Source organism: Pieris napi, chromosome 8 (genome assembly GCF_905475465.1).
Source record: "Pieris napi chromosome 8, ilPieNapi1.2, whole genome shotgun sequence".
NCBI classification, from domain to species: Eukaryota; Metazoa; Arthropoda; class Insecta; order Lepidoptera; family Pieridae; genus Pieris; species Pieris napi.
The window spans coordinates 25,311-92,941 of NC_062241.1; the positions used below are offsets into that span (position 1 = coordinate 25,311).

Here is a 67,631-nt window from a genome sequence, read left to right on the forward strand (position 1 = left end):
CACTACAGAGTGCAAGGTGCAAACACACAAGTGTGCCAATTGCAATGAGCATAATGCCCAATATAAAACAAACACCGACACACAACACCGCGCCGACTCTGAAAACTGCCCCAAAGTTAAAGCTATGCGTGCCCGCGTTGAGGCCAAAGTTAATTACATCTAAACATGCACAAAAATATTAAATTCATACAGGCGAACCTTGACCGGTCTCGCAACGCTACACAAGAACTAAAACACCACTTCATCACAAATAAACTCGACATCGCCATCATATCCGAACCCTACACATACAAAAACACAGTTAAAAATATTGCAGGCCTCCGCGTGTTTCAGTCCGATTCGGCGGACACAACGAAAGCCTGCATTATAACCCGCACAGACATCAACGCACACATCATATCTCAATACACCACAGGGAATATAGTAGTTATTGCTATACCCACTAATACAAAAACTCTATACATTGCGTCGGTTTACGTTGAACCGAAAACCGACACCAATAACACCCTAGACATACTAGACACATTCACAAAAACATACACTAACTCAAACATCGTAATTGGCGGCGACTTTAACGCGTGGCACCAACTCTGGGGCAGCCCCCGTAATAACCCACGGGGACAACAATTAATAGACACATTAAACTCCAACGATCTCTACATAAACAACACAGGTAACACACCCACTTTCCAAACAATTACACATGGAACGGAGAGGTCCTCTATTATCGACCTCACACTCTCATCCATACACACATATCACCACATACACAAATGGGAAGTCAAACAGCGCTTGTTCCCATCTACACAACACAATCCTATAGGATTCGTATTGGATTGTCAAACGGATCCTATACCACACGCCACAAACAATAGCACATTTAAATACAACACCAGCAAGGCAAATTGGCACACTTTCAAAGAAACACTCCACACATTAATAACTCAACAACACACGCTCAAAACAAATATATTTTCACTATCAGCACAACAGTTAGACGAGTTTGTTCTATCCCTCACCGACACAATAAATGACGCTTGCCTGGAATCTTTCGCAGTTAAAACAGGACTGAGAAAGCCACAAGCACCCTGGTGGAGTGAAAGACTAGAACACCTGAAAAAACAATGTATCAGCCTACACCATGAAATACACACACACTCAAAACACAAGCGTACACCTCCTATAGACCTATTAAACACGTATCACGAAACAAAACTCGTATACACACAGACACTAAGGAAAACATCTACAGACCATTTCAGGCTATTCTGCAACGCACAAGGCGCAGAGGACGTCTGGTCTGTAACTAACAGATTACTCAAATCCAACAACTCCATTCAACCCCGCACCCTTAAGGTAAACAACAAATTCACACGCAACGAGGAGGAGACATCACAGGCACTACTCACACATTTTTACCCCGACGACGCCCCTGACACGGACGTAAGACACACGAACATGCGCAACAACTCCAGTCTACTACCCGACACAGAGGATGACCCTCCGTTCACCTCTTCTGAAATAATCTCAGCGATCGAATCCATCCGACACACCAAAGCCCCAGGCAAGGACCACCTCACTAGTGACATCTGCCTGGTCTTTGCTCAAAATTACCCCGAACTAATAACTAACATAATGAATCGCTGCCTACAACTTTCACACTTCCCAACCATGTGGAAAGAGGCGATAGTCAAGGTTATACCAAAACCCAATAAACCTGACTATACCAATCTTAGCTCTTTCAGACCCATAGGGCTAATCCCTGTGTTCGGAAAAGTACTGGAAAAACTATTCACCAAACGCCTCACATATAATGCGCACAAGCTTAAGCTACTGAACCGAGCACAATTCGGCTTCACCGAACAAACAAGCACTATACACGCCGTACAGAACACTTTAGATATCATACAAAACTCAAAGCAACACAAACAACACACCATAGCCGTATCCCTCGACATCAAAGCCGCCTTTGATAACGCTTGGTGGCCGGCGGTATTGAACGGATTACGGTTAGTCAAGTGCCCTCTCAATATATACAAATTAATACAAAATTATCTCACCAACAGATCAGTAACACTCCATATGGGCAATGCAAGCACAACACGCAATACACAAAAGGGATGCATCCAGGGGTCGGCATGCGGTCCGATTCTCTGGAACATCATACTCAATACACTATTAAATACCACACTCCCACCAGGGTGCAACATCCAAGCGTTCGCGGACGATGTCATCCTATTAATTACACACAAAGACATCAATGAACTAGAGCTCCAAGCCAACCAAGCATTGAACACCATAAAAGAATGGGGCGAAGGGGTCAAACTCCAGTTTGGCCCCGACAAAACTCAGATTATTGCTTTCTCCAAACCTGCGCAAAACTGTAAAATATACTTCAACAACACACTATTATCATTCACACACAAAATTAAATATTTGGGCATCATTTTAGACAATAAACTAACATACAAACACCACATAGAACACATCACTACTAAAGCAACACATATATTTAATAAGCTCGCGCTATTTACACGACCCACATGGGGACCACACCCTGAAAACATAAGGCTCATTTACAAAATGGTAATTGAGCCAATAATAACTTACGGTGCCTCGATCTGGGGTCACGCGGCAAATAAAAAATATAATAGGAAATTACTACTAAAGACGCAAAGGGGATTCGCTCTGCGAGTCACCAGAGCGTTCAAAAACGTTTCCACTAATGCGGCCGTCGCTCTCGCGGGACTCGTTCCCTTAGACCTTAAGGTCCTCGAGTCCTGCGAGATCGAGGTGGCACGTATTAAGGGAGCAAGCAAACACATACCGGATGACATCCCAGTTGAACGACCAACACTATTCACCGAGCTCTTACACCCCGCTTCCAGACCACTCATCAAATACAGAACATATAAAAACAACCTCGACCAACACACGGCAGACAACACCATTAACATATACACAGACGGGAGCAAGCAAGAGGCGGGGCAAACAGGAGCCGCCTACGTTGCTTACTCTCCAAACAACACGCAAATCATTCACAAATGGAAGCGGAAGCTACACCCAACATGCACGGTGTTCCAAGCCGAACTGGTTGCTATAAAGGGAGCCAGCGACTGGGCCATCGCACACTCACTCAAACAACAAAACAAAAACATACACACATATATAATTAATTCTGATTCGATGGCAGCGCTACAAGCGATCGGCCAATCAAACAATACACACAACATAGTCACTGACATACATAAAAACATAACAAATAATCCACACATAAACATAAAGTTCAACTGGGTAAAAGGTCACGCCGGTATAGCTGGCAACGAGGCGGCCGACGAGGCGGCCAAATCAGCCGCAAACTCCCATCTCAAATACTTCTACACACAATGCCCGATGGCATATATCAAACAGCGGGCCAAACAAGAAACCGCCAGACTATGGGACAAGCGGTTCAATGAAGAACCCACAGCAAAACACACGAAAGATCTTTTACAAAGCATCAACAATATCAACACATTTATTAAACTATATCCCACTACATTTCAAATCACACAGTTACTCACTGGGCATTCCTTCGCTAAAGATCACCTAAAACGCTTCCACATCACAGACAACGACACTTGCCCTTGCGACACAAACACTACACAAACACTCCAACACTTAATAGAGGAATGCCCACGCTTCGAACGCCTTAGATACAGTCACTTACAGAAAAACAGAAAATCCCACAATCCCTACTCCCTAATCGACAACAAACCCCAAACCATAGAATCCCTTCTAAGCATGGTCACTAAGATCATAGATGCACTCAAAGATTACAATAACCCACAAATAACAGGCTCGTAATCCACCCCAATTCATTCGTTATTTTGTTATTTTTACCTTTGCCATATCATAAGCCTTAATTTACATGTACAATATTCTCTTCTTGCATACATTAAAGTATTGTTATTACTGAGTATAATGCTCATAATATGTAAACTTAAACCTATACAATAATTGTTAATTTTAAAAACAACCTTACATTACGTTAATCATAAGACCTTTATATTTAGATTTTACTTTATATTTTACTTTAGCACTGTATTCATCCATCATAATATATTTAATATCAATCTAACAACAAAGAAATAGTCTGTTAATTTTTACCATTACCATATTATTATAAGCCTTTACTTTAAATGAACAGTTTTGTTACTACAGAGTATTATGTTCATAATGTGTGAACTTAAACTTATACAACAATTGTTAATTATAAAACAAACTTACATTAATACGTTAATCATAAGACCTTTATATTTAGATTTTACTTTATCGCTGTATTCATTCATTGCGAAAGAAATGTATTAGCTCATAAGACCTGTACATTTAAGATTTTTGTAATTAGCTTAGAAACTTTAACGTAACTTAATGAAAATTGTAAACAGATTCACGTATAAAAGTTACACCTAAAATTTTATCATTATTAGTCTTCTAAATATTAATAAAACATTGTAAATTTAGTTATAAGAAATTAGTTTATAAGACGCGGACTCTAATCGGGTGGTTGAGGGAAGGAAATTGTATCAAATAGCAAAACTGACCCTCAACCACCTAACCCATGTCCAATTTAAATATATTTGTTAAATAAATAATAAACATATTGTACTGAAAAACTTAATTCTAGCTTAGCTTCCTCGGCCCCGGGACGTAAGTCGCCGGGGAGGTAGGCCCACTAGCAATAAAAAAAAAAAATAAATAAAAAAAAAATAAAAAAAAAAAACCTAACCTAACCTAACCTCGTCGAAGACGTAATGTACAAGCATAGACTTCTTATGTTGTGTTTGCCGTTTAACGTTATCGCGTTTTACTTTACATCTAGCGCCATCTAGTATACTTTATACAAAATAAACCTACATACTGCAGGACCGCTCTTTCTTTCCTATTATAAAACCCAGTAGGACTTATTTTTCACTATTTAAAAAAAAAATTATAATAAATAAATTAAAAAAAAAAATTAGGAAGATATACAGTATTTGAACCAAATGTTAATTTTGATTACAATACAATACAATCAGTACAAACTTCAAACCTCAACCTAGATATTCAATAAACACCTTAGGGAGATAGGACGAATAGAATTAAAAGTATCAATTATTAATTTATAAATCTAGGAAACAAATAAAAGATTGAAATTAAGTATGAAAAAGCAGAAAATTTAAATTTATAACTATTCTAACGAAAGAAGCCGGTTGTTATAAGTATATGTATCGTAAAGACTAAATGTATAATTAAATTATGAAAAAAAATAAATAAATAAGAATGACACACATGAACCTTCATTTGGAATTTGTTGTTTAGGTAAAAACTACAAAAGCCGCAGCCTTGTTCTTCATTAACAATAAACAAGAATCATAATATACCTATACTTGTATTTATTACAATTAAACTTTTCCTTATTATGTTCATGAATTGCATTATTTTACTCTTCTTTTTTATTAATTAAAATAAACAAATAATTTTTCAACAATAAATTTTGAAAATATTCTAATATTGGAATTTATTTATACAAACTGTATAATATATGGTACAAATACATATTTCATTAGGTCTTTGCTTTGTCAACATGTCTCTCAACTCAGCGAGTTTGTCAGGTTTAAGCTGTAAAGAAAATATAATTATTTATACAATTAAAAGGAATTTATTTTTATATTAAAGCTATTGATGAAATTCGAGTTTTAAGTTGTTGACAAACACAAAATCACTTAATGGTAAAAATAAAACAGTTTAATACATATGAAAAATGAATATTTATTTATGCCTCATTCTAATATGTATATTTAATGACCTTTTGAATTGATTAAACACGCTAATATTACGAATTTTATAGGGTAATTGATTAAACAATTGCACACCCTCATACTCAAGTGACTGCTCCTGTGCTCTGTAACTTTCAACAGCGTTACAGATCCCGACGTTTTTGTATGCAACTTTGAGGTAGTAACGTATCCATAGTACTGATGTTGAGAGAAACGAATTATTGGAATTGCATTGCATCGCTGTTGGTGTGCATTATCTGGGAGTTTGTTGTGGTATGCATCATCTGTCAGTGGCGGTGCGTCGAACAAACGTCGGCCGCACGTAATACTACAGGACGGCGTCACGTGTCGATAGATGGCGCTCTTAACAGTATTCCATAGATGGGAATTTCTTGTAAGTCATGAAAGAAAAATTATAAAACTACATGATTTTTAAAAAAAAGTAAGTAGTCCGATTATAAACTAACGTATGCACTCCCATAATTTGTAAGACAAACAACTGTGATCCAGCAGGACTATTAATTCTATAGTTTTCGTAATTGGTGAAAGCATAATCTTAAATAAAAACTAGTTTGCCAATTTGTTTCATTTTTATTGCCTCTTCGTTTATCTACGAGCTGGAAAGAAGAAGAAAAATGGTTAGGACAAGGAAAAGGCGCATCAGATGCGCGGCACAAGTTCGCAGGAATGAAGTAGTGCAAGAATATCTGAAAGAAAAAGAAGAATATGAAAAAATTATCATGGAAGCGAGAACAGAGACTGGTGTAACTTCTGCAGTAACTTCGGCCGGAAAGAGAGGGAATGTGGCAGGGGATCTATAGAGTAGTAAACCACACAACAAAAAGAGTGGAGGATATTCTTCTTTTCGCAAATGGCAAACACTACGACTCCAAAGAATCTGCGATGCTTCTTGCGGAGACATTCTACCCCCCGGATGAACCAAGAGAGGATACAGAAGAACAGAGACTGGTACGAGCAGACGCAGAGGGAGTGAATGATGGATCGAGAAATAATGATATTCATGACCCACCATTTACAAACTTTGAGGTAGAAAGAGCCGTAAATAGTTTCAATCCTTAAAAGGCACTGGGCGGGGACGGTCTGACAGCGGACATTTGCCACAGAGCCATTATGAGCCAACCTGAAATTTTTCGAGTCATTATAAATAAAGCCCTGGAGACTGGATCTTTCCCAAAACAGTGGAAGGAGGCGACGGTGGTGATTCTGATAAAACCGGGAAGACCGAAATATACAGAACCAAAAGCTTACAGACCCATCGGCCTCCTCCCTGTAAATCTACGAGAAGATGCTGGTCGAGAGATTAAAGTGGCACCTTGTGCCAAAGCTATCCAAGAGGCAGTACGGGTTCATCCCGCAGCGAAGTACTGAGGATGCCCTCTATACTCTAATGGATCGAGTACATAAAAACCTAAAAGGGAAACTCATTACACTAATCGTCTCCTTAGATATAGAGGGTGCCTTCGATAATGCATGGTGGCCCCAAATACGCATGCGCCTTGCCGAACATAATGTCCGAAAATTCTGGTGCTCTTCCACTCGACCTGCGTGTAACTGAAGTAACCTGCGAAAAAGGGCCACTGGGAGGGCCTCTCGGACGATATCGATGTCGAAAATAAAGCAGAATATTGCAAAATGGACCAACCCGGCGAGGAACCGCTGCTAAATTTCAAACTACTGTGGACTTAAACTGGGCGGATGCGGGAAGGTTACTGTATCAAATAGCAGAACCGACCCTCACCGACCCTGTCCTTTTTACCTGTATAGTAACAATTATTTATCCACTTTCGATTCTATTATAGTTTACTTCACTTGTTTTATATTAATTCTTAATTGTACTAAAATTTTTAAATTATCTCATTACTATATAAATATTGTTTAATTTTAAGACGCGGACTTTATCCAGGCGGTTGAGGGAAAAGAATTGGATCTCATAGCAAAACCAACCCTCAACTACCTAACCCACGTTCAATGTAAATATTATTTTTTTACTTCAATAAATAATAACGTCATGACCTTAGCTTCCTCAGCCCCGGGGCATAAATCGCCCGGGAGCTAGGCCCACACACGTTTTTTATTTAAAAAAAAAAAAAAAAAATTTTTTTAAAATAAAAAACGTGTGGCACTCGAGGACTGCCGCGGTAAAGCTATTGCATATTTTTTTTCAACTTATGCAATTATAATTATTTATTTGTGCAGTATTTTTTTTCTTTGATATTAATTCAAGTTTATTCAATTTAGATGCTACTTAGAGCATGCTTATGAATGTCAACAACGTTTACAAAATTCACGAAAGAGCAAGACTACGCCATCCGTTCGCAAAACGACCAGGAGGCCTTGTTCTGAGAAGAACGGGCAAGAAACTTCTTAATAATTTTTTAAAGCAGAACAAATTTAATAATATAATTCCCGGAAGTGTAAAGTGTATAGGAAGAAACAGGTGCGTAGTTGACTTTTCCGATTATAAAGACGCCAATAATTTTCTTACTTACTGTGTAATGTGTGAAGTCGAAGGGTCCCATTCAGCGATAGATAAGTCATGTCCAGAATTTGTGAGACAGACAGAAATCAAAGTTAAAATGGCTCAGAGCTGCATGTCTTATGCCGAAGCCAGTAAATATTTTTCTTCTGTTAAGCCTTCATACGCAGATGCATTAAGTTCAACAATTCCAGAAGTACCAAAACCCGCATATTCTTCCGCAGCGCTCTCCTCCTAAACCACTACATGGTTATGATCGTGTTGCTCATAATAATGTATCAAAAGACTTCCAAGTTCCATAGCCTAAAAATGGCAGTGCTCTGGTTGGTCACAAATATAAAGAAGAAGAAAAATCTGATGTCTTAGAAATGATACTAGCATTATTAACTACTTTAATAAACTCAGACTTACTGAAACCGTCCCACGTTGCCTCTATTAATGAAAAAGTTAAATCATTTAATGTTATTAAAAATAATGGATTGCAAGATAATTCAATGGAATTGCAGGAATGTAGTTCCAAAGAAACATGATGTAATATATTTGATAAATAAACATTCTCCCGTTGTTGTTGCGTTATTTGAGACGTGGATGAAGCTAAGGGTACCTATTTAGGATCCCTGGATATACTTCCTTGCGAAATGATAGATTTGATGGCCATGGTGGCGTAGCATTACTTGTCAGAAACTCAATAAATTTTTCTGAATAATATAAGTATATTCTTCTAATCTCTAATGATTTCATTAATATTGTCGGCATGAAAATTGATAATATTTCTTCGTATTGTTGATAGTAATATTTGCGAGTGTGGAGAAGATATTGGTGACCTCGACCATATTTTCTTTTCTTGTTCCCAATATGACCGCACCTCCTTTATGAATTCCTCATAATTACTTCATGTTCCGTTTCCGACTAAAATCTCCTGCCTTTTGCTTTATCCTTTATTGTATTATAATGTATTATCTTCTTTCATAATCAATAATAATATTAAGATGTAATATGTTTGTGTACATATTTTGCTTATCCCTTTATTTCCTTTTGATGTCGTTGCTTTTTTTCTCGCGTGTAGTTTCCCAACCTTTTACTTGAAACTGGCATAAAGTTAAAACTATTGCCATAATATTTAAAAAAAAAGTAACGTGTATTGGCCGCACCTATATTACGTCATCGTGTGTTAGGTTTTTTCGTTACGGAATTTCTTGATTCGGTCGCCGCGCTCAAAGCCCGCGATAAAATCTATGCAATAGCTTAAAAATCTAACCTAACTATATATATTTCAGTCAATTATCATCAAAACATCAAGAAGTATACATGAAAACATGCTTTATAAAAATATGTAATTCTGATGTAATTTTTATCTAAATCCGTCGTGTAGTTTTTGAGAAAATAAACTTTATGCACGTACATATTTTAGTTAATTATTATCTTCTTATGTAGCCAAGTTCACATTTCTAGGATCGTCATGCTTGCTTAAATGTCATTGCTTGTGGCGGCGTCCATGCGTCGGGTTGTCTCTCTCCCTGAAATATGGCGAGGGGCCCAATGGCTGGCCATGCGTCATACTCGTGAACGGGTGCTACTTGTGGTGATTGTTCGTACTTTAATTCGTGTAAAAAAAAATATGTTTATTATGGAACATAAGATACATACCTACATGTATCACTTATTCCACGTCATTAAATTTGAATTTGTAGGCATCCCTACTCATCGGCAAAGAAGACAATCAAAGGGTGTAATCCGAAAGAACAAGCCGGCGTAAAAAAACTCTCGGTACTCTTTTAAAATAGCAAATCATCAAACAACACTTATTTTAAAACAAATATCCCAAATTAATTAGAAGTAGCCTGTCTAGCACTAGTCCCAGGCCCTTTTAACAACTAGATATTCGTTAACTTTATAGTAAGCCTTTTTACTCAGCTTTTCTTTCGTACATTTCTTAAATTAAATTAATTTCTTTAAAAAAAAAAGAGTGGCGGAGAGTTTATTGCCAGCTCTTCTCTTCCGTTCTACGCCCTTGATTTGAGAATTGGTACTAAATCATAAATGTAAAGTTAGAAGCATTTAATATACATTTCTTTTGTTCGACGATCATATGTGTACATTATGTTATCTATATGATTAAATGATTTTTGAATTTATTAATATTAGTAAATGAAATAAACCATATAACGGTTTTTAACTAATTTGACTTTGATGTTATTAAATTATAATGAAAATGGCAGCTGATACCAGCGCCATTACTCCGACATATATATTCATAGCATGCAAAATAATTCTTGTTAAGATACGTTTGTATTTCTCCATGGTTTATTTATAGTTACTTATGTGTACAGCTCGGAGAAAAGACGAAACTTGAATAAAAAATAAAATTGTATGTCTAAATTTGTAAGAAAAACCTTAAATTCTGAATAAATATCGAATTTAAAATCTAGAAAATAAAATGCCTTAGATTTTTCAATGTTTTGTTTATTACGAAAATTGTATTATTTGTTACATGTAGATTAATAAAATTATGGCATATTCACAGTAGAAAGTATTTGGTGGTCTCGATTTCTGCCAAATTGTAATACTAATACATACGTAATAAAGAAATATTGTAAAAACTTTATTCTGTTGAAACCGTACTGTGTTTACCTGGCGGCACAGGCAATTAGCTTTCGCAGTTCGCTGTCTGAAACAGTTTCAGTTGCAAGTTGTCCTTTGGGCAGTCACGTCGTCTAATAACTTAACCATCCCGGTAAGTTTTACTTTCATTTATATATGTTCAATAAAGCATCGTTTTGCTTAAAAAAATTGTTTATGTTGTATTTCTTAACAAAGCTCAAATATATTTTAGCTTTCGGTTTACTATGAGTATATCCTTTATAGAAAAATATAGGTAAAGGTAGTTGAGAAAACAATTGTATTAAGGCTTTACATTTAGAAAGATGTAATTCAAGAAATTGCATTAAAACAAAGACATAGTAGTTGATATGACTAATAGGATTGATTATGCAACACATCTTAAAATAATCTTCAATTACACTAGTCTGACTTGATTTAATAGTGTAGTCATCAAAATTTGTTAATAAGAAGAACTTAAAAAGATTTATCACTTTAAATAAAGTTTGAAATATTGAGCCCTCCATTTTGTACTTACTAGATATAATGTCGAAAATATATTTAATTCCCAAACGGTATACATCAGATATAGGTTTACATATATAGGAGATCTTATAAGAGGCGTTCCTCGTAGTCTATTTTTAAATCGACTTCACTGTCTTTAAAGCAAATGGCGGAAAGTTAAAACGGAAGGAAATCGGAAAAATATTTTCACTTCTTTCGTAGTTATGAAATCCGATTACGTATTATATTAACCAGTACTACTTATTAACTACGTTATACTAACTATTACAAGGCGATGAAGCAGCAACAAGTTCTGTTTATTTAAATGTAAAATGCAAACTCGTGTAACGTATATAAGCATATTTTCCTTATAACCAGCTTAAGCAACATGTGGAGACAGCTGTGCGTAGCGGCGCTTCTGACCACCTTTCTCTGCGCAGCTGAGCACAGGCCAGGTAACTTTTGGAGATTTCATGTTTATATCTCCCCTGCTCAATCGATTTCACATTTTGCCCGTTCTTAAAACGTTACGTTTTTCTTGATTATTGTTCTTATCGTACACAGAGAATCGTCACGCGCGTTCGGCTGATACATTCTGGATCAGCGGTCGGTATGGGCGCTCCCTGCCCGCACTGACGGAGTTCACTGCGAGGAATAACAGGTAATAACGCTTGGGTACATACTTTTCTTTTTACACATACGAGTTAACCATAACACGAACATATTCTACTTCGTTACAGATTCTTTTTAACCAATCGATATGGGAAGAGAGCCGGGGCATTCGGCGGTCGGTCGGCGAACCGGTTGACCGATCGGTGGAAGAAGCGACTTGTATGTGACTGCATACCGAGCGAACATTACAAGCGGTAAAAAGCATTTAGATTTTTCAACAGATTTCGAGACGTGCAATCTTCAGAGATTTATGTGTAATGAGTTATTTAACTGTAGTTTACTCACACTTTAAATACTACATATTAGGTATTACTTGTTTCAGAAACGTGTACAGAGCATCAGTGTAAACCATGATTTAAGTTTGTATTGTTTCCTATCTTCCGCTTACGAGACAACAATACTTGATAATGGTTTTTACAGTTAGTGAGAAAATTGTGCTGAAATGTTTGCGCAAATTAATATGTAATCGTGTGTATTCGCGCCTTCGTGCTAATTTCCTATTATTTTATTTTATCAGTTTGTATGAGGGTTTTGGGCTGGAATTTACATACAAACTGAAAACTCATATTCTTGTCGTCGTGTGTATTAATCAATTAAATATATTTCCCTCGACCATAATACAACACAAGTCGTGTGTTTATATAATAACCCCAAAAGGCAATCTGCATGTAGTAAAGTTAGCAAATTGAATGTATAATAAATTATTACGTATTAACTAAGAGACGTTATTATAATAAAGAGATTAAATTGCATCATTTGTTTAATTAAACAACTCATAGACATTCATCATAATCAACAATTAATTAATACATAAGTAGGTACTTACACATCGACTTAATTGAATGTGATTTAATTTTAACAATAGATAACTCATAGCAAGTACTAAAAGTGGTTATGATAAATTTCAATATCTAAATATTAGTTTTTATTGTTTATTTACAGGTGTTTATTATTATTATTACTATTTTTAAATTTTTGCCTGCATTTGGTGGGATTAATTAATTCGAGACAGACAATTGCAAATGCGCAATTTCAGAACTAAAGCTTTTAACTTTTACCTAGTTACCAATTAGGTAATATGAAAATGCGTGGGTAACACTGAAAGTATTTAGAACTGGCCAGTTAGAAACATTGCTAATGAAAACTTTTTTTAAAATCCAATTTTAGAATTCTTTAGTAACATTATGTAGTATATTGCATTCATTTGTTATTTGTTTTTGTAATTTGGCGGCAAATCTAAAACTCTTGTTACTCAAAACTTGTGTCAATGATTTATTATAACTTTCGTTGTGGGCTTAATGAACAACAAAGCTATGATAAGCTGCAATTAGTATTTCTTAACGAAGCCCCATCTCGTGCCACTATTTACCTCAATAATGATCCGCGTGAAGGACGTCCTTTAACAGCGCCTAATGAAGATAACATCAGTGCTGTGCTATGCATGATAGAGGAAGATAAGAGAGTGACCTATCAGCAGATACGGGCAAGCCTAGGCCTTGGTATGAGTCAAGTTCTGATCTGCCAACTAAGGTGAAGAAAGGAAGAAGTCGAGGAAAAAAGATGATTGCCGCATTCTTTGGTCGGAAATGTCATTCTGCGGACTGGTATGTCAATCGCTGTTTGCCTTGGAAAAAATTCGACAGCAGCGCCCTCGAAGCAAGATCCTCCTTCACCACGACAATGCTTCAGCGCACTCCGCAAAACGGACTATGGCAGGTGTCGATCGATAATCAGTCATCCGCCATACAGTCCTGACTTTCATTTATTCCCAAGAACTAAAGACAAAATTCGAGGTATTCGCTTTACGAGCCCTGAAGATGCGGTGAAAGCGTACGGAAATGCCATAGAACTTCTATGATAGAAGATACCCCTAAGGAACAATGGGCCCTCTGCTTTTCTCACCTTTTTCCCTGATAAGATGTTCCAAATTCAGCATTAAGTAATTTTATTCTAACTCTTTCGCACTATCGAAATCTACTGTCTATTTTTGATGATCATAGTCGATGATGATAATGCTAAAATGAAATTAAAACTATCTTTGGTGTTTGTAGTATATAATTGGATTACCACCATAAATATAAATATAAACCACCAACAAAAATATGAACCACCTCCGTTTCAATGTATGTCAAGCAATAGAGCTAAGTCTGTTTCATAACAAGCTTTAATGGGCGATCTACCATCCCCTAGAGTTAGTTGTCCTTCAAAGGCACTTCATGTATACACTTGAACGTTAAAGAATACAAATATACGATTAACCCATTTTTATAATGGCGGACGATAAGACAGGTATTAAGTATAGATGGATAGTTATAGCTGATCTTTCAAGTTTTCGCTCTTTATTACGGGCTACACATGCACATGGCAGATGAGCACTATTAGGTTCTTTATTTTGAGGCCAAAATAAACGCTTACGTAACATGTGAAAGCGTTGTGCATTTTAAAATTTACATATAACTCATATTCGTCTTGCCTTTGTGACAAAGTAGTTATGGAAATATATAATATTATATCAACGTCTCAACCCTCTTGTTGTATTAGCGGTTCTAAATCATATACCCATTACCTATATTTATTTCGTTTTATGGAACGGATCAGAACGAATATTATGTGCGAATATCGATCAACACACAGCTATAAGGAGCTTTTTACATTGCGATAAAGAGAAGAAATATTGTATACAAAACCACACTTCAAACCAATCATTTTTATATTTATAGCAAATCGTATTAAATACTAATTTAAAATGAATTCACAAGTACTTGTAGTGTTTCTAATAGCTTCCTTTCATTACAGATGCTTTCATGGACTCAAACCTCTTCAGAACTAATTATATTTTTACCCAAAGAGACTTAATGTTTAAAGAACTTTATTTCTCATTACAAAAATTACTTTTTATTTACATGAGAAATTTAATATTAAGTATATACGAACGAGATACACGTCGCCATCAGCTAGCCCAATTTTAGTCTAATGGGCTCATTCTGATGTGTATCTTTAATGCCCTTTTGAACTGATTAATCACGCTAATGTTACGAACCTTAGACGGCAACTGATTAAACAATTGCACATCCTCATACCTAATAGATCTCTTTAAATAATTTGTGCGCGGCTTTGGCAGTTGGCTTAAACTTATAAAGGCTACAATCATTGTTTGGGTTTCATTTTTTTTGTTTGCAAAATTACTATGCGTCGGGTTGTCTCTCTCCCTAAAATATGGCGAGGGGGCCGATGGCTGGCCATGCGTCATACTCGTGAACGGGTGCTGCTTGTGGTGACTGGTCGTACTTGAATTCGTGTATGCGGTGATGTTAATTATTTCGACTATGTGTTTGCGTGTTGTTCCCACGAGAATGTAAGTGCGTGCTCCTATTTCACCATGCCTCCTACTGATAGGGGACAAGTCTTTGTTTTTATTTATGTTCTTATTGTCATGTGGAACATAGTGTAATGGTTGCAGCTCCTTACAACCGTTGTGTAAAAAAAAAAAAAAAAAAAACATGGCGATTAAAAAGAGTGGCGGAGAGTTTATTGCCAGTTCTTCTCTTCCGTTCTACGCCCTTGATTTGAGAACTGGCAGTAAATGTAAAATTAGAAGCATTAATATTTATATCTTTAATGACGAATCACAAGTGTACATTGTGTTACCTACGTGAATAAATGATTTTTGAATTTGAATTTGAATTTGAATTTGACTAGAACGAATAAGTATATAGATGTGTCTAGTGGTGTATATTGGTACCTATAGGTATGCCCTAGAAGACCAATTGTGGCAGAAAAGACAAAGGTTTAGTAAACAAAAAATATTTTATTTCGGCATCGGGGAAACTATTGACACAGCCGTAGGGCAGAAGGTTTTAGCAAATATCTTCTGTAAATATTATATAAAAAACATATTTTTAATAACACATGTACCTACACTTTGTCTGAAAGATTAATCGGGTATTTATTTATTTATTTGGTTGTCAGTATTCCTACTGTAGCATCTATCGCCTAACTGCTTTAGTAATATTAAAAAATCGGTCTGTCTTCCGAGCCCGCCTTTTATTGACGTATCACCTACAACTACTTACTAAAATCCAAAAACGGAATACACATTCAAACATATTGTTACGAGCTAGGGGGATCGGTTAGAAACGCCGTAAATCTCTTCAAGGGTTTATTTCTAAATAAATCTACGAGGAATTTGTAAACACTAAAAACTGGAAATTACGCACAATAATTCACTAATTACACACACAAAATACTTTCTCTAATTACACGCACTTCACACAGTACTTGCATTCACTTGTATTCGCTTGTCTTCGCACTTTGTCACTCCGGTGTTTATCGCTTGGTATCGCATTCAAAACTGAACTAACTGGTCGCGTTTCGGCTCGCTTATATATCCCTGGGAGCGATGTTCGAGAACTCTCTAGGCGGCAGCGCAACTGAGTAGCGATCGCACAATTCTAGAACGTGCGTACTAGCTATCCCTTTCGCACATTGCTCCGTCCTTGTCGTACGGCGTTCCAGAGTGCTCGGTCTAGCTTCGAGAAGGTTCTGATCTTCCCTCTCTCTCGCGCATCATTCCGTCCTTGTCTCACACCTAGAAAATTCGTTCTAGAACATTCCTTCATCAAAGGGGTATAACCAGGCCTGAAAACGCCTGAAAACGGGTTTCCTGAAAAGTTTACCAATCGACTACACGTGTTCTGAAACGGCCTGAAAAAATGTTTCAGCCTACTGAAAACTAGGGTAATATTATGTAAATCACGATTTTCTAATATGTGATTGACCCTCTCCTGAAACGGTCAGAAATCACATTTCAGCCTGCTGAAAAGTTCTCTAAGTAGTGGAAAAATCAAGAAACATTGCAGTCGACCCGTCTTCGTAACACTACCCCCTCCTTAGACATGCTCGTCCCGAGCATCATCACTCTCTTTCACCGTTATCCTTTCCCATGGAGACCGAGTCTGCGAATCCTTAACAGCTGCACAAGCTTTACATTTCTTGATCCAGTCTTCAACGTCTTCACGATAGTTTATCCAATAAAATATTTCTTTAATCTTCATAAGAGTCCTCTTTACTCCTAAATGTCCACTAGACAAGTCACTATGAAACATTTCCAATATGTCGCGAATCTTGGATCTTGGCACAACTAACTGCAAATGATCGCCTTGAGCATTTTTCAGTTTGCGACATAACACTCCATTATGTAGAACTAAACTTTCCCATTGAGCCCAGTAACTCTTAGTTATGGTACTTGTAGATGCGACTTTACTCCATTGCGGCTTGACAGCTGAAGATTTCATCCAATCCAGAATTGGTTTAATGTCACAATCTTCTTGCTGTGCTATCTGCAACAATTTTCCACTCCAATCTGAACGAATGCTGTCGGTTCTAAGAATTCTCACATGGCCAACCGCCCTTCCGTCCTGTTTGTTGACTTTTTCACATAGTCGTTGAGACACATCTGAACTTCTTGTAAGCTCTCTTTCATGGGCAGACAACATGTCCGAAAATTTCATTAATTGTTCCTCTGCCTTTGATAGAAGTCTTGACAGGGCTTCCTCATAGGTCTCAGTAACTTTACGAACTGCGTTCCACTGTTGTTGATTACAGTCCTGTCCGTCCACATTGATAACTCTACAGACGTCAAAACCACTATTTGTAGAGTGTCCTTTTAAGCAAACTTCCTGTTCTCCACACTTAAAGATTCCTTTTTCCAGATCTATTTTACAATTGTACAGCTTCATAAAGTCTAACCCGATTATGCAGTCATCTACTATGTCGGCAAGAACAACCTTGTGTCTGTAAAAACTTCCACCAATTTTAAAGGTTGCGATACCTTCTCCCCGATCGGTTATGCGCTGACCCGTAGCTGTAACAAGCTGTACTATTCTTCGAGAAGGGCTTCCATAAAATGACTTCAGAAGTTGGTATCTGATTACGGTTCGTGAAGCTCCAGTAACTAGCGTTAGGTCACACTTAGTTCCATCGACTTCACCGTCGATGACTAATGTATTCCCACGTTTAACCTTCACATCACCTCGGAAGTCTTTCACCTCACGAAAACCTCATGTGCCCTACTTCCCCACAGATGTAACAGGTTGGCCCACGTTGATCATTAGCTTTTTCCGTGATAGCCCTAATGCGGTAAGGTCGAGAATCCTTGCAAAATGCTTCCACTTCCAACGCATGAGCAAGAGCATTCTTGAGGTCCTTATGGTGACCTAGGTTCACAGCCATTCGAATTTCACGGTCTCGAATACCGTCGACGAAGGCTTGAACCAACATCTTGTCTGCAACGTCTGGTGAGGATGCGTAGGCTTTCCTAACCAGCTTCTCTATTTCAAATCCCCATTTTTGCAAACTTTCATTTGTCTGCTGAATTCTATCCTTTAATTGAGCCCTATAGACGTGCTCATAATGTGCGTCTCCGTACCGTGATTCCAGGGCATCCAGCAGTTGCTTTAACGTCACTTTACCTGTCTTGGTTTCTAATATGGTGAGGGCTTCATCTCGCAGTCCCATAATAAGGGCGGTGACAGCCTGATCGTCATTCCACCCGTTTGACTCTGCCATAGTCTCAAACTGTATTTTGTACGCGCCCCAGGAAGATGTACCGTCAAAGGGAGGTACTTTAAGATTTCCAGATGGTGCTACAGTCGTTACGACACCTTTGGTCTTCAGGCACTGCATCTCTTGTTCTAATCCGAGAATACGTTTGTCCTGTTTCGAAAATTTGCAGTCCATATCAGATTCCAAGTTTTCTATTTTTTTATCTACTTGTATTTTCAGGTCACCAAGTTTTTCTCCAATACGGCGGGCCTGTTCCTCCATCATCTGATGAGCCTGCTCCTCTTGACGCCGTGCCTGTTCCTCCATCATGCGACGTGTCTGAGCCTGTTCTTCCATCATTAGGCGTGCCTGTTCTTCTTGACGGCGTGCCTGTTCTTCCGTCAATCTTCGAAACTGTTCCTCCTGATGACGTGCCTGTTCCTCTTGCCGGCGTGCCTGTTCCTCCATCATTTGTCGTGCTTGTTCCTCTTGACGTCGTGCCTGTTCTTCCATCATTTGGCGTAGAGCAAAAAGCATGTTGGCATCGTTGCTTTCACCCATCCCGCGGTTTGCATCGAAACTTTGTCGTCGGGCAGCATCGCGTGCTGATTGCGCCCTTGTCTGGACTCCCTCCGCAGCTGGAGACTCTGCTACAAACTCCTCTTGATTCTCACTTGGAGTAATTGGCATTTTTCTATCCCACTTCTGACACCAAAATGTTACGAGCTAGGGGGATCGGATAGAAACGCCGTAAATCTCTTCAAGGGTTTATTTCTAAATAAATCTACGAGGAATTTGTAAACACTAAAAACTGGAAATTACGCACAATAATTCACTAATTACACACACAAAATACTTTCTCTAATTACACGCACTTCACACAGTACTTGCATTCACTTGTATTCGCTTGTCTTCGCACTTTGTCACTCCGGTGTTTATCGCTTGGTATCGCATTCAAAACTGAACTAACTGGTCGCGTTTCGGCTCGCTTATATATCCCTGGGAGCGATGTTCGAGAACTCTCTAGGCGGCAGCGCAACTGAGTAGCGATCGCACAATTCTAGAACGTGCGTACTAGCTATCCCTTTCGCACATTGCTCCGTCCTTGTCGTACGGCGTTCCAGAGTGCTCGGTCTAGCTTCGAGAAGGTTCTGATCTTCCCTCTCTCTCGCGCATCATTCCGTCCTTGTCTCACACCTAGAAAATTCGTTCTAGAACATTCCTTCATCAAAGGGGTATAACCAGGCCTGAAAACGCCTGAAAACGGGTTTCCTGAAAAGTTTACCAATCGACTACACGTGTTCTGAAACGGCCTGAAAAAATGTTTCAGCCTACTGAAAACTAGGGTAACATTATGTAAATCACGATTTTCTAATATGTGATTGACCCTCTCCTGAAACGGTCAGAAATCACATTTCAGCCTGCTGAAAAGTTCTCTAAGTAGTGGAAAAATCAAGAAACATTGCAGTCGACACGTCTTTGTAACAATATATACCTATCCTATATATTAGCAGACCGGCCAAGCTTTGCTGTGGCTAAGGTTTTTGTTATATTACATATTAGCAAACTATTCAAGGGAAACGGTAGGAGAACACCAGTCATGGGGACCACCATGCTTTTTTGGGGGTTTTGCCATTCAATTGTAGCTTATGTGAAAAGTTGGTACTTTCAACACAGCGCCATCTGTTAGAATTGTGACTATCAAATAATTAACAAATATTTTGCAATAAAATAATATTGCGGGTATAAATTGAGATGTAAGCTATCCTATCTTTTAAGTTAGATCAAACCGCACACGGTGTGCAAATTTGATTGAAATCGGTTCAGTAATTGGAGTCCATAGCGGACAAACAACGTGACACGTAATTTATAAATTTAAGATTAAGATAATAAATGCATTTATCACATAATGTACCTATATTCAATATAAAAGAAGAATACCAAAGGCATTATAATGTCTTATAAGGATATCAGAGATTTTTATATTATTTTTTTAGAATTTTTTAGTTACCTATAGATTTATATTTGTGTTATAATCTGAAGGTTAATTATTAGGTATATAATATACATAACTGAGTTACGTAATAATTTGTATTAGACCGAGGAATTTGAAATGGTTGGGTTTGCCTTGTATTTTATGAATAAGGGGTGTGAAATTTCTTTTTCTTGATTATCAAGAAAAAGAAATTTTTGACGTGAATTCGTCTTTGAGACTCCACAGTAGGTGGCAAGTTAAGAAAACGAATGATAACGAAGTCGAGAAAAACAGTTTGGTGTTGTATATCTGTCAACGTAAAATTGTAAAAACCGTTAGATTGTAATCTATCTCGCGAGATTGTAAACTGTCGAAAGATTGTGAACTCAACGTACTGCTTACAATTTAACGTATTAAAGAAAAAACTGTTTAACCGGATTGAAGTACGTACCGAGATAGATTACAATCTAACGGTTTTTACAATTTTACGTTAACATATCGATCGTATTCAAACAAAAAAAACAACTTGGTAACTAAAGCAAGGAAACATCGTTATGCTTAGCGAGACTGAAAACAGAGTAGAAGCTAGAGAGTTTTCATATATTATGGTAGTATGTTAGTAAAAACTGACTTTCAGAAAATTTAATAAATAAAAACAATAAAATAGGCTTATTACAGTAAACTTACAGCTAAGTATCAAGGCAGACAGAACCTGCGAACGCGGTACGATCGAATCCAGTACACCTGTATTACCTATATATACTTTGCTCTAAGTATTTGTTGATATAAATATTAGACTGTTTGCCAAAGAAATAAAGTAAACATGGGCCTTTGTTTGAACTGGACAACAATTCATCCGATTTATTATCTCAATGTTCTATTCGTGGCTTGAACGCTGTCCGTTTTCATAAAAATGGCACTTGAATCAGCTCATTCATCCACGGACGCTGTGGTTAATAAAAGTAAAATTCATTAACGTACAGTGTTGTGAAATTAGGTTTACACTTCGGTAACAAACCGTTATACATTTGGATGAATTCAGAGAATACACATAGCGATAAGTAGTCGTTCTCAATAAATGAGCCATGAAAAACAAAAATAATGTTTGTCTTGCTATGACTTTGCTTGCGTTTCTCTCACAGTGAGTTTTTTACGTAAATCAGTGTTATCTCGATTCGTGTAATAGGTACGTATCGATGCGTATCCAATTATGTATTTAATAAATTTTCAAGTACTGATAGCCAATCAATCTAATATTTACCTACGACAGTGATTTTAATAGAAACCAAATTTGTCTAACTAGAACACCTATACAAAAGGTGAATTAGTATGTGAATTAATTTAAAACTGATTGTAAACATTATTTATATTACATAGTATACTACGCGAACTTCCATTAAAATAAAACTTAATACAATTGACAGAATGTCAACAAGAATACAAGTGGGCCTCGCAGCCAGGTGTTGACATGCCTTAGGTCCTATGACCCCCATGACTCTGTAATTCAGGCAATCCAAAGTACCATTCGTGTGTAGGGGGATGATTACTCATAAGTTCCAATGTTCTGGCGTAATCTTTGCTCGCTCTTAAGCATGTGGAGGTAAGCACAAAATCGGTTTTAGAGTCAATCAGGTGCGATTCTGCGGTGCCATCAAACCCCCACGCGGACAGTACATTGGAGTGACTGCAGTATCGTATTTTAAGGGTATATAGGTAGATTGAAAACATCTGTAGCCAATCGCAGTAGTGAAACAAAAAACCTTTTTCTTTAGCATAACTATACGTGCTATCCGAATTTATTAAATCCTGCTGATGTTATATCTAGGGGAATTCAAGCTAAAAATATAAATATTAATTTGTGGCAGCTAGGTCCTGAAATGGCCTGTTTTAAAAGATTTTGATTCAAATAGTATACCCAAATTAAGGTTAAAAAAAAAATATATGTTTATTATGGAACATAAGATACATGTATCACTTATTCCACGTCATTAAATTTGAATTTTTAGGCATCCCTACTCATCGGCAAAGAAGACAGAGGGTGTAGGCCGAGAGAAAAAGCCGGCGTAAAAAACTCTCGGTACTCTTTTAAAATATCAAATCATCAAATAACACTTATTTTAAAACAAATATCGCAAATTAATTAGAGGTAGCCTGTCTAGCACTAGTCCCAGGCCCTTTTATCAACTAGATAATCGTTGACTTTATAGTAAGCCTTTTTACACAGCTTTTCTTTAATACATTTCTTAAATTTATTGAAAGGCAGAGATAAAAGAGCCTCTGGGATTTTATTAAAGAAGAGTATCCTTTTCCCCAAAAAAGAATTACTAACTAGACTATCCAAAGTCTAGTACGGGGAAATTGCAGCCTACGTTTGTTCCGTGTATTAACATTGTGCGTATGTTCTATTCTAGTAAACTTATCACTATTTTTGTATACATACATAATATTTTCATAAATATATTGCGAGGGAAAGGTAAGTATATTAATTTCCTTGAATTTATCTCTAAGAGATTCCCTACATTTTAAATTATAGATTGCACGAATAGCCCTCTTCTGCAGGATGAAAATAGTTTCGACATCAGCAGCATGACCCCATAATAATAAGCCATAAGTCATTAAGCTATGAAAGTAACTAAAATAAACAAGTCTAGCTGTATCGACATCAGTTAGTGAGCGAATTTTTTTAACCGCGTAGGCTGCAGAACTAAGTCATTTCGCCAATCCGTTAATTTGAGGGGACCACTGAAGTTTTGAATCCATGGTGATTCCGAGAAATATAGTTGTATCATCCAGATTCAATTCCTCATCGTTTATAATTGGTCTAGTATCCATAACCCTTGCATTTTTTGCAGAAAATTTAAGGCATTTTGTCTTTTTTGCATTAAGTAGAAGGTTATTCATATTAAACCAATGGACAATCGAAGATAGAGCATTGTTTACATCGTCAAAATTTGTTATTTGTCGTTTGATTTTAAAAATCAAGGACGTGTCATCAGCAAACAAAACTATCTGATGTTTTCTTTCTACCATGAAAGGTAGATCATTTATATAAACAAGAAAGAGGAAAGGGCCAAGACTTGAGCCCTGTGGTACCCCCATATCTACTTCCGACCCAGAGGACCTCTTGTCAAAATTTGTTATTTGTCGTTTGATTTTAAAAATCAAGGACGTGTCATCAGCAAACAAAACTATCTGATGTTTTCTTTCTACCATGAAAGGTAGATCATTTATATAAACAAGAAAGAGGAAAGGGCCAAGAATTGAGCCCTGTGGTACCCCCATATCTACTTCCGACCCAGAGGACCTCTTACCATTCACTTCAACCTTCTGAGTTCTTCCGTGTAAATAGGAAGTCAGAAGATTCAGTGCGGTATTCTTGATGCCATAGTGACGGAGTTTCCCGATTAAGGTCTCAATTAATTCGGGTGTAATTAAAGAACCATTGATTGATTTTAATAGGTACTCTTCATTGACTTCATTACAGAGAACAGTTTCATATTTTCTTCGATCCATACTTATTATAGAAAATAACACTACTAAAGCCTAGGTGCACTATCAACTAGCGAATTGAGTAACGCCAGGAACAGGTTATGTATTGAATATGAATGAAGTAGTATCAAACGCAAAACGGAGTACCGTTTCTGGATTACAATACAGTACGAGTTGGCGGACGTTTTGATGCCTCAAATTATTACGTTTACGAAATAAAGCATCCAACAAATAATCGTACATAGTACCAACCGATTTATAGCGGTGAGAGAGGTTGTCTGGCCAGTGGGCAAACTCTTCAACCTACAATGGGATATCCCATGTATTGTCTGATAACGGTACAATTTACGTAGCAACGGCACGGGAATAAGGTTTATTTATGAAACAAAATAAAGATTCTGTTTGAGTTTGCAAGTCAACAATCTATTAAAGAACAGTTACATTGGCTTATTCTCAATAAGGTGATTTTGGGAGTTAAAATAGTCCATCCCATAATGCGGTAAGTATTCTTTTACTAATTTCTTCAGTCTTTCTTAAATTTAGGCTTGTGTTTGTACGAACTAAGCTTAATGTATCAGTGAAAAACCTACTTCTTTCAGATTGCCCTCATTCGCTTATTTGTTATTAGTTGTTGTTATTTTTGTTTTTACTCTTTTATTATAATAAACATATTATAGAATAGTTCTTACACTACTTGTACTGTTCCTGGGTCATCGGGGTGCTTTAAATCAGAGTTCCCCAAACCTTTTTGTGTCGTAGACCCCTTGCCATGTTTTTCCGTGTTGGGTAGACCCCCTACTTACCTGATATTGTAAAATTTTGTATCTGTTATGTAAAATATACGTAGCATTAAATAAACATAAAATAAACTTTAAATAAAATATCATAAGCAATAAGTCAATATAATGTATATGTTTTGATATTATAAGATAGTATGATGTAAGTAAATAGGTACTATCAGTGTATGTGTTGAGATCCACTATCGTGGACCCCCATTTTCATTTCATGGACCCCCAATTTTTTTTTTCGCTGACGTAGACCCCTTGCAGGTTGTCATAGACCCCTAGTCTAGGGTCGATATAGACCACCTGGACCGTGGGAATCACTGCTTTAAATAATAGAGGATTTTAGTTTTACTCTATATTAACCACTCGCGTACAACAATAGAATATAAGCGAAATATAGCAATGTTAATTGATATGTATGGAATGACTGCAATGTTGTCAAAGAGACTGCCTACTTCTGGCGTAACTTCGACGACTTTATAAGAAAATCGCCACGTTTATAAAATAAAGAAAGCCTGAGTGAGCAAAATGTACAGCCTTGACTCGTACAGTGCCTACTTATTCAATAAATCTGAAGATACTTACATGTTAGTTTCTACGTCGCAAGGACACGTCACTCTTTCATGAGAGATTTCATCTCAGCAGATTACAAAACTTTTTCTGTGGGACCATTCCTCACCTTCATCCACTGAGCTACATCGCCTTTTTCAGGTTCTTTGCAGTCGAAGGGAAAAATCAAACCGAACCGAAAATTTCCAAACTTATCTCGATTATATTATTATAAATAAAACACACCTTACATTTAGCAAGAGTTTAATAAAAAAATGCAAAATAAAATATTTCCAAATATTAGGACTTATCACTAGGGTTATAAGGTGTACGAATTGTACGATCATACAAAAATACAAAACTACACGCATTCAATTCACTATTGACATTCTTTATTCATAACACTATCTCGGATCAAAAATAAAGGCAGAACAAACACTGAAGCCGTTTTACTTTCATTCCGTGACGAGAACAAGTTTTAATATTTCAAATAAATTAAATATTCGCTACTTCGTTTCGTAATCTTGTTCTTTAATATCATTACAAAGTCACCAGTGTTTATTTTTCTCGGGGCTTACCGGTTTTTTAATGCACAAAAACGGTTGGCACGAATTGAAACATTTGATTGGGGCGATATTGTCTTTTCACAACTCAGTGGATTTTGAGCCGATTGCGTTTTGTGCTATTATTTTGCGCTGCGAACTTAAATTATAACGAGCGAGGTCAACAAACCCATTTCATCGAAGTGAGCATATCTTATGTGCCTTCGTCCTAGGCACTACACTTCGCGGTACTTGAAAATCATCTTTCAAAGTGTAAGTAACTCGACGAAATCGACAGTTAAATAACCAAGGCAGAACTTGATATGTTATAATTAAGAGTTCTATTCACTCACAATGTTAAATAAAAATTAATAAATTGGTGCGTGAAGTTTCTTACCGTGTCGGGTGACGTCACTAATCGGGGCGAAGCTGGCGACGATCGATATTAATTAAAAAATAATGTTTCGTTTAGTCTCTAAACAATTGTGTCTCCGTATTTGTCCACAAAAACGCTATCACTAAATAATATCGATCGTCGAACCGATCACACCGAACAAAGTTAAAGCAATGTAAAGCTTAATTCGACGAAAATAATACAATTGAAAATATCATACGTTTTACTTTTGACTAGCGAATAAAATACTCTATACATAAGTTTTAAGTAGTACGAAAGCGTAGGTACCCGTCCCCCTCTCGCGCACCCTGAAGCCCCGGCGCGGCGCGGGTGCGAGCGAGAAAGGAAGCTTTTTACAAATAGCGACTCGATAGAGCGCGGTTCCGGCTCGGTCTCGTCAAAGCTAATCTGACTCCCGAGTACGGCGCAATTTTTTGCAGCAAATTCATTATATTCGAATTCATTCATTAAAAAATAATAATAACTATCAAAAAATTGCCTCTAATAGAAATTTTTCAAGAAAATTCTTTGGCATTTTGAGCAAAACGTGACGTGTAACTATAATATAGTTCGTAAAATATCGATATAAAAAGTGCTAAGATTTCGTCGATATTTCAGAACGTCCGGCATCAGCCGGCGGCGCCGACGCTTTCGTTTCGACGTTTACTTAAAAATCTATAAAATATTGAAACGGCGACTGTCACTCGAAGATCAATTCCTTAAAATCGAAGGTCCTACATTTTCTTATCTACCTCTATGTTTACGTAAGTATTTGGATAGTTTGATAAATGCTCGAACGGCAGCCGTAGGAATGTGACGAGAGGTGAGGCTTCTTAAGGATAAAAACTACGATATTATACGATTCGTGTTTTATAGGGCACGATATTGAGACGATATCGAAACGAGACTCGTTCCGTCGACGCCGTCGAAGGGCGGCCGCGTCGAAGAGAGCCTCACTGCTCCCACTCCGAGTCGTCGACGCCCTCCATGGCGTCCTGCTCCAGCTTGAGGTTGACGGTCACTCTGGCGCTCATCGATTTCATTATCTGAAAGCACGAGCGGGCGGTGAGCGCGGCGAGGGCCGAGGGCGCGCCGGCCTCGCCCTCTCGGGTACTCACGCTGTTCTGCTTCTCCTTGGCGTCGAGCGGGACGTGCGCCTCGACGAGGTCCGGCTTCGGCTTGCCCTTGGGCGCGGCCGGCGGCGCGGCGCGGGCCGACAGCGGCTCCATGCCCGGCGGCTGCAGGCTCGCCACCTCGGGCGTCGCGGGTCGCCTCTCGAGCCATCGGCGCCCCGTCTGCCAGCTCCGCCACGTCACGAGCGTGGGAGGAAACAGGTCGTCTTGGAACAGCTCGCTCTGAAACCGAGTCGGGCGTTCGATCGTCGTCCGAGAGGAGCGGAGGAAGATCGAACCGGGCTCACCTTGATCCTAGGCACCGTGAAGGACAGCGGCTCCACGTTTCCGTTCGTCAGGCGAAGCGCTCTCGCGAATTCCACCTGCGGAAGTTCGTTAACAATATTCTATTAAAGATTCGCCGTTTCTATACGTAGGAAAAACGTGAACGTGAATAACTATTTCTTCTTCTCGCTGCAAAATATTAGGGAAATTTCCCGTCGTTTGGAGTTGCTAAACGATGCTCCAAAAAGGTTCCTCTCGTTCTCACCTTTTCGACGGCCAGCGCGTTCTTTTGCAAGAAACAGATCCCTTGATGCAGCGACGAGGAGCGATGGTGCGACAGAGCGCACAGGAAGGGCGGCTCCGGAGTCACCTCGTAGCAATATATGGTCGAGTCGCCCTGCGAAGGAGTCGGGACGATGAGCGGGACGTCGCGAGGAGAGGTCGACGGTCGCGAGAGGAAATCTCACCCGGCCCGTCAGGAACAGAGTGCCGGAGTCGTGGTCGATGTGCGTCAGCAGAATCGCCGGCGAGACGTCCAGGCCGACCGTGCAGACGGGCGCCGACAGGTCGGCGGCCTTGTACAGCAGGATCTGGCGCTCGGACACCCTGAAACACGTCGACCGTGAGAGCTCGGCGGCGCCCGGCGAGCGAGATTCGAAATCGGCGCTCCGCCCGACTCACTTGTCGAAGCCCGTGACCACGAGGTGCGAGTCCCGCAGCGCCCACACGAGCCGCGCCCCTCGTCCGCCCGCGGCGCTCCGGCCCCGGCGCAGCGGCTCGCTCGACGCCCGCGGCTCGTAAATCTGCGAAAGATCGGCGACACGTCACGCGCCACCCGCTTCTGGGGGCCGGCGGGGGCCGACCGCCCCGTCACTCACCCTGACGTAGCCGTCCCGGCAGACGGTCGCGAGGTACTCGCCGTACTGCGACCAGGCGAGCGCGAAGATCTGGTCGGCGTGGCCGGCGAGCGTGATGGCCGCCGTCGGCGGCTCGGCGGCGAGGTCCCAGATCTTCACCGAGTGGTCGTGCGCGGCGGTGGCCAGCAGGTCGGAGGCGGTCGGGTGGAAGCGGATCGCGTAGATCTTGTCCGCGTGCGCGGCGAACGTCCGCTCGGGTTCGCTCGTCGGGGCGGTGAGGCCGCCGTCGGGCACGATCCACTCGCGGATCGCGCCGTCGTCGCAGGCGACGAGGAGGCGCTCCGGCCGGAAGGGGTCGAAGGCGAAGTCCTGCAGGGCCGCCGGGTGCAGCAGGGCGGGCGGGTGCAGGCCGGCGGGGTGCGAGGGCGGCGCCGTGGCGAAGGGCGTGGCGCCCGTCGGCAGCTCCACGACGGCCACCCGGCCGCCGCCGGCGCCGGCGCTCACCGGGACGGCGCAGCGGACGGCGTTCGCTGGAGGAGATTCGTCGATCAGTCGGATTCGTCTCGGACGCGGCGGGAGTCGAGCGGAGGAACTCACCGCAGAATCCGTCGCACTCCCCGGAGATCTGTCGGCTGACGTTCTTGATGTTCTCGACGTGGGTCGACTTGTGCCCCGGCGTGCCCTTCAGGTGACGGAACTTGGACACTTTACCTGGAAAAGATTTTCCAAAAGTTACGGACGTATTTAGTTCCCGACCCTCACGTTTTATGTTCTTTTCGGTCGGTTAGATCTAAAATCGAATTAAATATTATTAAGTTAATAATAATATATTAGCATCGGTTCGTATTTTTTTACTTCCCCGAAGCCCAAACGGATAATCGAACTCACCGAAAACGGTCGAAGTGCGTTTGGTGGCGACGTTCGGAACGGACGAACGTTTCTCCTCTCGATCTGGACTCTTGCGAGACTTCAAGGAGTCCCTTCGCCTGTAAAACGGGACAATGAAATAGCGCGAAGAGTAGAGCCTACGAGGCGGGGAAGGCGAGAGGGTCGCACCTGAGCGGGGCGGGCGAGAGAGGCGCCTCCGCCTCGGGCGCGGAGCTCAGGGAGCGCACTTCGTATGCTCGTCGCCGATCCGCGATCGACTTCACTCCGCTGAAACGACGCAAGCGGAGGGAATTAGGTCAGAACCGATACCGAAACGAGAGAGACGCAAAGATTTCTCACTCCGTGGTCTCGAAGAGGCGGCGTCGGTCGGCGGTGGTCGGCGTCTTGGGCCCGGGTCCCCCGTCCGAGCCGTCGAGATCTTCTTCGACGCTCGCGTCGGATTTGCCGTTCGTGTACTCTTCTGAAACAGAGCATCGGTTGTAGACCTTTCCGGTCACCGTGGACCATTGCGGGGCCTCCGACTGACCTTTGGGCGCGACTTCCGCGTCGGCGGCGGGAGAGAGAGACTTCTCGTCGTCGGCCTCTCGGGAGACGGGAGTCGTCGTCGCCGGAGAGCTCGAAATCGGCGCCGACGCCGGCGGAGTGGCTGCGAGCGAGATTCGATCGATGAAAAGGGAGAAGGTCGGCGGGTTCGTCCGGTGACACACTACTTACAGGAATCGCTCTTGTCGACTCCGGGAACGGCCGGCACGGAGAATACTCTGTCGAAGGAAAACTCTTCGGTTCCCGTCGAGGCCGAAAAGGGTTTCGGGCCGAGGCGGGGCTGAAATAGTCAAGTATAAATTAATCGACACAATAGCAACGGTATTGAAATGGCGGGATGATAAGTTCTCTGCTCCCTCAGACGTTGATAATACTGGTAGCGAACAGCCGACGTTCAGTATTCAAAGGCGCTGGTTTTTGGCATAAACAAATATATTTAAACGACTGCTCTACTCGCGACTAGAGTACCTTATAGCCCGAAACGGGCGCCGCCGTAGTCCTGGGTTTCGGTTTGGGCGCCTCACCGTCGTCGGCGGCCGAGCCGGCCTCCGATATGGAAGACCTGGGCAGAGGCTTCGGGGCTTGGATCCCGTTCATTGAACTTTCGCTCGACTCCGAATCCGTCTTATCTAAGCTGTCTCTTTTCGAATCTTCTTTTTCCTCGTGCCCGTTACTTTTCTTAAGGAATCCGTTTTCCTTCGAGTGTTCTTTCGGCTCTGTCTTTTGCTTCTCCATGCCTTTGATCATGTCTTTGACGTTTACGAAATCTATTCTGTCGTCTTCTCTGTCGGGGGTCGCGATCGGGGGCTCGGGCGGTTTCGCGTCTGCGTGTGTTTGCGTCACTATTTTTTTATCACTTTTCTTTTGGATCGGCATCGCTAGTATTTTTTTCACTAACTCTTCCAAATCGCCACGGTGTACCTGCCGTGAATTACATATTAAATAGCGGACACTCATTATGATATTAATATAAATTGACAAACTAATTGAGCATTACTTACGCAACCAAAACACCAAAAAATATCACTAGCTACGATACGAGACAGTCACAAAAACCACTAAAATAACTACCGGCACACACAAAATAAAAACAAACAAAAAACACAACACACGTAACATAACACAAAAACATAACTAGCATTACCGTAGGAGATGGAGCGGTAAATATTGATAGAGCGGATCTCTCGCAAAACGAAAACTACAACTAAAAATATTCGAGGATACACAAATAGTTGGCGATCGGGGATAGATTCCGAGGGAATAGAGTCTCCTCCTAAATCCGAGCCGAGCGACTTACGCACCTGCGTACAGTTGTTGGCTTCGGGATGCAAGGATATGGCGGGCACGGGATGGTCCAGCCCGTCGAGCCACATGGGCGCGCTGAGGAAGGTGGCGGCGCCGCAGGTGTCCGGGTACAGGTCGGCGTGGTACTCCCGGTAGCTCTGTAATCGTCGAGCCATAGTGAGTGTTCGAGTGTGCTAGATTGAAGGGCGGCGAGGGAAGGCCTACCTTTCTGGGCACTTGGTACATGATGGGCACGACGCACGAGCCCGTGAGCTGCATGACTCGGTTCACCTCGCCCTCCATGACGCGCAGCGCGCGCTTCGGCACCAGGCACGCCCCTTTCGTCTGTTCACCTGTTTCGGCGAAACCGATTAAAGGAACGTTCGGCTGACGGAGAGCTAAAAAAACGATACCCGTTTCACTCACCCGAGTGCCGCAAGCCTTCGATCAGGTACGGCTCCTTGTCCGTCAACTCCATGTACAAAATGGTCGTGTCGCCCTTGCCGGCGAGGAAAAGCATGTTCGTGTCGGGGTCGAACAGCGGCATCAGCACTCCCGTCGAACAATCCAGCTCCAACGTCTTCTGCGCTTGCGTTAGATTTCGAACGTCGCGAATCATGATTTGACGTAAACGAGCCGAGTCGAAGCCTGAAAACGACCCGACACTGTAATGTCGCCGGAACTTTCGCGGGAGAGGTCTGAGTTATGAAAAATTTATGAGAGTGAAATTTTACGATGCGGGCGCACCGTGACACAAAATTAACAGAATGAAGTTGCCCACGGAAGATGCTACGGCATTGGACATAATTTAAAAACAACATTCGAATAGTAATAGAATTTATGTTACACCTAATGTAAGAGAATAATAATTAATAATAAATATTTATTTATTTAATTTTTCAAATGTAAACTGAACTTTATTTATTGACTGTAATGACTCCTTTTCCAGTCTTTGATTATTTAATTGTAATTAATTATTTGCATGCAATCCAAAACTATTTTTAATAATGCCAAAGAAGTATAACTTCTTAAGCGCGTACATAAGTACACGCACCCTTTTTTTTATCTGTTGCAATAGGTAATAGTGCAATCTCTCTTGCAAGAAAAACGAGAACTTTATTTATATATATATAAATTTTTTTCTATACTTCAATGAATATTACAAGAAAGAGGTTTCATTAATTTGACGATGTATTGGCATGATTGTTTTCGTTCCTAATTTTAAATTAACAAAATAAATAAAGTCGCGGACTGCTGAAACGATTTTTAACTGATTACTAAAATTTTAAAGTTTTCTGATTTTATTCTGCAAATTAATTTTTTTTTATAAAAGCCGGTAATATTACAGCATGGACTCGGAAGGAGTGGAATAAATAACGTTTTGTTATCTACGCCGGCGAGTACTACGAAGAAATGATTCCTTTTTGAGGTTCCCTTATGTTTTGGGCAGCAATTTATTCGACGGAGCGTACGGAGTATCGTGGAAAATGGAACATTAAATGCACACCGGTACATAACGGAAGTCTAATTGCACATGCACAACCCGCATTGATTGCTGTCGAGGAAGATTCTATTTTTAAGACGACAATATTTAATCAAAAGAGTTTATTATAATATATATAAACGCCATTTTTTTTAACTCTAAATATTTTGACAATATAGTAGGTTGTTTCTCGCTGACGGTATAATATTTCTACAGAATGTTTCAAATCCTTACTCTTTAGGTATAATTTATTTATATTTCTAGCACAAAAAAAAATTAAAATAATTTAAAAAAATGGAGGGCAACTGGCGGCCGTATCGCTTTCGAGCGATCTCTTCCAGCAAACCACTGTGAGAAAATGAAATTAGAAAGCGCAAGAAGTGCAAAACTACATAATACATACGACATAAGACAATTAGATAAAACTAATGGAATAAACCAAGCATAATCTTAGTATTATACTATTTAAATTAGTCTAAGATCCATTTCGGAATCGCTTCTCAAACTCGTCAAAACTAGAATAAGAATTTCAAGCGATTTCAAGTTGGGCTTAAGAAAAAAAAATAACTAGGGACAGTAGTATTTCGCGTCATCTCTGTGCGTGTTGAAATTTGTGTTATCTAACCAGAAAATAATACATATATATATGTGTGTGTGTATTTTGCCAATTTTGTCAATTTTTAAAGGAAACAAACTAGTTACTATGAATTGCAGAACTAATAAATGACGGTCGAGTATCAAGCTCATAACAAAAAAGCTATGCAGTAGTTACGTAGTCATTTCATTCGCAATCACAATGGCCGTGCGCCTCGAACGGCTGACGTTACGAACGGACGTTACATCTTTTTCGTATCAATTCATATTTCATTATCAGGCAATGACTCGAGCAAGTAGATACTGCACGATTCGACTTATTAGTGGTTGCTCACTAACAGTATATAATCTCTCGTTACCAATAATTTGTTCAAAATTTATTTGAGAATTAATGCAAATGCAAATATTTAGTGAGTATAAAAAAGAAAGTTGAATTTCTAAGATGGACATACCGGTGGTTAGTACTCGATCGCTATCGCCGAGCCAAACGAGGCGGCTGTCCTTAATGTTCTGATGACTGTTTGCGACGCTCAGAACTGGACTCTCGACGCGAGGATCCAGGATTCGGACTTTCTTGTCTTTGCACGATGTGGCGACCAGTTTGCCGTCTTTCTTCCACGAAGTAGATTGAATGACTTCCGTATGATCTCTGTTAACTGTGAATTAATTAATTATTAGTAAATTAAGAAAGAAATTAAATCTCTAAAGCGGCGATACGAGGATGTAATCGAGTCTCGGTTGAACTGAATGGAAGCTTAGCGAAATAACTCAAACTCAAATCTTTATTGCATTCCTTATGTTCATAATTTATTACAATAAGGACCTTGGTTAGGCACAGCAATGTTGTGAGAATGCTTTATTATAGTTAATTATATTCTTATACATTTTTATTCTTATAAGATACATTATTTATTTGGTTTCACGTTGCGAAAAGGTACTTAACATTATTAATAAACTTAACTTTTATAAAGAAATTAAAATCTATCAGTCAGATACTCTGTAACAGTGTAATAACATTTCTTATATGTATAATAATTTCTTTAGAAATTTGGTAAACCTCAAGTTATTTGTTCAATTCTTCAAATTTTCTGGTAATTTATTATATATTTTTATGGAGGAGGTCAATGGTCCCGATTGATGCAACTTTAGTCTGGATGTAGGTGGAATCAGTTGGTTTTTACGAGAAGGTCTTAGTGAGTAAAGTAGCACAGTAACCAAATAAGTTGTTTTGTGATTTTATTACAGACTATGTCGGTAGGCCCCTCCTCAATATTTAATAAGGTGGTTGGGAGTTTTTTATTGTTTTGTCAAGTATGTTTGACTCACAAACACATCAAACTATTTGGGGTTGAATTAAGTTTTATTAAACATAATATATAATTAACATTTACCAAAAGCTTCCTTCTGCTTAGTCAAGTCCCACAGTGCTAGTTCATGACCTGATGCAACATGAATTAGTCCATCAGCGACAGGGTGGAAACCTACGTTCTCTACTCTCCGTTGCTTCTGAGACAGTGAACATTCAGGTGTCGAGATAGATTCTTTCAGGCCTTCTGGGGGTATGTGCCAGACTTTCACCTAGAAATTAATTTTTTAAGTAAAGGGGGAATGCAAAATGAAGACATAAGAGCTGTAATTAAGCTCCATATCAAACTCAAGACAATGTTATTTCCTATAATTGACAGACATAGACGCAGTTTGGATGTATTGAAACCAAAAATATAATAATATTATTCTAGGCCTGTCCTAGCTATGCACTACTGTAAATTTGTTTTTTTATTATTATTTTTATATTTTTTATTATTATTATTATTATTATATATATTCAGCCTTAAGCCTTGTAGATGTTTCTTAATAGCCTCTGGTATAATAATATATTAATCTGAATGGATCAAATCAGTATTTAACAAAACAAAGAGTGAGAACTGTTAATTTAATCAGTAAAACGTCTATGAGTTAATTCTACAAGCAGCTTTAAAGAACACATTAATACTAGAAAGGCAATCTTTCCTATGCTTGACTCAACATATAGGTTAACAAAAATTACATTAAATCTGCTTAATTAACAGAGACAGACACAATGAATTGAATGATTCAGCATTTTCAATATTTTTAAAAACCCAATTAGTTATTACTATATAACTTAAACATAATATTAATTTAATGTGACATTTAACATGAAACCATTTTAAACTTTTAAAAGTTATAACATATGCAATAAAATACTACATAAGCCCTATATTTTATTTATTATATATGTAAGAAACCTACCAGAGAATCCTGAGAGCCAGTTAAAAGTATTCCATCATGGAAGGGCGAAAAATCCATATCAGTTATGGTGTCTGAATGAGCATGAAGCAGAGGCATTGTCTTGCTCTTTCTCCCACAATCATCTAAAGGCAATACTGCCATACTCGACCCTACATGCTCCCAATTGAAAGCCATAAAAGATGCTGAGGCACATATGTTGTTTCCATAAGTCTGGTAAGAACCAACACATACATCCCTTACACATGCTTCTGGTTTGGGCACTATTGGTGCTGCATTTTTATATTTCGAAGCTTTAAAACGCCAAGCCATTTTAATCCAATTTTATTGTTCAGTCTTTTTAGAATGTGAACCTTCGCCACGGCGACTGCCTAAAATTAAAAAAAAATAAACTTCCATGGATATCATTTACGCAACACATCTTGATAAATTAAATATTAAGTGTATGACATATTTATTCATGATTTTAAACCATTAACGGGGCTTACTTTAACTCAAAAGAACACTTCCTTTTACATCATTAAATACAAACTCATTTTGTTTTGAATTACCAGACCGGGTTTCGGCCGGAAGTACTATTGTTACGGTAAATTTAAATTAAATTAAGCAACAATAATTTAAAGTCAATAATTATAGTAAAATACAAATACATTAACTTACCTTATTTTAATCTAATATCAATTACAGTTTAGATAATATGTATCTTCGAGACACTCCCCCTAAACGTCGGCCATTTCAATAATAACAACCAGAGTGTAGCGACATTACAATAGCGACTAACGAAATACCGATCGATATCCCAATTCAGACTGTCAACGTCAAAGTCACAACTATAGACTATATATATAATATACATATTATGTATAAATATAATTTTTTTACATAAAAAGATACATTCATATTTTGTTTTTCGGTGTGACTGCTTATCTTATCTAATCTGTAAGGGTCGGTTTTTTGATCCGTAGTTAACTCAACTATTGGTAAAAAATCCTTACTATTAGTTAAATATCAGCAAAATGCGTTTTTTGATCCGTGGTAAGAGCATCCAATGGTAAAATATCTAACCATTAGGCAAAAAAGTTAACTACTCAGTATCGGAGGGTTAAAAAGATGGCCGCTGGTAATTTATATAGTAACAGCTGTTTGTCACAGAAATCAAACTATGATAAATACGTTTATTACTATCTAATGATGAATTTAAACATATTGAGATACTTTAATTAATGAGACGATGAAGAAGACGATAATATTATATGAGAATGTGTTAGTGAGTGACCAAAAATATTTAGGCAATGTCATCCGCCATTAGAAACCTGGGATGTAGATTTTTGTCACTGTTACCCCCTATCGAAGGGAACAGTGCTCTGGATTGTTACTGAAATTGGGAATGATCTTAAACTGCCAATGAACAAGAGTATATATAGACAGCAGCTTATACCAACCTATTTTGCTTCATTACTAGCTACAGAACCGCAGCAAAATATAATTAAGTATATTACTAATTCATTATGTGTTTTATCAAACTCAAAATATCTTTATTCAAGTGGGTAACCAAGTACACTTTTGAATCGTCAAGTTAAATTAATCGTAAATTTACATTTACCCTACTTTACTTTATTGCCTATAATATTAACTTATAATTATTATAATGAATAAAATACAAGAACAAGAGTATATATAGACAGCAGCTCATACAAACCTATTTTACTTTATTACTAGCTACAGAACCGCAGCAGTATATAATTAAGTATATTACTAATTCATTATGTGTTTTATTGCCTATAATATTAACTTATAATTATTATAAGTTAATATTATAGGCAATTAAATACATAATGAATTAGAGTTAATATTATTTATATAGTACTAATAATATTAACTTATAATTATTATACTTAATATTGTACTGCTTATACTTAATTATCATACTTGTATGTACTTATACTAAAAACTACAGCTACACATTAGTTAGGGACCTATGATATTCTTTAGAGCTTTTATTACATTTGTGAGTTAGCGTCTACCTACTTTATTACAAGAATTTATAAATAAAACATTTAACTTGATTAATAAACTGTTTAATTATAACTTAAATACAAACCATTTTTATTATAAAAACATTACAAAATTTACATGAAACCCTAAAGTAGCAATTAAATATTTTCTAATTGCATTTCACCTCAATTTGATGCAACTCTTTTTGCTGCTACATATATTTATTGTGCCTTTCTTCCATCTGCTGCATCACTTTTTGGTGCACCTCCTCTTTATGCAGTATGGATTTTTGGTGGGCCTCTCATTGGTGCAGCAAATGTTTTTGATGCTCTTCCTTAGCATAATTGAACAAATCATCCTCTCTTATTTGTCATTGTTTCAAAAACTCAATTTTTTTTATTCGTGTGGATCATAATCCGCTTCCTTGTTTCCAAAGGGTTAAAAGATTTTTTCCTTTTGTTGTAGGACACAGCTATACAAGAATAAATATAAAAATGTGCCTACACCTTCATTAAATGTATATTAAATTTAACACTTTGGTGTCTAGACCCATCTGAGTTGAAAACGTCACAGAGATTTCCAAGCTGCATCTTTTTGTAGATTGCTGCAGTGATCAGTTGTTTGCAGGTTACGACTGTGTAATCCTTGAGAAGCATCACCAGTTTGGCAGTTTCTTTTTTGGCGAAGTTAGCAGTATGGTCCCTTTAACAAAACATAAATGTATTACTTTCCATTACGAAACACAAGATAAACCGGAATAAATAACACGAAAATATGTTTGTACTTACTTGTTTGACTGTTGGCTGTTTGCGGACATCGTTATTTATATATTTAAGTATCGTAAAAGGTGTAAACCGTATTAAAACACAGAAAAGCAACTTTATTTATATCGTGTTATTTAGATTAATTTGACACTTCAAACTCTTCAAAGCGCAAATAACGAATGAAGATGGCTAAAATGGATTTCATTCGCTCAATATGTCTAGTGTTGTCATACAAAATAAATGTTCCCCACAAAAAAGAACCACATTTTTTGGGATGTCATTGCTCATTGCACTGGCAACAAATTGACAAATTGTTAAGATTAACTATAGTTAGAAAAGGGATTGAAAAACGCATTTACGATTTTACCAATGGTTATTCATTTAACTATAGTTAATGTAACAAATGGTAAAACCATTTTTTACTACGGATCAAAAAACTGGCCCTAAGTGTAATATTTTCTCTATAAGTGTCTGTAATTGTAAGACGTATTGTTTTTGTAAGACGGTCGCTGTCAAGCCAAATTTACATAATTGTATTTAGTTAGTTCTTGGGCTTGAGAAAAAACCCCTTTACAACAGGCGTGACCCACTACCGCCAAAGATTTTTTTACGAATGGTATTGTGTGAAAAGCGTAAACTAATGTCATTCCCATACAAATTCGTTTAGCGTTCGTGGGCAACGCCTGGCGAAAAGTTGTTGTCCCAACTCCCAAGTCCATAGTTATTATAGATTTTTTTAAATAATTTATTACACGACCATAAAAACAAGCCCTTCAGACAGAATAATAGGGTACAAATTTGTCTTAAAAAATCTCAAAAGTAAAATTACAGTTTTGTCAGCTAAACACCCACAAGTTTCTTAAACAATACATTAGATTTCAAAACCGGTTACATGAATACTACTATTATTATAAAATATGTATTATTTGAACAACTGCTGACACGGCTTTAACAGCTAAAGTTTCGCTCACTCCAGTGAGCTTCCATCCTGCCCTTTCGGCGATTGACCACCCCGCGACGGCCCAAGCCGAGGTCCGCCGTCCGAGTCTCACAGGAGACACCCTTGCGCTAGCCGCGGGTAAAACGCCCATTCAGGCCAAGCTGAGCTATAAAGGCCCTTAAGGCCAACAGCGACGTTCCTTTAAAAAAAAAGCTAAAGATGTGCGATACACCGATAAGAATAATATGATATATGTATGAATAGGTGTAAGTAGTATTTAAGATGTTGTTTTAATTAATAAATCAGATCACCTTGAACCTTTCATCCTACCAGTAGAGCTACGTCTGTTCTTTTGGTGCCATAGTTATTTATATATTCACTAGTACATCTGTAGGACTTAGGTATCCGTAGCGTTGTAAGGTTCTTACGTCTCACTCTCTCATATATTTAGTTATCTAGTGCCGCTTGCTAATACACACACTACATATACTATATTCCTGATAGTTAATACAAATAAATTTAACCACACATCTCACAGTCCACTGGCTGGCAAGCTGTTCAGGGCGATAAAGCCGAGCCACGCTCGCCAAAACATCCCGAGCAGAGTTGTCAAGGCACTTCAGACAAAGAGATACCATTTAATTAAAAAAGTGTGTGCGTGTAACCTTTACGGGCGATTGTAAAAGAAGTTTTACTTTAAAAATGGCAAATATACTTTACAAGTAGATACCTAATTCTACTATTTAAGCGTACACGCAATCTACAAAACTTCATTCAAATCTTAAAAGAAAACTGCTCTATTATTAGTTTATTTATAAATGCGAATTAGTGTAAGGTTTTCCAAAGTTTCCTCATCTCGACCGGCAGTTAAGTAGCATTATAGACAGTGCAAATGCAAAATTTATAAACATTTTTATTAACGCGATGATTAAGCACTTCTATTTTATTGGTTAAAAACTTTACTTTTGACCTTGGCATAATGTCTCCTTATAGTTCTACACTCTCAAATTTATGTTGTTTGCAGTTTCAGATGATATTAATATGAATAATGTATATATATTATTTGGTATTTTAAAAGAGTACCGAGAGATTTTTACGCCGGCTTTTTCTCTCGGCGTACACCCTCTGTCTCCTTAGCCGATGAGTAGGGGAGGCTGGGGAGGGTTGATCCCACCTTTGTATTTTGGTTTCTAAATTTATTACTCTCTACATTATTGCTAAAATTTTTATATTTCTATGTTTCGAATATAAATATCTATCAACAATCCGAAAGAGGGCATGATTTGTTTACAATTTTAGTCATAATTTCATAAAACTTCATACCATGGACGTGTATCATGTGTCCCTTATATCAGGGACACTTGTTCCCAACCATAAGGGAGCTTTGATCCCGGGGGATCAAATCTCCCATACATAGGGGACACATGAATCACGTGAGTTTACTTTATTTTCTTTTTTGCTAGAAATCCAATTTTATAAAGGGAACTAATTATAAGGGCAGCTAAAATATAAATCACATAATTTTGAATCAGTTTTAATTTTGTCATCCAGCCACTGGGATTTGGGCAACCATTGCTTCCAGGAGGAGCATTGTTAAGCATTCTGTTTTGCCAGTTTTTTCTGGGAAATATCATGAAAGGTGGCAAACTTTGTCCAATTGCATTAATTGCCGAACAGACCGTGACAAGTTCTCCTCTTTCGGCAGATGCCACTTTCGACACTTGCTTTAGGCCTCGACAAGCAACAATTTTTTTGGGCTTATGAACGGTTGTTATACCTGTTTCGTCCACGTTGAATATTTGCGAAGGATCGAAATTGAATCTTTCCATCAAACTTTTTAAATTTGCGAAGAATGCCTGCACGTTATGGCGATTGAAACTAGTGGCCCTTGATAGACTTGTAGCCTCGGGTTTTCTCAACGACAATTTCTTATGGCGTTCCATAAAACCCCAAAACCAATCGTAGCTTGCCTCTTTTTTAACTTCCCAACTGATAGGAATCTTCTTTTTATTCTTGCTAGCGAACTGGTAAGCTAGCGTACGTACTTTCTTAGGGTAGAGGCCATGATACAACTTACTAGCGGTTTCCAAATATTCTTCCAAATCATTTTCTTCTTGGTCTGAAAATATCTGCGATTTTTTGTAGTTGGGTTCGTATGATATTTCCTCGTCATTTTCTTTTTGCTTTCTAGCATATCTTTTCAAAGTCATGAGAGGTACCGAATATTGTTTTGCAGTGCCTTTTAGTGTATTTCCGGCCAGAACTGCAGCTACCGCAAGTTTTAGTTTTTCTTTATCGATTGGCTTTCTTTTTCTTGAACCTTCTTTAGTTTTATACTTTCGCGGCATCGTATTCTAAAAATTAAATACCAATAAATAATTGCGCCATAAAAGTGTAAAAGTAAATATTTTATGTATGGTAGACTTGATCCTCTTATGGGACACATGATCCCTGGGATCAATTCACCCCTATGGAAGAGGATCAAATCTCCCCAAATACATTGAGGTTATGAAACATGCATAACTCTAAACACTTTACTACTTATTTCATAACAACAAGCGTCAAACCACAGGAAAAACAATGCTCTAAAAGCTATACACATTTTAAAAAAGCGAATCCATCACACTTTATTAAATATGTCGTGTTAAAACTTACCAAATTTTATATAAATCACCACAGAAAATTTCGTTTGCCGGCCATTTGCAAACTACTGATATTTGTCCAACGAAACTATGACAGAAAGTTAACCTTGCCATAAACAAACAAGTGTTGCTAGTTTAAAAAAAGATTGCGCATTTAGTAGATTTTTTAATAAAGATTACCAAGTGTCCCCTAGGGATCAAGTGTACCCAGTCTCCCCTAGGGATGTCTAACGATTCAAATTTAATGACGTGGAATTAGTGATACCTGTATCTTATATTCCATAATAAACATATATATTTATAAAAATAAACAAGGACGCCACTATAGTAGCGATACAGTTAAACATGCTTTAGCAGATCTTGATTATTCGATTCTAAAAAGAATATCTTCTTTTTACATGCTTTTAATAGATAAAAAAAACACGAATTCAATGTGATGTCTACTTTTAAAAGGGTTTTAAATAAATACGAATTATTGTAATGGAGTACCAATGCATTTATCCTATGACTTTAGTTTCGTATGAGTAATGATGTTCTCATACATCGAAGGACGTGATTTACAAGACAGAAACAAACATACAGTGTGATTTCCTTTATTGCGATTTTAACAAGTAATTTAATTTCTTTGGTGACGTTTCCTTTCTATTGAAATGACACAAATATAAAATCCTCTTTTAGTTCAAATTATGATGCAAAAATATTGTTAATAAATGAAGACATCCCAAACTTCAGGAAGAATAACGTTAATGTAAAAAAATCTAAAATAATATTAAAAAAGTTACATAAAATGTAAATAACACATTATCAAAAATTATTAAAATCTTTTAAGCAAAACAGTAACAATATCAAAGACACACTTAATTAAAGGCAAGATTTTTAAAGCAAAGAGTATTTATATTTTTTTGCTATAAAGAAATTGTACTAGAACTTACATAAGATATTTTAATGATACAGGTAGCTTTTGGTTCCTACGACTGCGACATACGTCACGACACACTGCTTAGTATGAATCACTCGAGTACTCAAAGTATTTGAGGCCTAGTAATAATGTAATAATGAGAATATCATTTTCTAAATCCTCCAAATAACTTTACTCTTCTCGCGGTCGCTTAGTCGAGTGGTGGCAGTCGTTAAGAACCGAATGCTACCTTAAGATAAAAAAAATATGTCTAGGACAGCACTATTATCACTCTGGGTTTGTAACAATATCTTCAAAACCGAGCTGAATGTCTTAGGGTGAGATTCAGAATAGAGATATAGCGCGAACTATAATTCTAGAAAAATCTTGCAAAAATATTGTTTCAAAAGTACCACGCAGGGTACGAGAAACACAATCAAGATTTTGGTTTTATTAAAGATATTTGAAAAAGTATTTTTCATCTTGCAAATGCTGAAAGTAAGCATCATTTAAAATGAATAAAACTTTTTTAATAACATACCACCATAAAAATCTTGCCATATTAAAATAACCAAATCAGTTTCTACAATCTACAGTCAGTGTGTCCCGTCGCCCCTGTACTTCAATTCACTACTCGCATCTACTGCTCCTCCTCGATCGGTAAACATTTACTGTCAATAAATTCACAAGAAGCACAACATGTTATGGCCCCTGCACCAGGCGAAATTCAATAACATCCGCAAAGGCCTTAAAATTAGGTGGATATCAACTACAAAATTAGTAATCAAAGTTATCGAGTAGCAATTAGTCAACGCGGTTACAGCACTCGACGAAGACAGTACAAATGCGGATGCACCACGGGGTTCCGAATCTCCATATGCACGACGACACTGTAACCCGTCTAAGAATATTTATAACAAACTAATTCTAATGTACATCTAAACGTCTGACGACATCGGTTGACTACGCTCGCGTCAGGGGCACAACTGTGTACACTTAAAGTTATTTGTGAAATTGAGATCAGCCTCGTGATTTAAAAATCAATAACTTAAAAACGTCCTTAGAGAGCGTTCAAGTATTACGTAACGCGTTTTGGAGGAGGGGGATTGAATTACGCGTTATTGTTAATATTAATTTCGACTTACACCCCATAATAGTAACTAAAGAGACGCAAGGTGGTCACGAAACGTTTTACTATACTTGAGTACAGTACTGTACTAGGGTACTGAAAAACGTTACGGCGAGATACATGTGGGGGGGGCAATAATCTCCAAAAATTGCGTTACGTAATACTTGAACGCTCCCTTAGCAGTCTGTTTAAAGGGGGATTTACACGGGTCGATTTTTGCCGTGCGGCTAGTCGCTTCACAAATCGCCTCATCGAGACGCATCGCTTGCCTATTTACACAGGTGACTAAAATTGTATGCGGCTCGGTCATTTTCTTTCAAAATGTTGAGCAGAATGGCCGGAATCGAAATAATAAGTCAATCAATTATTCAAGAATTGCTGAAAAAACTAAAAAAAAATGGAATATATAAACTGGATTGTATTATTTTTATTCATGGTTAACGATTTGTACGTAGAACAAGGTGCGCGGAAAACGGCAGGCGATCGCCTGCAACTGATCGTTTACACGGTCGACTTTAGTCACCAGTCGCATGCGGCCGGTACGCCGCACCGCAAAAGTCGGATGCTACCCAACTTTGGCGCTTGCGACTTTAGTCACTTGCGACCTAGCCGAATTGTCATTTAGACAGTGCGGCTGTAGTCACCCGTGTAAACCCCACTTAAGGCTTCACGCAATATCTTTATTCACGCAGCCCTACACGCTCGCAGACGCCGAGAATATGAAATATACATCAACAATTTAGGTAAATTCAACTAACACAGTCGTTAAAGTGAAAACAATATTAACAAAACTCCAGGAGTCTCCTTACAGAATATAAGTTCTTTAACTACTTAGACAATTAGACATATTACACCTTACCTAGCACTGGTGAGAACGACTGAGTCCCGTCGTCCTCGATATGCATTGCTTTTGTGAGTTTGTGATTAATGGAGTTTTGTAATAATTATACTAATTGTATGAAAAATGCATACTTATGGTTAAAATTACCTAAACATCACAAAACGTTTCAGTATTTCATAAAATTTAACTATAATAAATAACAAAATGGAATGTATCAAAACAAATTTTTTTTTACTTTAAAATTTTACTTTAATATTGCCGTGACTGTTCTTTAGAAATATTGCAACATTATTTAACCCATAGAAATTGTTGTGATATACGCATTCCTAATTCATCTTAGAACAGGACCTTCTGAATACTTGGCTGACTCTCGGGAGTATTATTTACGATCTGGAACAGCATGAACTGTCACCTACCGATGATGTCTTACCGTTGATAGGTCCCAGACTTCCATCGTACTTTGGCAATTCCTTGCATTTTGCTTGCTGAAAATAGATAACATCAATGAGCATCTAGGTTAACACTTAAAATTCCGCGCACTGCAATGTGCTGTCGAAATGTCGCAATACAAGATGAAACTGGTTACGATTTACTTACACTACTGCTGCACTCTTTTGTTAACCTCACCGAGACAGATATAATTATTTTAGATATGATTGTCTAGGTACCCAGTACCCACCCTATAAAATGAGAAATCAAATCCTAATCTGAATCATAATTTATTTATATATTTAAAAATAAACTAAAATATCTGAGATAAGTTTTAACACCTGAGATTTCAGAATATTATAAATATTCATTCTTCATTCATTCTTTGTTCAATTAGTCAATCTATGGATATTTGTAAGTGCAGTGAACCAATATGCCAGGGTTTAATGCTTATACTTATTGGTAAATTTATAGTTTATAAACATTGTCTTAACCCAAAAATAACTTGCCATTTATTATGTCTAATAAATACACAATAGCTAAGGAAAACTTACTTCCATCAATTCCACAGCAATTTCCATAAATAAACGCTCAACATTTTCGGCTTCCTTAGCTGAGGTTTCAAGAAAATACATCCCATTACGTTGTGCAAAGTCATCACCAATGTGTCTTGGAATTTCCCTATCTTCTCTGTCAGTTTTGTTACCTAAGCAAAATTATTAAATATTGAGTACTATAATCATCAAACATTTTGACCATGTATGTTTTAGATTAATAATAATTCTTATAAAAATTTAATATTGAGTTGTCTCTATGCCTGTCTTGTGGCTCCTTCACCACATCATACTACTTATATTCTATTCTTAACTTTTCTTACCCACTAATATTCTCAAAACTTTGTTGTTAGCATACTCTTCAATTTCTCTGAGCCAATCTGGTAAACAGTCAAATGTAGGCTGGCAAGATATGTCATATACTAAAATCAAAGCATGTGCCGACCTGTAGTAACTCTGTGTTATTGACCGAAATCTTTCTTGGCCAGCTGTGTCCCATATTTGTAGCTATAAAAAAAATTCAAAGAATAAATGTAATTTATTACATAGATGAAGTAGACATTCCTCATATAAAAGATTTCTAGCTTATATATTATATATATTTATAAGCAACCTTCCTTAATTTAATCCTACAAAGACTGACGTTTATTTGTTCTTAGCCATGTAAAATCCATTTGTGTGTCTTCTTATTTGAAGCCATTCTTCTTAGTACTTCACACAGCCTCAGTAATTTTGTAGTTGGAATATCTAAAGAAGTCCAATTCCGCAGTCGTCTAAAAGAAATAGCCAAACAGGCATCCAAAAAGCTGGGTCTTTGGGTAGGACTAAGCAGTATTTCACTAACATCGACATATGCAACTTTTCAAGGCTCATATGAACCAATAATATGGATGGATACCTCATACAGAATACTTTTTAATGTCCGGGCTGGTGGCCCAAATACCAGTTTCTACCTTTGACCAAATTCAGGGGAGGCCTTAGAATCTATCAGTGATCAGTTTAATTCTCTCTCTATGCAGGGACATTACATCACTATGTGAAAATTACAAAGACATAAATTCTTGTTTCATTTCAGCACAAGCTGATCATGTAAAAAAATAGCTCTTGTAAAGGCTGGCATTATATGGCAGCCTTATAAATTAAGGCGATAGGCTTGTTCAAAATTTATACATCTTGTGTATCCTCTGTGTACTTAACTTTAGCTGTCAAATACGCCAGATATGGAGACAAGCATTGTTACTAGACAAATCATAATTTATTTTAAATTTTTTTCTAAAGTTTATATAAAATATATATTTAGCATTGATAATATAAACCATTCCGAATAATACAAAAGATACCTTCACTTTTTCGCCATCAACCTCCACCGTCTTGATCATGAAATCTACTCCAATAGTAGCACCTTGACCCGGTGGAAATAATCCTTGCGTAAATCTCCTTACTAAACAAGTTTTTCCAACACCTGCGTTACCGACTAGCACGACTTTAAACAAGAATTTATAGTCCTCCATAGTACTGTACTAAATCACATTTGCTTTAGATTTTAATGAAAGAAATCGAGGAAAGAGCTTAATGCTAACGAATAATATATAAAGATTATTTTCGCCGTTCACTGTTCCGCTTTAGTGAGTTCACAATACGTACGAGATGATACACAGTACCGCCGACGTTATGATTCGTTCAAATTTTCAAATCAAGATAAGATTAACTACTAAATCAAAATTTACTAATTAGCAAGATAAAAGCACCTAATAACTAATTTAATATAAGGTTTCTTTAGCTGATGTTTAATGTTTTCAATAATTTACATAACATAGCAAAAATACTTCAAACTATATCCACAGACTTAGTAAGCATGTATATTATATACCATCATTAATATTTTATTAGTCTGTGTAGTTGCAGGTGGGTCAAGACTCAAGTCTGTTTTTCTAGCGCGTAAAGGCGTACTTTTGCAATGAGTTTTCATTGAGTTAACGCGCAGGTTTAGAAATCCGCCATTTAAGTGATGCCCCTAGCATTCAGTTAATTAAGTCGTGGGTAGAATAGTTCAGAGCAACAGGATGATTACTGAATCATGCAATTCACCCACAAAATAGACCTGGGGGTCTAGCCAAGATGGCTTAACGGTAGTGTATGTAGAAAGTCGAAAACTAAATTTGTATGAAAATGACAGCTCGTGTCGACAGTCGGTAGCCTAGGCCCTAAAGGCGTGAGTCGGGATACAATAAGCGACGCCATGACAGTGCTACGAAAAGACACACATTAACGCTTACGCTATTCGCTAGCCAACGGCCAATTAATGTTTCGGCAGTGTAGAAAAAACGGCTTTTCTCCGCCATGTTTTAGCGTGATCTCAAAAGCTGCTGGGGGTCTAGCCAAGATGGCTTAACGGTAGTGTATGTAGAAAGTCGAAAACTAAATTTGTATGAAAATGACAGCTCGTGTCGACAGTCGGTAGCCTAGGCCCTAAAGGCGTGAGTCGGGATACAATAAGCGACGCCATGACAGTGCTACGAAAAGACACACATTAACGCTTACGCTATTCGCTAGCCAACGGCCAATTAATGTTTCGGCAGTGTAGAAAAAACGGCTTTTCTCCGCCATGTTTTAGCGTGATCTCAAAAGCTGCTGTTTGCAATAATTCAGTACAAATATTGCCATCTTTAATGGCTACCGTTTTAAAAACATGTCATATTGTGGACTGGTTTTAATTTGTTATCTGTCTTTTTTTAACGTTTTCGTGTAATTATAATAATTTAAACTAGAGTTAATATTTTTAAGTTAAGAGTTTTAGTTTTTCTATGAATCAATGCGAGGATAACATAATAGACACAGATAAATATGAAAATATCAAGAAAATCAGCAAATTAGTAGAGGCAAATCCTAGTTATATTGGATATCTTTTATTGATATTTATATTGCATGTAAGTTCATGAAATTGTTGTTTAATTTGAAAAATACATATACCATTTAATATTGCATATATTATGAAATCGCAAAGTAAAATGATTGTACATTTTATTTGTATATTTCAGATGAGAAAGCAGTCACTAATGAACATAATTAGAAGTTCTAAATATATTTTATTGTAATTATAATAGAAGCTAATGATATAATATTGATTTAAATTAATGAAATAAAATGGATTTATACTTTATGAACTTTGGAAATATAAAATCTAGTGAGCAATACTAAGTAATGGTAAGCAGATACTTTCTTTAATTATTTACTAAGTCAATATACTGGAGACTTTATTATAATATTGTTAATGAATGAGAAGTTTGAATTCAAGTCCCTTGGGAGTTACTGACATTGTTTGGTTATTAATAACTTTAATTGACAATAAGCAGCAAAGTGACAAATTAAGTATATTTTTAAGTTTTGAATTAAGTAAAGAGTTTTAATATTAAAGTTACCTATTGAACAAACCTTGGACCGATCTTACAGTTTAGTTTGTCAGTTTTCTATTTGATCAAAGTACTAACTAAAATATGTATTTTCTTTTCAGAAAAAGAGAAGCTAATAAGACAACTGAAAAAATATTAAAAAAACCCACAAATGGACAAGATTTATTAAAGTCTTATCTTTTAATTAATTTAAGTGTTATATTACGTACCTGAAAATGAATTTGATAAAGGGGAATGAAGCATTTAATGAATAATGTAAAAAATAAGACAAGTGGAGTATGAAATAATGGTTGGTTAAGTAACATTGCCTCATGAACAGAAAACAGTAACTGAAACTATGTTCCTCCACATTTAATCTTAATAAGTTCAGCAGTTTGGATGTTAATGAGATATAATTATAAACAAACTGCATTTGTAGATTTTGGGAAGAATTATATCTTTACAATAACTATTATTATTTACAATTGTTGTGTTAAGGAAACAATCTCTAATTTTTAATCACCCAGGATGTATTCATAGTAACTGTAGGTATCATAGTAATTTTATGAAATCCTCACAACATCTAACGTTAGGTTTTATGAATTGAAAATTTTTTGGTATATAACAGCACATAAACAAGATATTGACATTGCTGTAAATAAACACTTACATTTATTAGTTAATTATCTACATATATAAATATGAATACATCTACATTAGGTAGTAATGCATTGAATTTGGTGCACCTGTGTGTGTTCAGTAGTAATGTCTGTATTGTTTAATAAGTTGTTACATATGCTTATTTTTCTATGTAGACTGAATTATGTTAAGGAAGATATTTGGTGCCTTATTTTAGTAAAAAATAACCATAACTGAAACATTTTTATTTTGCTACCTATTTGTTTTATATTCCTAACTGTTAGTAGGTACGGGTCATTCATATATGCATTAACTGTATATTCTTGTAAAATAAACTAATATTGTTAATCACTTTAATGGCTTTTCCTACTAAAGAAGACATAGGTAAATTACCAAAAATAAAACTGACAAATACATAACATACAATGTTTATTCATTTCTTACTTAAACAGATTTTGCATTTACATTAACTAGTAGCAAATCACTGATATAACCAAAAGTAAACAGACATAAATATTAACTTAAAATCAGCATCAAACTTAATTTCAAATTTATAATTTCATACCAGACTAAGTTTCTATTTTATAATTTTTATTAATCCCTCTTTTCATTTCATTGATTACTTGCTGCTTTTCAATTCTCACTTTCTAAAAGTATAAATTTATTATAAACAATCAACCTTTATGACTCTAACATAAACTGAAATTGTTTGTTGGACATAAACAGAGATAATTCCAACTAGTAGCAAATCACTAATAAAATCTACACTTATATATAAATCTGCTTACAAATTGACATTAAAAATGTTCAAGCACAAACACCAAACCTAATTAAAGCTTAAATCAAACTCTAATTTCAGTGTTCTTTTTATTCTATTGTTTTTTAATTCCTTGGACTTTATCAACTTCTAGTCAACCTTATTTTCACTCTTTATTTATCAATCCACAGTACTATTTCTATTGTTTCTTCCAAGCGGTAACAAAATATGTTGCTTCTTCATTTTGCAGATTAGTTGTGAGGTCAAATCCAAAAAATATCAAAGTATGAGTACTACTTATTATTATATGGCGCGATTATGCAATTTCAAAATATTGTATTTATTTGTAGCCTTAAATTTCTGAGAAAACATGAAACAAACCATAATTAATTTAAACATGCAATTAAATTCATATATTCACTTTGCACCTTCCGTAAATTCCACTTAAATCGAAAATTGTTCCGACCTTGCTGACATTCTAATATCCCTTTTACAGCTTCCATTATTGGAAATTGCAATTATTGCAATTTTACAATAATATTGTAGTTTTAACTTTTATTTGTTTATTTAAAAGTGACATTAGGAATACATTAAATCCAGAGACAATATGACGGAATAAGGTGCTACGAACAGCAGCTCGCATCTACGCTGTCGACTTTGCGGTAATGTATCGACATGCCTCTTGGCTACGAACGAAGCGTTTTCGACAGTACGATTACGCAAAAGCGGTAGTGTATGTAGAATACTTTTCGACACCAATATGGCTAGACCCCCTGTGCGATCGATTGAAACTATCGACCGCGTCGCCGCTGCGGTCGCGGAGTAGGTATTTACGACGATCAGTTAGAAAACATGCTGCCTCTTTGAGCCTCCTCCGTTCAAGTCTTCAACGAATTTTGTCCTTAGACCTAAGGATATATCCTTATAAGATACAAATAGTCCAAGAAATCATACCAGAAGACTACAACCATCGAAACATTTACTGTCACAAGATGTTAGAGATTTTTTCAGAGGAAAATGGGATGGATAATGTTTATTTTAGTGATGAATCACACTTTCACCTCGAAGGGTACGTCAATCGTCAAAATTGCCGTTACTGATAATCGAGCAATCCAAAAAAAAACTTCAGAAAGCATTACACAGGCCAAAGTTACTGTTTGATGTGCAATATCAGGAAAGAAAATCATTATTCTTCGAGAATGACCGACGTGCAACGGTTACAGTGACGAGCGAGCGGTATATTGACATGATTCATATTTTTTTGTTCCGCAGCTGCAAGAAGAGGATATTGACAAGTCAGGTTTTAGGTTTTTGTAAGTTGGGGCCATAGCCCACACATGGAAATAACGCTTTAGTTATTTCCAGGAAAATTCATAAGCCGCTTTGGAGGCGACCGGATTTCCAGCTTTCTCGCTGATCGTAGCATCAAGGTCATCATCGACGGAGCATGCTCCGACCTTAAACCCGTGAATGCTGTGTCACAAGGCTGTGTCCTATCCCCGACCCTGTTTATTCTACATATTAATTAATGATATGTTGCAACTTCGCCACATCCATTGTTATGCGGACGACACACGTTCATTTTTACGGTCATTTGGAAGGAAAGGCTAAGTTAGCCTCTAAGAAGCTTGGTGTTTTCAGCAAGGCGAGACGGAACTTCACCCCGGGCCAACGCGTGCAACTCTATAAAGCACTAATTCGGCCCCACATGGAGTATTGTTCTCATCTTTGGGTGGGAGCTCCCCAGTACAAGCTCCTTCCGCTTGACTGTATTCAAAGAAGAGCGATTGGAATCGTCGACGACCAGCACTTTCCGAGCGGCTTGATCCCTTGGCTGTGACTAGGTACCTACATCCTAAATTACTCAGGTTATACTTAGAAAGAAACTTGGGGGCTTCCCCAGTAAAGAAGCAGAAAGATTAGGTAGGGTTATCAATGTTGCCTAAAGAAAAAGTAAAAACATACGGAATGAGTGATTATAAAGTGTGACTGACGAAAATTGTTTCATAACTTGGTAATCGTGGTGCGAAGTTTTCAAAGATCACCTACAGTAAAAAGTTCTAGATCTAGCCCGAAAAGGGGCTACGGAGGCAACACTAGAGCTAGGCGCGCGAACGACTAAAGGAACGGCAATGGACTTTTGGTTTAAAAATATTTTATTTAAATCAACAGAGTGACAGCACTTAATTAAGAACTAAACAATAATCAACTTAATATCTATTTCTTCATGTATTTATACATTTAGATTACTTACTAAATATTGGTCGTTGCTGACGCACGACCTACATTCGGCTTCGTACTAGCAAAGCATATATCAATAGGGTTGGTACTCTTAACTCACGCGCACCCCTTTTACTTACACGTAGGAATACACATATGTTTTGTGTATTTACATTAGGTTTAATTACATGAGTTAACCCAATTTAATCAAACGTGAACCTATTGAATTTATTACAAAGAATATTCCATATAAAATTTTATTACTAATCATAGGAATTAAATATACGGTATTTACAATTTGCTTTTAGAAACACTATGTTCAAGAGGGACTGGTGACTTGTAATAACAGGTTTTCCCAACCTTTTTCAAGCACCAGTCTCTCAGTATAATACATAGCTTTAAGCTTATTGTCAAGTTTATTATTATTAATTAAATTAAATTAAGTAAGTAAGATTTTGTTTGTATTTTTTGTGAATAAATTTGTATTTGTATTTGCTTAACCTAAATAACAATAGTAAAAATAAAAAAATGTTTGCGTGTACTATGTGTACACACGTAAGAAGTGAAACTTCTTTATGACCTTATTTTTCGAAAAATGATCTACTATATGCAACTTTACAGAAATAAGATTATTACAGAATTTCATTAATTGTAATAGAATTATTAGTATTACTATCATTGTTATCGTTATTATATATTTTTTTTTGTTACTAATGGCGATCGAATCTCTTCGGATCAACCGTGGTAGGGATAAGAAAAAGATGGTGCGTAACCGAAAAATGTGACAAATGTGTGTAAATTTTTTCCAACGCCGATAAAGAAGTTTGACTTCAAAAAGCAACATGGCGCGTAACCTGCTACAAAATTTCTCCCATACGTCGATAAAGAAGTTTCACTTCAAAAGATGGCGCGTAACGGAAAAATGTGACGCGTAACGAAAAAATGTTACACTAAATTTTTTTCCAACCCCGATAAAGAAGTTTCACTTCAATAAACAAATTTTCTTTAGTGCCAGTACTTTTGCGCCACCCAGTATATACCAGGCGCCAACCCTTGTACTTGAACCCTACGGCCTAAGAGTCTCTGCACCATAGGGAACCATATTTTTTTTGTGTTATAGAGTTCACGAAGAGTATTTTCTACAAAATGTATGATAATGTTACTTTTGACTACCGGGCACCGGCTACTGGCAACACTGCTTCATACTTCATAGATAGATAGACCTAAAATCAAAAATGCCTGACTCTGTTGTTTGTACTTTGTGCTTCACACTAAATAGATTATTCGTTCAGGGCTCAGGGCTCAGGCCATAAAATCTTTAAAAAAACAGTTTATTCTTGAAAAATTGGAAATATTATATCAAAGTTATGTTGAAAAAGAATTAAATATAATTAAAGCATAGTGAAAATGTCGACAGCTAATTACACAACTCGAACAGAAGGCCAAACAGTAGTAAATACAATAATATGGTCTATTCCAAAGTTTATACTCCTATTAGATGGTAAAACATCGCGCGAACTGCGGGTAAGTGAAAGTCCAAAAGACCAAACCATTGACACAAGATTCCAACTAAAGATGCAATTTCTTGGACGCTGTAATGATATTATTGAAATATACTACTTATCACCGGTTCCTGTATTTCTTAAGTCCATATTAACCATATGCTTAAAAAGATTTGAAGAGCGCTCTATAATTATAAAAGAATATCATACAATTCAAGCAAATAAATGGCAGTTCTTAGCTACTCTCTACAAACGTGATATTGCCAGCTATGATGGCCATGATATATTTCTGTTAAGTGATGGAAGCCTTCGTTTGAAGTTTCAATTTATGGTAACAAATGATGTAAAAATTGACAGAGCTAATATACCAGAGGCACAACTTAGCAATGATTTTGAGAATCTTCTTAATGATGGTTTATTCTCTGATGTGGTAATTACATCTGCTGATGGTTGTGAATTTAAAGTTCATAAAGCAGTTTTAGCTAGTCGCAGCATGGTTTTAAAAGCTCACTTTGAACACAACACAACAGAATGCCATACAAATATAGTTCAGTCTTTATTAGAGTCTGATGTTTTAAAAGAAGTTTTAACTTTTATATATACTGACAAAGCCCCAAGAGTTGATGAGATACCTGAAAAATTATTAGCTGCAGCAGATTATTACCAGCTCAACAGACTTAAAAGCCTTTGTGAGGAGGCATTACATAAAAAACTTACAGTTGACAATGCTATTGACACATTGCAATTAGCAGATTTACATTCAGCTAAAGCTTTAAAGGAATTAGCACTTGAATTTATCAAAGATGGTCAAGCTAAACTCATAACAAAAACCAAAGGATGGGCTGAAGTTAAGTCTGTTGATTTAATAAAAACTATATATGAACATGTTATTACTGATGATATGGATGCAGATATTAAATAATTTTTTCTCTTAGTATGTCAAAACATTTTTGTATTCTGCATGTTTCAAGTCATGAAAAACATAATATGAAGCCTGGTGTTAAAACTAGCCTGGTTTAAAAAGTTAAGTTTTAATTTATCTTGTTGGAAATTCATCCACTCCAGTGATGCGGGCAAGCATAGTCCACAGTGTATCAATGTCTAATAAAATTATGTTCACATTTTTAATAATTTTCATGCTTTTGTAGTATTTCTAGCAAATAAGTATTTAATGATCTGTAAAAATGATTAGTAAAAAACTTAAAGAAATTATATAACTTCTAAAATAAAGTCTTGAACAGATTTTGTTTTCGTTTATATTAAAAATTGATTACATTATTATAATTCTATACAAATATCTCTCAACTCTTTAATTAATCCATTTATCTCAACCTCTATAACATTGTGTAGAAAAAAATTGCTTGATGCAATAAGTTGTCAGATACAGCACAATCTTTAGGCATTAATGTCACTATTCGCTTAATTCACTTGAATCACTTTCACTATAATTTTGGATTGGATGTCTATTGGTATTTACAAACAAGTCATTATCATTGCTTACTGTCTGTTTCTTATCACAATCAAACTCTTTAGGCCATATGTTATTCTCTTTATAATACTTCATTGAGTCTTTGTTCATAATCTTGATTATTTCAGCTTTCACTTTATCACCTTCAACAATTGGTTCAACTAGAACATAATCCCCTCTTTTGACCCATATATTTTTTCGAAATTTAGTTGGCATTGAAACCAGATATTCTTCACCATTAGGTGTAGTTACCTGTAAAAATGTTATAAAACTAAAGTTTAATCCAAGAAATTATTTCCTTTTTAACATCTTATCAACAGCTACAAAACAATTTTTTTATATTCTATGGTGAATATTCACAGAATTAACGACGCATCTCAAGATAAAATACTTTGTATCTCATTACAAATTGTATAAACAGGCATATACACAATTAGTTATTTAAACTACCTCGTGCAAATTATTTCCCCGGCTTCTTAAAACTCGAACAACACTTTGATTTTCTTTAGGTAATTCATAATCATCCCACAGGGCTTCGTTCATGACATGTTTCCTTTTTGTTACCTTCGACATATTTTATGAATTATTTTTATCATTTAAAATATCATTAATAATCTCTATCAACCAATGTTCATAACCTTTTCTCAACTTAGACATATATTAATATTTAATATTATTAGAGTTCAGAGTTGTACCAAGATTACAATTAACAATGTAGCTAACTTCTGATTGGTGATCACTAATCACAGATATCGAAATTCCTATTTAGTAGATTGTAGTAATAGGTCTGTATGGAACTGTATCACGGATAGTGTTGCCAAGCCTCGATTATGAGTGTTATTAACTCCCGCTTGCAATGGGTTATAGCTAGTGTATGAATGAATACATTTTAAATATGGCTTTTTAAAGCTTTAACATATAATAATTTTTTTTTTATCAAAGAATCCATTATTTTAAATATTTATTTTTATTTGTCAGTTACTAGAATAAAAAGGTCATAATAGTAATCCTAAAGCCGGGCGCATACATACTGATTCCGGATCAGGTTTCCGTATCAGGGTTTCAGATTCGGAAACCTGAATGGTCCGCGTGCATACAAAATGTTCGACAAGGCGCACACCGTTCTTACTTTATCCGGATAGAAAAAAAACCTGACGTTCGGTTCGGAATTTCTCCGTGCGTTCGTTTTGGAAGAACGGAAAAAACCTGATGACGTCACCCCGAACGCAGCATTCGCATACATTTTGGCTCGATCGCCGCACACGTACGGAAATTTTCATTCAGAATCGCGTTGGCGCTGTGCCGAGTAGACGTACGACGTGTAACGCTCTCCGTACTTTTTATTTTATCTCGTATGCTATTATGAAGCTCATCAAAGGATTTCATTGACATCCTGTAATATTTGAAGAATTCGTCTGGGTATGCCCGTAACTTTGCTCTTTTGATATAGAATTGACTCTCAGTTAATATTTGGGTATTCAGTGGATGCACCCAATAACGACGTTTTATGCCCTTTTTGTCTAGCGCCAATAAAAGAGCAATGAGCATCAATTCGTCTTCGTCGTCCATACTCGTGCGTTATCAGAAGCGTCTATGATCGAACTGATCGTTTAAATTCCGAATGCAAAAAACAGAATGTGTGCGCTCTCCACACGGAATTCTTGATTAGGAAACCTGATCAGGATTTCTGATCAGGAATCAGTATGTATGCGCCCGGCTTAAGGGTGTGTGCACATCTGGCGACTGTGCCGCCGTTTGCATGCTGCATATTCGCCAGATGTGGACGCACCCTAATATTGCCTTGGAGTAAAATTAAGTCGTACACGGTTTTTATCTAAATATTATATTTGTGTACTTAAGAACTTCGCACAATACACCAGAGTTTTATCGGGTTCTTAAAATTACGAATGTCTAAATATATATATATAAGATATTATTGAGGATTTGTAAAATAAACCACAAATTGTTTCTCTGAAAATATAAAGAAACGAAATTTAAAGTTTACTAATATCGCCTCCTCAATTATATCCTTTTACCTATCTTTTTATAACAATACAATGCACTAAATAATCTGCACATCATCCGCCAATCGCCATTCCATCGCGCGTCACTCCGAAGTCCGATCGCCGATGCGTCCCCCCCTACCAACTTTCACAGATAACTTGTAAAAACACGAAGCGCGCCAAATTCAAATGATTGAAATATCATTTCATTACATATATAAAGTAGGGGAGCCCACGATGCTAAATGGGGATTTACTCGAGCGTCATAGAGACCTATTGGGTTGCGAAGCTTAGATAAATATAAGAAAAAAATGTTAAATAATGTATACCTTTTCATTGGTCCGCCGCTCTCCACGGCTATAAACTTTCAAAAATGTAAAAAAATCTGTGCCATGGACATACTCGAGCGCGTTAGATATTGATAACATCCATGTCCTACGTATTTTTAATAATGAACGTATGTTAATCTGATTGTTTGCGTGGGGTGGGGTGGTCGTACGTAAGGGTTGAAAATGAAAGAAAATATTTTTTCGAGCGCGTCAGATTTTCTGGATTTTCCTTTCTTTAAATGAACCTAAAAAAAGCTCTCATCTAATAATGTGACGATTTGGATGTGACGCAAACTCGCGGTCGTTATTAGAATGTGCAAAAAAATAGGGTCCTTCAAGAAAAGAGCGTACGGATTCTTAAAAGGCCGGCAGCGCGCTTGCGAGCCTTCTGGAAATGTGTGTGTCCATGGGCGGCGGTATCACTTAACATCAGGTGAGCCTCCTGCCCGTCTGCCTCCTGTAACATTAAAAAAAATCGCCATTTTGACATACTCATGCGCGTCAGATTAAGCTATATATGGTTCATCTTTATGTCCTAGACGTGATGTCTCATAATCTGACGATTACCTGGAGGGATTCGCCTAATCTGATAATTAAAAATCATTTTTTAATCATTGAAATTAATTGATTGATAAGCTCTGAAAATAGCAAAAAGTGTATGTTGTTCAGGTAGAACTTGTATTTATTATGTTATAATTTTAAAAAAATGCTCAAAAATTCTTTCTTCAAAATAAAAAAAATATTCAGCCAAGCTCGAATGTCGAGATGACGTTTTTTATTAAAACTTTGCAGTGTCTGTGAAGTTAGCAGAGCACTTACCAGCAGAGCACAAAAAAATTAGAGTTCTGGCAGCACACTCAATAGTTCTATAGTTCCTGATAGTTTTTAGAAAGAGTTCTGGACTTTTTAGTCCAGAAAATAATTTTTTTAAAAATTGTAAAATGCTCTGCCAGCTTCCCGATCACAGCAGAGCATTTCTTACCGATTTCGATAAATAAGATCTCATTAAAACAATCATTTCAATTGTAACAGTTCCCTATCATTTAAATCCAAAAATAAAAAGGTTTCATTATCAAAAAAAAATAAAGAAGAGTGAGAGAAAACGAAATAATGAGCATTTTTGAAAGATTTTACTAAATGAAAAACAAACCATATTGTACAGACATGGGAACTCCGCGGTTTCTATTAGATCTTTTAGATATCTAGGCATCACAATTAAATACAAGGCCAGAACTCTTCGCTTTCTCTCAGCAGAGCATACCTCTATGATGAAAATTGGCAATTTTTTAACTTATTTTAGAAAAATTAAAAAAAAAACATTTTTTTGGGTCTAGACATGGGAACTCCGCGGTTTCTATTAGATCTTTTAGATGTCTAGGCATCACAATGAAATCCTAGGCCAGAACTCTTCGCTTTCTCTCAGCAGAGCATACCTCTATGATGAAAATTGGCAATATTTTCACTTATTTTAGAAAAATTAAAAAAAAATTAACTTTTGTGTCTAGACATGAGAACTCCGCGGTTTCTATTAGATCTTTTAGATGTATAGGCATCACAATTAAATCCTAGGCCAGAACTCTTCGCTTTATCTCAGCAGAGCATACCTCTATCATGAAAATTGGCAATTTTTTCACTTATTTTAGAAAAATTAAAAAAAAATAACCTTTTGGGTCTAGACATGAGAACTCCGCGGTTTCTATTAAATCTTTTAGATGTCTAGGCATCACAATTAAATCCAAGGCCAGAACTCTTCGCTTTCTCTCAACAGAGCATACCTCTATGATGAAAATTGGCAATTTTTTCACTTATTTTAGAAAAATTAAAAAAAATATAACCTTTTGGGTCTAGACATGAGAACTCCGCGGTTTCTATTAAATCTTTTAGATGTCTAGGCATCACAATTAAATCCAAGGCCAGAACTCTTCGCTTTCTCTCAGCAGAGCATACCTCTATCATGAAAATTGGCAATTTTTTCACTTATTTTAGAAAAATTAAAAAAAAATAACCTTTTGGGTCTAGACATGAGAACTCCGCGGTTTCTATTAAATCTTCTAGATGTCTAGGCATCACAATTAAATCCTAGGCCAGAACTCTTCGCTTTCTCTCAGCAGAGCATACCTCTATGATGAGAATTGGCAATTTTTTCACTTATTTTAGAAAAAAAAAAAAAAAAATAACCTTTTGGGTCTAGACATGAGAACTCCGCGGTTTCTATTAAATCTTTTAGATGTCTAGGCATCATAATTAAATCCTAGGCCAGAACTCTTCGCTTTCTCTCAGAAGAGCATACCTCTATGATGAAAATTGGCAATTTTTTCACTTATTTTAGAAAAATTAAAAAAAATATAACCTTTTGGGTCTAGACATGAGAACTCCGCGGTTTCTATTAAATCTTTTAGATGTCTAGGCATCACAATTAAATCCAAGGCCGGAACTCTTCGCTTTCTCTCAGCAGAGCATACCTCTATGATGAAAATTGGCAATTTTTTCACTTATTTTAGAAAAATTAAAAAAAAAATTAACTTTTGTGTCTAGACATGGGAACTCCGCGGTTTCTATTAGATCTTTTAGATGTCTAGGCATCACAATTAAATCCTAGGCCAGAACTCTTCGCTTTCTCTCAGCAGAGCATACCTCTATGATGAAAATTGGCAATTTTTTCACTTATTTTAGAAAAATTAAAAAAAAATAACCTTTTGGGTCTAGACATGAGAACTCCGCGGTTTCTATTAAATCTTTTAGATGTCTAGGCATCACAATTAAATCCAAGGCCAGAACTCTTCGCTTTCTCTCAACAGAGCATACCTCTATGATGAAAATTGGCAATTTTTTCACTTATTTTAGAAAAATTAAAAAAAAAATAACCTTTTGGGTCTAGACATGAGAACTCCGCGGTTTCTATTAAATCTTTTAGATGTCTAGGCATCACAATTAAATCCTAGGCCAGAACTCTTCGCTTTCTCTCAGCAGAGCATACCTCTATGATGAGAATTGGCAATTTTTTCACTTATTTTAGAAAAAAAAAAAAAAAAATAACCTTTTGGGTCTAGACATGAGAACTCCGCGGTTTCTATTAAATCTTTTAGATGTCTAGGCATCACAATTAAATCCAAGGCCAGAACTCTTCGCTTTCTCTCAGCAGAGCATACCTCTATGATGAAAATTGGCAATTTTTTAACTTATTTTAGAAAAATTAAAAAAAAAATATTTTTTTGGGTCTAGACATGGGAACTCCGTGGTTTCTATTAGATCTTTTAGATGTCTAGGCATCACAATGAAATCCTAGGCCAGAACTCTTCGCTTTCTCTCAGCAGAGCATACCTCTATGATGAAAATTGGCAATATTTTCACTTATTTTAGAAAAATTAAAAAAAAATTAACTTTTGTGTCTAGACATGAGAACTCCGCGGTTTCTATTAAATCTTTTAGATGTCTAGGCATCACAATTAAATCCTAGGCCAGAACTCTTCGCTTTCTCTCAGCAGAGCATACCTCTATGATGAGAATTGGCAATTTTTTCACTTATTTTAGAAAAATTAAAAAAAAAATAACCTTTTGGGTCTAGACATGAGAACTCCGCGGTTTCTATTAAATCTTTTAGATGTCTAGGCATCACAATTAAATCCTAGGCCAGAACTCTTCGCTTTCTCTCAGCAGAGCATACCTCTATGATGAAAATTGGCAATTTTTTCACTTATTTTAGAAAAATTAAAAAAAATATAACCTTTTGGGTCTAGACATGAGAACTCCGCGGATTCTATTAAATCTTTTAGATGTCTAGGCATCACAATTAAATCCAAGGCTAGAACTCTTCGCTTTCTCTCAACAGAGCATACCTCTATGATGAAAATTGGCAATTTTTTCACTTATTTTAGAAAAATTAAAAAAAATATAACCTTTTGGGTCTAGACATGAGAACTCCGCGGTTTCTATTAAATCTTTTAGATGTCTAGGCATCACAATTAAATCCAAGGCCAGAACTCTTCGCTTTCTCTCAGCAGAGCATACCTCTATGATGAAAATTGGCAATTTTTTAACTTATTTTAGAAAAATTAAAAAAAAAATATTTTTTTGGGTCTAGACATGGGAACTCCGTGGTTTCTATTAGATCTTTTAGATGTCTAGGCATCACAATGAAATCCTAGGCCAGAACTCTTCGCTTTCTCTCAGCAGAGCATACCTCTATGATGAAAATTGGCAATATTTTCACTTATTTTAGAAAAATTAAAAAAAAATTAACTTTTGTGTCTAGACATGAGAACTCCGCGGTTTCTATTAGATCTTTTAGATGTCTAGGCATCACAATTAAATCCTAGGCCAGAACTCTTCGCTTTCTCTCAGCAGAGCATACCTCTATGATGAGAATTGGCAATTTTTTCACTTATTTTAGAAAAATTAAAAAAAAAATAACCTTTTGGGTCTAGACATGAGAACTCCGCGGTTTCTATTAAATCTTTTAGATGTCTAGGCATCACAATTAAATCCTAGGCCAGAACTCTTCGCTTTCTCTCAGCAGAGCATACCTCTATGATGAAAATTGGCAATTTTTTCACTTATTTTAGAAAAATTAAAAAAAATATAACCTTTTGGGTCTAGACATGAGAACTCCGCGGTTTCTATTAAATCTTTTAGATGTCTAGGCATCACAATTAAATCCAAGGCCGGAACTCTTCGCTTTCTCTCAGCAGAGCATACCTCTATGATGAAAATTGGCAATTTTTTCACTTATTTTAGAAAAATTAAAAAAAAATTAACTTTTGTGTCTAGACATGGGAACTCCGCGGTTTCTATTAGATCTTTTAGATGTCTAGGCATCACAATTAAATCCTAGGCCAGAACTCTTCGCTTTCTCTCAGCAGAGCATACCTCTATGATGAAAATTGGCAATTTTTTCACTTATTTTAGAAAAATTAAAAAAAAATAACCTTTTGGGTCTAGACATGAGAACTCCGCGGTTTCTATTAAATCTTTTAGATGTCTAGGCATCACAATTAAATCCAAGGCCAGAACTCTTCGCTTTCTCTCAACAGAGCATACCTCTATGATGAAAATTGGCAATTTTTTCACTTATTTTAGAAAAATTAAAAAAAATATAACCTTTTGGGTCTAGACATGAGAACTCCGCGGTTTCTATTAAATCTTTTAGATGTCTAGGCATCACAATTAAATCCAAGGCCAGAACTCTTCGCTTTCTCTCAGCAGAGCATACCTCTATGATGAAAATTGGCAATTTTTTAACTTATTTTAGAAAAATTAAAAAAAAAATATTTTTTTGGGTCTAGACATGGGAACTCCGTGGTTTCTATTAGATCTTTTAGATGTCTAGGCATCACAATGAAATCCTAGGCCAGAACTCTTCGCTTTCTCTCAGCAGAGCATACCTCTATGATGAAAATTGGCAATATTTTCACTTATTTTAGAAAAATTAAAAAAAAATTAACTTTTGTGTCTAGACATGAGAACTCCGCGGTTTCTATTAAATCTTTTAGATGTCTAGGCATCACAATTAAATCCTAGGCCAGAACTCTTCGCTTTCTCTCAGCAGAGCATACCTCTATGATGAGAATTGGCAATTTTTTCACTTATTTTAGAAAAATTAAAAAAAAAATAACCTTTTGGGTCTAGACATGAGAACTCCGCGGTTTCTATTAAATCTTTTAGATGTCTAGGCATCACAATTAAATCCTAGGCCAGAACTCTTCGCTTTCTCTCAGCAGAGCATACCTCTATGATGAAAATTGGCAATTTTTTCACTTATTTTAGAAAAATTAAAAAAAATATAACCTTTTGGGTCTAGACATGAGAACTCCGCGGTTTCTATTAAATCTTTTAGATGTCTAGGCATCACAATTAAATCCAAGGCCAGAACTCTTCGCTTTCTCTCAACAGAGCATACCTCTATGATGAAAATTGGCAATTTTTTCACTTATTTTAGAAAAATTAAAAAAAATATAACCTTTTGGGTCTAGACATGAGAACTCCGCGGTTTCTATTAAATCTTTTAGATGTCTAGGCATCACAATTAAATCCAAGGCCAGAACTCTTCGCTTTCTCTCAGCAGAGCATACCTCTATGATGAAAATTGGCAATTTTTTAACTTATTTTAGAAAAATTAAAAAAAAAATATTTTTTTGGGTCTAGACATGGGAACTCCGTGGTTTCTATTAGATCTTTTAGATGTCTAGGCATCACAATGAAATCCTAGGCCAGAACTCTTCGCTTTCTCTCAGCAGAGCATACCTCTATGATGAAAATTGGCAATATTTTCACTTATTTTAGAAAAATTAAAAAAAAATTAACTTTTGTGTCTAGACATGAGAACTCCGCGGTTTCTATTAAATCTTTTAGATGTCTAGGCATCACAATTAAATCCTAGGCCAGAACTCTTCGCTTTCTCTCAGCAGAGCATACCTCTATGATGAGAATTGGCAATTTTTTCACTTATTTTAGAAAAATTAAAAAAAAAATAACCTTTTGGGTCTAGACATGAGAACTCCGCGGTTTCTATTAAATCTTTTAGATGTCTAGGCATCACAATTAAATCCTAGGCCAGAACTCTTCGCTTTCTCTCAGCAGAGCATACCTCTATGATGAAAATTGGCAATTTTTTCACTTATTTTAGAAAAATTAAAAAAAATATAACCTTTTGGGTCTAGACATGAGAACTCCGCGGTTTCTATTAAATCTTTTAGATGTCTAGGCATCACAATTAAATCCAAGGCTAGAACTCTTCGCTTTCTCTCAACAGAGCATACCTCTATGATGAAAATTGGCAATTTTTTCACTTATTTTAGAAAAATTAAAAAAAATATAACCTTTTGGGTCTAGACATGAGAACTCCGCGGTTTCTATTAAATCTTTTAGATGTCTAGGCATCACAATTAAATCCAAGGCCAGAACTCTTCGCTTTCTCTCAGCAGAGCATACCTCTATGATGAAAATTGGCAATTTTTTAACTTATTTTAGAAAAATTAAAAAAAAAATATTTTTTTGGGTCTAGACATGGGAACTCCGTGGTTTCTATTAGATCTTTTAGATGTCTAGGCATCACAATGAAATCCTAGGCCAGAACTCTTCGCTTTCTCTCAGCAGAGCATACCTCTATGATGAAAATTGGCAATATTTTCACTTATTTTAGAAAAATTAAAAAAAAATTAACTTTTGTGTCTAGACATGAGAACTCCGCGGTTTCTATTAGATCTTTTAGATGTCTAGGCATCACAATTAAATCCTAGGCCAGAACTCTTCGCTTTCTCTCAGCAGAGCATACCTCTATGATGAGAATTGGCAATTTTTTCACTTATTTTAGAAAAATTAAAAAAAAAATAACCTTTTGGGTCTAGACATGAGAACTCCGCGGTTTCTATTAAATCTTTTAGATGTCTAGGCATCACAATTAAATCCTAGGCCAGAACTCTTCGCTTTCTCTCAGCAGAGCATACCTCTATGATGAAAATTGGCAATTTTTTCACTTATTTTAGAAAAATTAAAAAAAATATAACCTTTTGGGTCTAGACATGAGAACTCCGCGGTTTCTATTAAATCTTTTAGATGTCTAGGCATCACAATTAAATCCAAGGCCAGAACTCTTCGCTTTCTCTCAACAGAGCATACCTCTATGATGAAAATTGGCAATTTTTTCACTTATTTTAGAAAAATTAAAAAAAATATAACCTTTTGGGTCTAGACATGAGAACTCCGCGGTTTCTATTAAATCTTTTAGATGTCTAGGCATCACAATTAAATCCAAGGCCAGAACTCTTCGCTTTCTCTCAGCAGAGCATACCTCTATGATGAAAATTGGCAATTTTTTAACTTATTTTAGAAAAATTAAAAAAAAAATATTTTTTTGGGTCTAGACATGGGAACTCCGTGGTTTCTATTAGATCTTTTAGATGTCTAGGCATCACAATGAAATCCTAGGCCAGAACTCTTCGCTTTCTCTCAGCAGAGCATACCTCTATGATGAAAATTGGCAATATTTTCACTTATTTTAGAAAAATTAAAAAAAAATTAACTTTTGTGTCTAGACATGAGAACTCCGCGGTTTCTATTAAATCTTTTAGATGTCTAGGCATCACAATTAAATCCTAGGCCAGAACTCTTCGCTTTCTCTCAGCAGAGCATACCTCTATGATGAGAATTGGCAATTTTTTCACTTATTTTAGAAAAATTAAAAAAAAAATAACCTTTTGGGTCTAGACATGAGAACTCCGCGGTTTCTATTAAATCTTTTAGATGTCTAGGCATCACAATTAAATCCTAGGCCAGAACTCTTCGCTTTCTCTCAGCAGAGCATACCTCTATGATGAAAATTGGCAATTTTTTCACTTATTTTAGAAAAATTAAAAAAAATATAACCTTTTGGGTCTAGACATGAGAACTCCGCGGTTTCTATTAAATCTTTTAGATGTCTAGGCATCACAATTAAATCCAAGGCCAGAACTCTTCGCTTTCTCTCAACAGAGCATACCTCTATGATGAAAATTGGCAATTTTTTCACTTATTTTAGAAAAATTAAAAAAAATATAACCTTTTGGGTCTAGACATGAGAACTCCGCGGTTTCTATTAAATCTTTTAGATGTCTAGGCATCACAATTAAATCCAAGGCCAGAACTCTTCGCTTTCTCTCAGCAGAGCATACCTCTATGATGAAAATTGGCAATTTTTTAACTTATTTTAGAAAAATTAAAAAAAAAATATTTTTTTGGGTCTAGACATGGGAACTCCGTGGTTTCTATTAGATCTTTTAGATGTCTAGGCATCACAATGAAATCCTAGGCCAGAACTCTTCGCTTTCTCTCAGCAGAGCATACCTCTATGATGAAAATTGGCAATATTTTCACTTATTTTAGAAAAATTAAAAAAAAATTAACTTTTGTGTCTAGACATGAGAACTCCGCGGTTTCTATTAGATCTTTTAGATGTCTAGGCATCACAATTAAATCTAAGGCCAGAACTCTTCGCTTTCTCTCAGCAGAGCATACCTCTATGATGAAAATTGGCAATTTTTTAACTTACTTTAGAAAAATTAAAAAAAAAATATTTTTTTGGGTCTATGCATGGGAACTTTGCGGTTTCTATTAGATCTTTTAGATGTCTAGGCATCACAATTAAATCCTAGGCCAGAACTCTTGGCTTCCTGTCAGCAGAGCATACCTCTATGATGAAAATTGGCAATTTTTTAGCTTAATTTAGAATAATTAAAAAAAAAAAAATGTTGAGTCTAGACATGGGAACTCCGCGGTTTCTATTAGATCTATTTACATATTTACAATCAGTTGAAGCCTAGGGCTGAACTTCTTTTTTAATTACAGCGAAAAATGGCAATATCTCTATTCTCTTCGTTTTTCCTTTTTTTCAGTGCAGATTTTGAATATATTTTAACAATCAGTAAGAATCATTGAATTTAGATTTGGTCGCATTGTGTGTATATAATTAAATGAGGGCTTATTTTTGTGCGGTCGTTTG

General features: G+C 36.7%; 4 protein-coding genes and 4 long non-coding RNA genes across 9 annotated transcripts; 3 read left to right on the plus strand and 5 right to left on the minus strand.

Moving 5' to 3' along the window:
- The first annotated feature begins 10,928 nt into the window (after positions 1-10,928).
- Positions 10,929-12,821, plus strand: LOC125051789. Its single transcript, XR_007117351.1, has 5 exons — positions 10,929-11,029; positions 11,776-11,852; positions 11,962-12,058; positions 12,138-12,263; positions 12,392-12,821. It is a non-coding gene; the product is annotated as an uncharacterized LOC125051789 (long non-coding RNA).
- A 13,408-nt stretch (positions 12,822-26,229) lies between these two features.
- LOC125051611 (coronin-7) lies at positions 26,230-36,478 on the minus strand. Of its 2 annotated transcripts, XM_047652052.1 has the most exons (21): positions 36,321-36,478; positions 35,664-36,031; positions 34,784-34,970; positions 33,845-34,048; positions 31,742-31,963; positions 31,541-31,668; positions 31,333-31,473; positions 30,500-30,952; positions 30,203-30,311; positions 30,015-30,134; positions 29,828-29,948; positions 29,657-29,755; positions 29,489-29,586; positions 29,198-29,311; positions 28,622-29,130; positions 28,425-28,546; positions 28,211-28,349; positions 28,009-28,140; positions 27,767-27,841; positions 27,465-27,701; positions 26,230-27,392 (listed from the first exon to the last, which is right to left on the minus strand). In XM_047652052.1, exons 2-21 carry the CDS (start codon positions 35,970-35,972, stop codon positions 27,300-27,302), a joined length of 3,612 nt encoding a protein of 1,203 aa, XP_047508008.1. In that variant the 5' UTR covers positions 35,973-36,031; positions 36,321-36,478; the 3' UTR covers positions 26,230-27,299. The 2 variants fall into 2 exon arrangements, with proteins under 2 accessions (XP_047508008.1, XP_047508009.1); XM_047652053.1 differs by lacking the exon at positions 30,500-30,952 and having other exon boundaries at positions 36,321-36,475.
- A 1,350-nt stretch (positions 36,479-37,828) lies between these two features.
- On the minus strand, positions 37,829-38,620 carry LOC125051958. Its single transcript, XR_007117376.1, has 2 exons — positions 38,444-38,620; positions 37,829-38,357 (listed from the first exon to the last, which is right to left on the minus strand). It is a non-coding gene; the product is annotated as an uncharacterized LOC125051958 (long non-coding RNA).
- Positions 38,621-41,390: 2,770 nt separating this feature from the next.
- On the minus strand, positions 41,391-42,046 carry LOC125051818. The gene is made up of 2 exons (XR_007117355.1): positions 42,015-42,046; positions 41,391-41,713 (listed from the first exon to the last, which is right to left on the minus strand). It is a non-coding gene; the product is annotated as an uncharacterized LOC125051818 (long non-coding RNA).
- Positions 42,047-44,449: 2,403 nt separating this feature from the next.
- On the minus strand, positions 44,450-47,696 carry LOC125051773 (ras-related protein Rab-30). Its single transcript, XM_047652323.1, has 4 exons — positions 47,193-47,696; positions 46,176-46,359; positions 45,853-46,004; positions 44,450-45,354 (listed from the first exon to the last, which is right to left on the minus strand). The coding sequence occupies exons 1-4, from the start codon at positions 47,361-47,363 to the stop codon at positions 45,253-45,255; spliced, it is 609 nt and encodes a 202-aa protein (XP_047508279.1). The 5' UTR covers positions 47,364-47,696; the 3' UTR covers positions 44,450-45,252.
- Positions 47,697-48,611: 915 nt separating this feature from the next.
- On the plus strand, positions 48,612-50,738 carry LOC125052002. The gene is made up of 3 exons (XR_007117389.1): positions 48,612-48,779; positions 48,891-49,056; positions 49,364-50,738. It is a non-coding gene; the product is annotated as an uncharacterized LOC125052002 (long non-coding RNA).
- A 3,333-nt stretch (positions 50,739-54,071) lies between these two features.
- On the plus strand, positions 54,072-55,602 carry LOC125051704 (speckle-type POZ protein-like). The gene has a single exon (XM_047652222.1). It carries the CDS (start codon positions 54,265-54,267, stop codon positions 55,279-55,281), a length of 1,017 nt encoding a protein of 338 aa, XP_047508178.1. The 5' UTR covers positions 54,072-54,264; the 3' UTR covers positions 55,282-55,602.
- LOC125051705 (probable RNA-binding protein EIF1AD) lies at positions 55,598-56,559 on the minus strand. Its single transcript, XM_047652223.1, has 2 exons — positions 56,278-56,559; positions 55,598-56,079 (listed from the first exon to the last, which is right to left on the minus strand). Exons 1-2 carry the CDS (start codon positions 56,398-56,400, stop codon positions 55,771-55,773), a joined length of 432 nt encoding a protein of 143 aa, XP_047508179.1. The 5' UTR covers positions 56,401-56,559; the 3' UTR covers positions 55,598-55,770.
- Positions 56,560-67,631: the final 11,072 nt, after the last annotated feature.

Bases quoted from the DNA above. Each gene is read 5' to 3' on its own strand.
- LOC125051611 (XM_047652052.1), bottom strand. From the start codon at position 35,972: ATGGCTTGGCGTTTTAAAGCTTCGAAATATAAAAATGCAGCACCAATA. The intron at 30,135-30,202 runs GTAAGTAGTGTG...TCTCGCTCGCAG, and splicing joins AGTCGACAAGAGCGATTCCT to CCACTCCGCCGGCGTCGGCG. The intron at 29,587-29,656 runs GTGCGACCCTCT...CCCGTTTTACAG, and splicing joins CTCTCGCCCGCCCCGCTCAG to GCGAAGGGACTCCTTGAAGT.
- LOC125051773 (XM_047652323.1), bottom strand. From the start codon at position 47,363: ATGGAGGACTATAAATTCTTGTTTAAAGTCGTGCTAGTCGGTAACGCA. The intron at 46,360-47,192 runs GTATCTTTTGTA...TTTTTTTTATAG, and splicing joins TTGATGGCGAAAAAGTGAAG to CTACAAATATGGGACACAGC. The intron at 45,355-45,852 runs GTAAGTTTTCCT...ATCTATTTTCAG, and splicing joins TTGCTGTGGAATTGATGGAA to CAAGCAAAATGCAAGGAATT.
- LOC125051704 (XM_047652222.1), top strand. From the start codon at position 54,265: ATGTCGACAGCTAATTACACAACTCGAACAGAAGGCCAAACAGTAGTA.
- LOC125051705 (XM_047652223.1), bottom strand. From the start codon at position 56,400: ATGTCGAAGGTAACAAAAAGGAAACATGTCATGAACGAAGCCCTGTGG. The intron at 56,080-56,277 runs GTAGTTTAAATA...ACATTTTTACAG, and splicing joins GGGGAAATAATTTGCACGAG to GTAACTACACCTAATGGTGA.